The sequence below is a fragment of the Apium graveolens genome, chromosome 6 (genome assembly GCF_009905375.1).
Source record: "Apium graveolens cultivar Ventura chromosome 6, ASM990537v1, whole genome shotgun sequence".
NCBI classification, from domain to species: Eukaryota; Viridiplantae; Streptophyta; class Magnoliopsida; order Apiales; family Apiaceae; genus Apium; species Apium graveolens.
This window is the reverse complement of record NC_133652.1, coordinates 260,380,240-260,452,328: the sequence shown is the minus strand read 5'-3', so window position 1 is coordinate 260,452,328 and position 72,089 is coordinate 260,380,240. Positions and strand designations below refer to the sequence as shown.

Here is a 72,089-nt window from a genome sequence, read left to right as displayed (position 1 = left end):
ACAATCGGTATGACAATTGCTTGAACTGGCATGACAATCTGTTGAACTAACATGACAATCGGCATGACAATCTGTTGAACTAGCACGACAATCGGTATGACAATCACTTTAACTATCATGATAATCGGTATGACAATCTCCTGAACTAGCATGACAATCGGTATGACAATCTGATTGTCATATCAGTTCAATTGATTGTCATGCTGAATTAATATTGAATATAAATTTAAAATCAATTCTGAAAATTCATAATATTAATTCAGAATTAATTAATCAATTAATTCAATTAATCAATAAATTAATCTTTGCAGATATAATTTATTTTCTTAATTAAATTATATGACTTAATTAATTAATAGAGAATTAATACAACCCTTGAACAGTAACCACTCTTCTGAAAATCTTCTAAAAATCACTGAAAATTATGAATCAATTCCACCACTTCAATGTTGACACTCGATGTTCTGTCTGGTGTGACTAACTTCCGTGACATTTCTTCATGTCTTGACTTTGATAACTTGATTTTCTTCAGATTAAAACTTGTAATTATCTGATACCCTGACAAGATCTCTAACACTTGATTAAATCCACAATCTTGATTTATATCACCGAGGCTTGATCAATTTCTTGAACTTCTTCCAGTGAATTAATACTCAAGTCTGTAGATGAACATTGTTTCTGAATCCTTTGACAGATGTTACTTTGTGAGATCTCTTTGACGGTAGATCCACTATTTACTTGTTACATTCTTATTTGAGTTGAGTTAAATCCTCGAATATACAAATAGGCTATGACATATGCCTTACAATCTCCCCCTATTTGTTTGTTAGACAATATCAACAAATACCTAGAGGATAACTCAACTAACAAATAAGAAAAAGATGTAAACAGAAATGCAAAGTAAATAGCAGAAAAGTTCTGGATTATTTTTAACATTTTCCAGATTCCAAATAGATGTTCCTCAAGACTGAACATATCTTCAAGTAGTTTCATCTTCATTTGTACAACCACATTTCCTGTTGAGAAGCGCATATCTCTCTTGCTTCTCCCCCTATGAGAATTAACTGCTTAAAGGAGATCACCTTCGTTTACCACATCTCCCGTACAATAGGATCCACAGATAAAAACCAATGGTACTCCCCTTTTAGAAAACAGCTTCTTCCCTTACTAGAAAATGACCTTGTGCTTACCACCTCTCCCGTACAATAGGATCCGTAGTTCAAACAACAATGGTGTGGTGTAGTGTACATATATAGGACCTTTTTCTTCCTCCCTGCTATTTCTCCCCCTTAGTTGAAGAATCCTCCAAACTAGTACTTAAGCTTTTATCTCCCCCTTTGAGAAGGAATGTATGCCGTTGTCTGAAGGAGTTCTCATGTTTCACTTGGTTGGAAAAGAAATAACAAGTAGTTTCATCTTTCTTCCTCGCTGTGAGTGTGTGATTCTGTTTTAGTGTACCTCACATGTGTTTCACTCTTCTCTCCACTCGTGTTTACATTCATTCTCACAAGTGTATCACTCCTCTCATAGCTCCAAAAATCAGTTGTACCTGCAAGGAAAATCTCCTTAGTCATCCTTAAGGAGGTCACAGGTGGTGCAATGGGAGTTCGCAAATCCCCATCCTTGTTAAACTCATCAGATGAATCCGAGTCATAATCTACAAGTTGCTAGTTTCCCTTTTAGGGTTCCAGATTTGAATTCTGGGAAGGTAAACAATGATCCAACGAATTTAGCATAAAGATCAAAGTTCCCTTCTAATATATGTGAAGACATTTCCTTGTGACTCATCAGGTAATATCTGAATCATTGTCAACAAGTTGCCAATCTGCACCTATGTCAGATCCACTATCCGCAGATGCATCCAGGGGATTTAAGCCTGAGGAGGTAGACACTGACCACTGACATATGACTTTTGGATCAGTATCCTCTCCTAACACCTACAAAGGCAATTGGTCCATTAAAGAACCTTGAACAGTCGAATCTGACCTTAAAATGGTCGAAACTGTTGTTTCCGTCAACTCATCCTTTGTGTGTGTGACCTTTCCTTGTGCATCAAGAATTGTTTATGTTTGAAGTGCTGACACTACATCGGATGCCTTGGCCGACAAGCAAATTTCAATAGACGCACCCTGTTGAGAGAATGAATCTAGTAATTGTTTTTGAGCCTTTTCAGCCATTACATCTTTTTGAGAAGATGTATGGGGGCTAGCAGTTGTCTCGGTTTAAATACTACTCATCTTTGTAGGAGAAAGAGCTGCTGGGTTGACTTCAGAACCTTTCTTATGTGGTGCACTAAGGCACTATCTCCCTCACGCTCACTCATACTTCATTTTAGTGGTAAGAGAGTTTTGGTTGGTTCTATTTCTGTGTTTGTCTTTACAGTCTGGGATAGAAGTTGTGGGTTTTCAACCTTATGACTGTCAATGAAAGAAAGACTGAACCTGTATCAGCTTGAAGTCACTAGATCTCCTTCTGGATTTTTTCTATCTTGGAGAAAATAGACAATTGATCTGTTGTAAGAATATGGCATTATAGGCAACTCCTTTGAAAATTCCTATGGATGGTCATCTAAAGCTTAATCCCTCCAAAGACATTGTGTTGACTGATCCTCACTCATATCAGAGGTTAGTCGAGAAACTGATATACCTAACTGTAACAAGGCCATGCATCACCTTCTCAATGCACATCTTTAGTCAGTATAAGCCTCATCCAACTAGCAATAAAAAAGGTTACGAGGTATCTAGTAGTGAACTTAAATATCTTGTTTGTATGCTCATTATAAAGAATGCAGTTACTGAAAGATGGTCTAAATTTATGAAAGGTATAGTTCATGGGAAGCAGAGGGGTATGGCCAAATCTAAGTTTATTCCTAAATACACATTGAAGGATGATTCAGTTGCTGGCATGCCTAAGGGATGAGTTTAACTAGTGGAACAGCTTAGTTCAAAGCTAATTTCATTTAGTCCTAATGCTAAAATAAGGTTTCTGATTTAAAAGGTGCTATCTTCCAGATTGACAAATCTTTTCAAGAGCTCAATGATGTCAAGTAAAGATTAGGTATGTATTTGGGTATAGCTGAAGAGAATATGCTCGGATAATTCTTTAATGAAGTATGTATTTGGGTATAGCTGAAGAGAATATGCTCAGATAATTCTTTAATGAAGCTACATGATTTCTTAAAATTCAAGACTAAAGATAAAGTCTGATACACAAACTGTAAGATTGTACATTTGGTTATATTTTTGCATTTAGATAGTTTTGACACCATCAAATATAGAACTTGTACATATTTCCGTAATGCACAAGTTGGGGGAGATTATTAGATATGATTTAATGATATCATTATTTACCATCAGGGTTTATTATCAGCACTTGATATCAGAGTTTGACAAAGATGACGTCATCAGAAATTATCGTCAATATTTGTTGATCAGTACTTGTCATCAATATTTGTCCATATCAGTATTTGTCAAGCTGGAAATCAGGAGATATCACTAGAGGATATTATTTACGGAGATATGTCGGTGTAGGACCTTACTTATTGTAGCAGTCAATTGTTAAATATGTATTAAGATTCCTTATTCATTTGTAACATATCTTCTAGATTTATTGTGTAGATGTGCAATATATAATCACAGGTTAGGTTAACACTATAAGTGTTCAAGATCGATTTATCATATATATAGCCTAGCAGCTTTCAAGGATATCTGTTCATCCTTTGAGAGAGTATGGTAATCAGTTTTTATTCATTAATATAAAAACTGTTCATTCTATTGAGTTCCTTAATTCGATTTGATTGTTTAACTGTATTCACCCCCCTCTATAGTTGATTTAAGGCCTAACATACTATTTCTTCAGGCACTCAAATCTGTGTCACATGTCTTATGTCAAAATTTTCTAAACTTCCATACAACCTAAGTTCTAACCGTGCTGATGTTCCTTTTGAACTGATCCATGTAGACAAATGAGGCCCTATCGAGTTCAGACAATGGTAAAATATAAGTACTTCATTTCTGTCGTGGTTGATTTTTCTAGAGTGACATAATTTTTTTTGATACAACATAAGTCTGACTACTTAACTACTATGAAAGCATTTTATCAGTTGTGGATACTCACTTTCAGAAAAGAAATTATGCACTTGAGATCAAATAATGCTCCAGAATTTACAGATCCCAACAGTAAACATTTTTATAATTCTCAAGGAACCATGCATCAGAGCTCTTGTATTAACAAAACACAAGAGAATGTCAGGGTTGAAAGAAGGCACGAAACTGTTCTTGAAGTTGACAGATATCTAAGGTTTCGGGAAGGATTGCCTCTGGTTTTTTGGGGGAAGTATGTAATGACACTTTTTTATTAATCAACAAGCTTCGTACTACAGTGTTAGGAAATAAAACACCTTATAAAACCTTATTTAACAAGCCTGTTGATTACATCATTATGATGATTTTTGGTTGTTTGGCATTTTCCTCTAACCCTCAACCCACAATTGACAACTTCAGTGCTAAAGGTGTTCCTTCTATATTTGTTGGGTATCATATCTCTCAAAAAGGATACAACCTGCTAAATATGGTAAATAATCAATTTTTGTCCCAAGAGATGTTGTGTTCTAATGTTTATATGTCACATACTCATGTGTACATGCCTCATGTCTACCCATATTTTCCTTCACTTGATGACATTATTGAGCCCACATTATCTGATATCTCTCAAACTGAAGTTCCACCTTTGGCTTCTTTTCTAGAAATTCCAACACCACCTCCTCCTCCTATAAGATCAACCAGAAAAACAAAACCACATCTTTGACTAAAACCTTTTGCCACAAATTACTCTGCTACTAATATTTCCTAGGTATCATATCATGTAGTTAACCCTAAATTTCACTTTTTTCTCTCAACACTCATAACATCATCAGACCCCACCTCTTTCTCTCAAGAAGTGCAGAGTTCGCATTTGATAAAGGCCATGAATGATGAACTTGATACTCTTGAAAATAACCATAATTGGGCTATCACAACTCTGCCTCCTGGAAAGAATGCCATAACATCAAAATGGTTATACAAAACCAAGTTTAAGCCTGACGGAATAATTGACAAGTTCAAGTCAAGGCTGGTGATTCTAGGCAACAAGCAGACTTATGACATAGATTACTCAGAGACATTTGCTCTTGTAGCTAAGCTGACTACTGTGAGAACCTTATTGGCAGTTGCAGCTATTCAAAAATGGGAAATGGTGCAGATGGATGTGTCCAATGCTTATCTAATTAATGACCTAGATGAGCATGTCAATATGAAGTTTCCTAAGTAATATCAAGGACTTGGAAGCAAGATTTCTGGTAATTCTGTTCTTTCTTATACCACTAACTTTGTCTACAAACTTCTCAAGGCTCTCTATGGCCTGAAGCAGGCATCTAGGCAATGGTTTAGTAAATTGTCTAAAACTTTGATTGATTGTGGCACCCTAAAATCCAGGGTCGGGGATCTAGGAGGCCACGCCATCTTTATTGATATATAACACTTATCTCGTACCACAATATATAAATACTCACACCTTTACAACCCCATACTTATCACACACACACACTTATAGGTTATTGTCTTGGAAACGAACCATTCATTACTAGGTAAAATCAATCCACAAAGTGATAATTATTACAACCCAAAATAATTAAGTCTTATCGCGGAAATAACCTTTAAGTAAGGTTAGTCCATCGGACAAATATTCGTTTCTTACTTATTATCTTACATAAGTCATACTTGTAAGTAAGCCGGACCAAAATAACTGAAAATTAATCCAGCTTATTCGATCTATCTAAGGTACAACACCAAACATCCTACGGAACAACTGGTCGTTTCCTACCCATTTCCTGGCTGTGAGTTTCATGATAGGCATCTTGATTCACTGTTATGTTGTGTCAATTTAAGAAAACAAGTGTGAGCAATAATGCCCAACATAATAATGTACAGTATGAAATGACTGTATGATAAACTCAAGTATGATACCATATATGATAAATATGTTTTATTCAAAAATAGTATTCTTTGATGATACACACCCTCTTTTGAAAACAATTCTTTGATGGATTTATTATACCCATCACCTAAGCTTGGGTTACGGTATTGCATCATAATTCTAATTGGAAGAATTTAGGACATTCACCGGAGCCACCGCATATGATGATCAGTCGTACTACGGAAATAGTAACCTTTTCTACTAGTATAAGGACGACACCTTCGTATCCCGGTTATCACCCTTGCCGCATTCGGGCTACGTGTCCCATTTTTGGGTATACACATACTTTACAAGTTCCTTAGTACACAGAGTACCTTCGCCTGTGGTACCTTTGGTAGTCTCCCTAGTACACATAGTACTAGAGTCTACCCCTCCAAGTCCTTAAAAGAATCCTATCATATCTCGAGAACTCGAACCACATCGAAGTTCCCTAAGCGTTTTGCTTGTTGATAGAAACAGCTTATCTTATCAGTGTATATATATATATATGTACTTTCGAGAATTTTTGGAGGAAGTACTAAGGATGTGAGTTGACCGTTGTCAACAGATAATTAAATAAGGGGGAGTTTCTTTTGAAACTATATTCAAAATATTTAAAATAAGTCGAGATAATATTCTTTAACGATCTGAAATTACTCGAATGATTTTCTGAAATTCAGAAAGTATTTTAAATCAGGTTTTATGAATTTTAAATCATATTAAATCATTTAATAAATAACTAATAACTAAATAATAATTATTAAATAATTAAACCTCAAATAATTATATTTTAAAAGAATATTTGAAATAATATTCCTCAACTAATTTATGTCTAAGTAATTAAAGTAATCTTTAATAATTAATCGAGTTCGAAATAAATAATCGTTGGAGAATAATTCTCCTATATTAAATGAATAAATTAAATAATATCCATTATTCGAGTAATTAAAGATAGTTGAGGGAATATGATATTTGGAAATCTTTTTAATAAAAATTCAAGGTATTTAATGTTTCGCAAGTGGACATCGAGTCCCTTGGAATAAATAACTGCAGACTTTAATCGTCCGAAACATCTCCGGAATGATTCTCGGATTTTTCATTTTAAAACTCCGACCGACTCTCGGTCTTATAATTATACATCACGCTCATGGCGGCGTTAAACATTCTACGACATATACACATCGTACACCATCGCTTTATATGCGAAAACTCAAATACTTAGTATCATGGCAAGCATGACATTTATGCAAAAGATAATAAAACAATCCTTGCACAACATAACAGTATATAAAGTTGGGTTTGTAAACTTTCCTGGGTATTTCGATGCTCTAGGGTCCGCTCGGAAATCAAAAATATAAACATAAACCGTTTTGTTAGATCTCGTTCAAATTTACGGCGACTCATACTCAAATGCTACTTATTATTCGTTCTCTAACCTTATTCTACCCTTATTATTCCTTTAAGTACTTATTCATGTCACGGTAGCTTCCTTTTCGAAGTACCTTATGTCCGTTTACATTTTCATCGTCGGCTTCGCTTATGAATTGTAACGGTTTTCTAATCGCGCGGTCTTGGTTCAGATATTTTTATGAAATTGAAAATCATTATTTTCACTTGAAATTCTTACATCAGTTAAGTACCTCTATTTAATACTCTATTTAAAAATTTCATGATTTATGAATATTTTTAAGTCGATCATTTCTATTTCCAAAGTTCGTAATTCGTAGCAGTTTTTGTCTCGTAATTCACTTTTATTAAAATGGTCATAACTTTTGATCCGTAAATCAAAATCTAGAGATTTAAGCGTCTAAACGATCCTTATAACATTTTATATCGTAATAAAGTGTTACTTTTCAATAAAATACAGTTTATACCTTCAGGACTTTCTGCAGAAACTTAATATTGTGTTTTGTTCATTTTAGCGAGATTATGATTACGATTCGAGTTTCATTTACGTCTTAAATCTCTATAGTACCACCAAAAATCATCAAATCATCATTCAAACACTAACTCCTCTCAAGAACATCATGTTCTTGAGGCAACAATCATCAACCTTAGAACTAATTAACTAAACAACAAGATTACAATAAATCAACCACTAAAACTAAGTTTATAACTAGGTTTCAAAAGATTCTTGAACTTAAACATTAAATAAATATGGGTCAAAAAATTATACCTTTATTGAAATATTGAGATGTGTTCTTGACGATGGTGAAGTCTTGGGAGTGCTTGGTAGGATTTTTGGAACCTAGATCAATCATTAAAATCAAGAAACCAAAGAAAAGTTACCATTCATACTATTCATTATCATCTTTCTTGAATTTATTTCACCCATCAAACCTTGATAAAATGAGCTTAAGAATTTATCTTACCTTATTTTAGGATGTATGAAGCTTTAGAATTAATGGGGGATTTTTTCCATGACTAGAACTTAGGGTTTTGATTTTGATTTCTTGCTCTTTCTTGCTTGGGCTGAATGGAATAAGGTGAGGGAGAGAGAGAGTTTGCTTTAATGCTTCTTGTTGCTTCTTTTGAAAGATTTTGTTTGTGTGTATATCTCATACTAAATGTGCATATATAATACATATCTTTGCTAGGTTGCACAAATTCAAAGCTAGGTTACTAGCTAAGTACTCCCTTGCACTATTCATGGTTACTATTTGCTAGCTTAGGTGATCATCCCTACCTAGCTTAGGTTACTATTTGGTAACCTATCCATGATTACTTCTTTGATTTAGTTTGATACATTTATTTTTTCGTTCACGCGTTTGTTCGGTCGCTTAATCATTTTCATAATAATTTCTCGTAAGTGGTTCGCGGTGTAAATCCTTTCGTATACATTCTTTATGTTTTGAAGTATCGTTCTTGGATATAAATCCGTAGAGTTTTAAATTCACAATTATATTGTGATTCCCGTAATCCTTGATGGTTCGTAAATACGGTCATTTTTCAAAGTTTATTTTCTTTGAGAACTAATAGTGTTTACATACAATCATTTGGTACGTATGATCATGTTATCAACTCCGAAACTCAATTTCTCATGCACAACATAGTGTGGGCTAAATTTTTTTTGTTTTCGTCTGTCTGGGTTACTATTCATTAAGCGTTTTACAAGGTCTCAAAAATTTGAGTTATTACAGTCTTCCCCTCTAACAAGGATTCCGTCCCGAAATCAATTAGAAAATAAGTGGGGATATCTATTCCTCATTGCGTCTTCTAGTTCCCAAGTTGACTCTTCAACATTTTGATATTTCCACAAGATTCTAACCAGCTTCACAGTCTTGTTCCTCAGCACTTCTTCTTTTTGGTCCATTACCCTTACTAGTTGCTCAATATAGGTCAGGTCTGGTTTTAAATCTAACTGCTTATACTCTATCACATGTCGCGCAACGGCATGGTATTTTCTTAGCATTGACACGTGGAACACATTGTGCACTTGTTGCAGATTAGGAGGCAAGGCGAGCTCGTAAGCTAGAGGTCCTATTCTTCTCAAAATTTCAAAAGGTCCTATGAATCTGGTACTCAGCTTCCCTTTCTTTCCAAACCTCATTACTCCTTTCCATGGAGATACCTTCAACAACACTGAATCTCCTACTTCATATTCTCTATCTTCTCTGGTCTGGTTGGCGTACTTCTTTTATCTGTCTTAAGCTGCTACCTGTCTCTTCCTAATGAGTCCCACCATCTCTATGGTTTGCTGGGCTAACTCGGTCCTATTATCTTATGTTCTCCAACCTCATCCCAACATAGGGGAGAGCGGCATCTTCTTCCATAAAGAGCTTCATACGGAGGCATTCCTATGCTATCGTGATAGCTATTATTGTAGGCAAATTCGATCAGGGGTAAGTGGTCATTCCAATTCCCTTTAAAGTCGATGACACATACTCGCAACATATCTTCTAGGGTCTGAATAGTCCTTACGCTTTTCCCATCAGTTTGGGGGTGGTAAGCGGTACTCATATTTAGTCTGGTGCCTACACACTCCTGGAAGCTTCTCCAAAATTGGGAATTAAACCTTAGGTCTCTATCTGACACTATGGTAACAGGAACGCCGGGTCTCACTATAATTTCCTTCAAGTAGATATCCACTAGCTTGTCTACGGTGTACCTTTCGTTGATCGGCAGAAAGTGCGCGGACTTGGTCAGTCTATCTATGATAACCCATATGGCATCGTGATTAATTTTCGTTCTTGGCAGGCCTGTCACAAAATCCATGGCTATATGCTCCCATTTCCATTCCAGAATTTCCAGGGGCCGTAATAGTCCACTCGGTCGCTGATGTTCAGCCTTCACTCTCTGGCATGTCAGGCACTTGCTGACCCACTCTGCTACTTCTCTTTTCATGTTAGTCCACCAATAATATTCCTTAAGGTCACGTTACATTTTTGTACTTCCTGGGTGGATCGAATATCTGGAGCTGTGCCCTTCGTGCAGCAGCTCATCCTTTAATTCTTGCACATTTGGAATCCAAATTCGGGATGCATACCTCATGATCCCTTTCTCATCCTTCTCGCATCTGACTTCCTCACTGGTCAATGTTTCTCTTTCTTCATTCATCTTCTTTTCCTGACACACTCGTATCTTTTCAGTCAGTTAATCTCAAATAATCCTTCCATTCCTTTACCGGTTATTTTCACGTCAATTTCCATCTTTTCAAATTCCTTAACTAACTCCTCAGATGTCATCATCATTTTGAGTCTCTCTTTTCTACTGAGGGCGTCATCCACCACATTGGCTTTAGCTGGGTGATACAAAATTTCACAATCGTAGTCCTTAATCAATTCTAACCACCTCCTCTGCCTCATGTTCAGTTCTTTCTGAGTAAAAATATACTTAAGACTCTTATGGTCTTTGTAAATCTCACATTTCTCACCATACAAGTAGTGCCTCCAAATTTTGAGGGCAAATACTATGGCTGCTAACTCTAGATCGTGGGTTGGGTACCTGATCTCATATTCCTTCAACTGCCGAGAGGCATACGCAATAACATTTCTGTGCTGCATAAGCACACATCCTAGTCCTTTGTGCGAGGCATCGCTGTATATCATAACCTCTCCCTTTCTATCGGGAAGAGCGAGCACTGGTGCTGACACCAGCCTCCTTTTTAGTTCCTGAAAGCTTTCCTCACATTTCTCTATCCATAAAAACTTTTCTCTTTTGCGGGTAAGTCTAGTCAATGGGTCGGCTATCTTGGCAAAGTCCTACACGAATCTCCGGTAATATCCTGCTAAACCCACAAAACTCCTAACCTCGGTTGGGGTAGTTGGTCTTTCCCAATTTGATACTGCCTCTATCTTGGCGGGGTCGACTAAAACTCCTTTTCTACTCACCACATGTCCTAAGAACTGAAGTTCCTTTAACCAAAATTCGCATTTCGAGAACTTGGCATATAATTTTTCATTCCTCAAGATTTTTAAGACTATCCTCAAATATTCTGCATGTTCTTGCTCTGTCTTTGAGTAGATTAGAATATCATCTATAAAAACTATCACACATATATCTAAGTAATTTTTGAACACTCTATTCATCAAATCCATAGAGGCTGCGGGTACATTGGTTAGCCCAAACGACATGACTAAGAAATCATAGTGTCCATACCTAATGCGAAAAGCAGTCTTGGGTATATCCTCAGGTTTGATTTTCAACTGGTGATATCATGTCCTCAAATCTATTTTAGAAAAGTGCACAGCACCCTTGAGTTGGTCGAATAGGTCATCAATCCTAGGGATAAGGTATCTATTCTTGATAGTCAGCTTATTCAACTCCCGGTAGTCTATTCATAATCTCATACTGCCATCATTTTTCTTTACGAACAATATTGGAGCTCCCCATGGCGACACACAGGGTCTTATCATCCCGTTATCTAATAACTCTTGTAGTTGAGAAGCTAGTTCCTTCATCTCAACTGGGGCTAGCCTATAAGGGGCCTTGGACACTCGTGCCATCCCTGGTGCTAGTTTTATAGCAAATTATATTTCTCTGTCGGGTGGCAATCCTGGTAAGTTCTCTAGAAACACATCCTTGAATTCATTCTCTATGGGTATGTCTTGTATGTTGGGAACTTCTTTCTTAGTATCCTTTACATAAGCCAAATAAGCCTCGTTACCTTTCTTTAACAATCTCTTCATCTATAGCATGGTCAGAAATTTTTGGGTTTGTCGTTGACCTTTAAACACTACTTCCTTTCCATTTTGCACTCTTATTTTTACTCTCCTTCACTCATAATCAATTTGGGCTCCATTACTGGATAACTAATCCATTCCTAAGATTATATCGAATTCTTCTAACGCAAATGGGATTAAGTCAACCTTAAAGACTTTTCCTTCTAATTTCAACTTGCATTTAGGGTGTACTTGATTTACAGGAATTATTTCTCTGTTTGCTATTTCCACTTGTAATACCTCACATATGGATATGGCGTTAAGTTTTAAATTTTTAGCAAAATTTTGAGATAAAAGACTTGGTCGCTTTAGAATCAAATAACATACTTGCATGTTCGGAATTTAACAAAAGGGTACCTGCTATCACGTCAGTGTTCCGGATAGCGTCCTGAACAGTCATGTTGAAAGTCCTAGCAGCTGGGGGCCGGTTGGATGCAGCTCTACTCATCCCTGAGGCTGGGGGTTTTAATATCGGGAAATCGTTCCTCATGTGCCCTACCTCCCTATATTGGAAACACGTCACGTTGGGTCGGGTGCTGTTGTTGGCAAGGTGTCCAGTTTGGTCACACCTATAGTGTTTCAGAGGGGCTCTCTCCTGGTTGCACACTCCAAGGTATATTTTTCCACATGTTTGACATTTCGGTATTGGGGCGCAGGGTTGGCAATGAAATGTTGCCCTAGATTGTCTGTCGCCCTGGCCAACGCTCTCACTTGGGACCTTTCTAAATCTGGGGCCTCTCGCAGGTTGGGACACCACACCCCTGACAAACCTGCTTGGAAGGCTCCTGTTCCCGGTTCCTCCTCCTCCGCCTTGACTCCCTATCTTCCTTTTCCTATTTTCCTTTTCCTTCAAACTTTGCTTACTACCAGCTTCAACAATCGAGGCTTTCTACATTAAGGTGGCGTAATCTGTCAGTTCTAGTACTGCTACTCGGTTCTGGATCCACTGTTTCAGACAAAGCTGAAACCTTTGCGCTTTCTTCTCCTCGGTATTCAAAAACTCAGGCACGAATCGTGATAACTCAGTAAACTTGGCCTCATACACTGCCACAGTCATCCTATCTTATTTTAACTCTAGAAACTTAATCTCCATATGAGTTTCCATAAACCTAGGGAAATACTTGTCTAAGAACAATCGGATAAATCTATCCCATAGAATCACAACATCAGTCTCGAGGTTTTTTTTGGACTCCCACTAGTAGTTAGTCTCCCCTTTCAGCATGTAAGAGGCAAAGATGATCTTGTGTCGTTCTTCCACACCTAGTATTTTGAAGGACTTTTCTATTTCCTTGAGCCAGGTCCGTGCCTCAACAGGGTCGGCAAATCCTAGAAACTCTGGGGGTTTGAGGGATTTGAATGCCTTGAAGACAGTGGTCGCAGTTTATTGGGCAATATGCGGTTGTGGAGGAATGGGCAGTTGGTTCAGATTTGCCCTTAAAAGTTCCATAAACTCATTCATGGGGTTCCCTCCCCGATGGGTATCCTCGGCCTCTTCTTCTACATACTCTTCTTCATCATACTTATTATAGTCCAAGTCTTCTTCACTTTCCTCATTTACTATGTGGTCAGGTCCATTTCGTTGTTGGTTAACAGCTTTTACGGGCCGTGCCCTGGTTCCTCTTCTACGGGGTGGCATCGTTCTGATAATGAAAATATGTCAATACAGTTGCAAAAATTTTTATATTTGGATTAATTTATTCATAGGTAAGCATGCCATTTATTATCTAGCATGTTTTTAACAAGTGCAATAATATGGAAATCAATATCTTAATAACTGCTAGATATATACCACAGGGTCTCCTAGATTATATCTTGAGGACAAACTAACTATCTGAGTTCATACATGGCCTGAATATAATACATCAACCGCTTGTCCTGAATACTGAACTAGGAATGCTATCTACTACTAGGTATCCTAACAAAATTGATGACAAGTTACCCAGCCCTTTACAAGGTCCATAAGTAGTCACTCATCTCTCAGTCACTGTCACTGTGCGTGAGGTCTCGAACCCTCCTCATCGCTCCTTCCAACATCAGCTCTGCATCAACTACTCGGATGTATCCTCCCATCACCGTTATCCTCATCTGTACCCGGGTATGGAGGTCAATCCCATCAATCTCCCTGTGAGCTATGGTCGGGGAAACAGCTCTAAAGTCCCTTAGGTATCCTAGCCTGATGGCTCTCTCGGCGGTCAGCGCCTGGCCTAGCTCCACAATACGGGCAGATGCTGCGGTGATCTTAGCATTAAGCTGAGCCACTATCCAGTCATGCACTACTACATGTACGGTCGCTAGGGGTGGCAGAGGTGAGTCTGGGTCACTAGAGGATATGTCATGAGCATCTTAGGTCTGTGCATCCATCTCATCATCCTCATCCTTATCAGTATAGGGCAAAGGGCTCAGCATCCCTGAGTGTGGTGTAGGAGGGTGAATAGTCGGGAGAGGGTACATCTCTATGTCTGTCCAGTCTATGCCATTGTCCTGAGGCATCTCAACATCATCAACTATGGGGCAGGGAAAATAGTCTCCTCCTCCGAGGGATCCTCAGTAGGGTTATCATCTGAGTCATTAATATTTGGGTCCTCCTGCTCGGGAGTAGGGTCACGCTCAGGGGCCATAACATCATCAACAGGGATAACCTCCCCCATAGGCTCCACTCATACCTGACACAATAGGCAAGGTGTTACTAACTTAGAGTCGGACTTCCCTTGAGGGTAAAACTGTTAAGACTCCCCATGTAGCCCGACAACGAACTCGACTTGAGCTCTAATTGATTATTTATTATTCTTATGTCTACGTATTTTATACCCTATCGTTTCCAAGATTTGATAACCTAAGGCTCTGATACCATTTATGTGGCACCCCAAAATCCGGGGTCGGGGATCTAGGAGGCCACACCATCTTGAATGCTATATAACACTTATCTCATACAATAATATATAATACTCACACCTTTACAACCCTATACTTATCACACACACACACTTATAGGTTATTGTCTTGCAAACGAACCATTCATTACTAGAGGAAATCAATCCACAAAGTGATAATTATTACAACCCAAAAGTAATTAAGTCTTATCGTGAAAATAACCTTTAAGTAAGGTTAGTCCGTCGGCCAAATATTCATTTCTTATTTATTATATTACATAAGTCATACTTGTAAATAAGTCGGACCAAAAATAACTGAAAACCAATCCAGCTTATTCGATCTACCTGAGGTACAACACCAAACATCCTACGGAACAACTGGCCGTTTCCTACCCGTTTCCTGGCTGTGAGTGTCATGATAGGCATCTTGATTCACTGTTGTGTTGTGTCAATTTAAGAAAATAAGTGTGAGCTATAATGCCCAACATAATAATGTACAATATGAAATGACTGTATGATAAACTCAAGTATGATACCATATATGATAAATATGTTTTATGTAAAAATAGTTTTCTTTGGTGATACGCACCTTCTTTTGAAAACAATTCTTTAGTGGATTTATTATCCTGCGAATACCTTAATGGTAAACTCAGCACCTAGGCTTGAGTTACGGTATTGCATCATAATTTCAATTGGAAGAATTTAGGACATTCACTCGAGCCACCACATACGATGATCGAACTACGGAAATAGTAACCTTTTCTACTAGTAGAAGAACGACACCTTCGTATCCACATACTTCACAAGTTCCTGAGTACACAGAGTACCTTCGACTGCGGTACCTTTGGTAGTCTCCCTAGTACACATAGTACTGGAGTCTACCCCTCCAAGTCCTTAAAAGGATCCTATCATATCTCGAGAACTCGAACCACATCGAAGTTCCCCAAGCATTTTGCTTGTTGATAGAAACAGCTTATCTTATCAGTGTATATATATATATGTACTTCCGAGAATTTTCAGAGGAATTACTAAGGATGTGAGTTGATTGTTGTCAACAGATAATTAAATCAGGGGGATTTTCTTTTGAAACTATATTCAAAATATGTAAAATCAGTCTAAATAATATTCTTCGACGATTTAAAATTATTCAAATAATCGTCTGAAATTCAGAAAGTATTTAAAATCAGGTTTTATGATTTTTAAATCATATTAAATCGTTTAATAAATAACTAATAATTAATAACAATTATTAAATAATTAAACTTCGAATAATTATATTTTAAAAGAATATTTGAAATAATATTCCTCAACTAATTTATGTCTAAGTAATTAAAGTAATCTTTAATAATTAATCGAGTTTGAAATAACTAATTGTTGGAGAATAATTCTCCTATATTAAATGAATAAATGAAATAATATCCATTATTCAAGTAATTAAAGATAGTTGAGGGAATACGATATTTGAAAATCATTTTAATAAAAGTTCGAGGTATTTAATATTTCGCAAGTGGACATCGAGTTTCTTGGAATAAATAACTGCGGACTTTAATCTTCCAAAACATATTCGGAATGATTTCCGGGTTTTTTCATTTTAAAACTCCGACCGAATCACGGTCTTATAAATATACATCACGCTCATGGCGGCGTTAAACATTTTACAACATATACATATCATACACCATCGCTATATATGCGAAAACTCAAATACTTAGTATCATGGCAAGCATGACATTTATGCAAAAGATAATAAAAAAATCCTTTCATAACACAACAGTATATGGAGTTGGGTTCATAACTTTCCTGGATATTTTGAGGTGGAGGATGCTCTAGGGGCCGCTCGAAATCTATAACCATAAACATAAACCGTTTCGTTAGATCCCGTTCAAATTTACGGTGACTCGTACTCATATGCTACTTATTATTCGTTCTCTCAACTTATTTTACCCTTATTATTTCTTTAAGTACTTATTCATGTTACGGTCGCCTCCTTTTCGAAGTACCTTATGTCCGTTTATATTTTCATTGTCGGCTCCGCTTATGATTTCTAACGGTTTTCTAATCGCGCGGTCTTGGTTCCGATATTTTTATAAAATTGAAAAATTATTATTTTCACTTAAAATTTTTATAGAGGTTAAGGTACTCTATTTACTACTCTCTGGAAAAATTTTATTATTTATGAATTTTTTGAAGTCCATCATTTCTATTTCTAAAGTTCATAATTCGTAGCAGTTTTTGTCGCATAATTCACTTTTACTAAAACGGTCATAACTTTTGATCCGTAAATCGGAATCAAGCGATTCAAGCGCCTAAACGATCCTTATAACATTTTTTTTATCATAATAAAGTATTATTTTTCAAGAAACTATGGTTTATACCTTCGGGACTTTCTGCAGAAACTTAATGTTGTGTTTTGTTCGTTTTAGCGAGATTACAATTACGATTCGAGTTTCATTTACGTCTTAAATCTCTATACCACCACCAACAATCATCAAATATTCATCCCAACACTAAATCCTCTCAAGAACATCATATTCTTGAGGCAAAAATCATCAAACTTAGAACTAATTAACTAAACATCAAGATTACAATAAATCAACCACTAAAACTAAGTTTATAACTAGGTTTTAAATGATTCTTGAACTTAAACCTTAAATAAATATGGGTCAAATATTTATACCATTCTTGAAAGCTTGAGATGTGTTCTTGATGATGATGAAGTCTTGAGAGTGCTTGGTAGGGTTTTTGGAACCTAGATCAACCATTAAAATCAAGAAACCAAAGAAAAGTTATTATTCATTATCATCTTTCTTGAATTTATTTCACCCATCAAACCTTGATAAAATGAGCTTAAAAATTTATCTTACCTTAGTTAGGATTTATGAAGCTTGAGAATTAATGGGGGATTTTTTTAATGACCAGAACTTAGGATTTTAATTTTGATTTCTTGCTCTTTCTTACTTGGGCCGAATAGAAGAAGGTGAGGGAGAGAGAGAGTTTACTTTGATGCTTCTTGTTGCCTCTTTTGAAAGATTTTGTTTGTGTGTATATATCATCCTAAATATGCATATCTAATATATATATTTGCTAGATTGCACAAATTCAAAGCTAGGTTACTAGCTAAGTACTTCCTTGCACTATTCATGGTTACTATTTGCTAGCTTAGGTGATTATCCCTACCTAGCTTAGGTTACTATTTGGTTACCTAGCCATAATTACTTCTTTGATTTAGTTTGATACGTTTATTTATTCATTTACGCATTTGTTCGATCGCTTAATCGTTTTCGTAATAATTTCTCGTAAGCGGTATGCGGTGTAAATCCTTTCGTATACATTCTTTATGTTTTGAAGTATCGTTCTTTGATATAAATCCGTAGAGTTTTAAATTAATAATTATATTGTGATTTCCGTAATCCTTGATGGTACGTAAATATGGTCATTTTTCAAAGTTCGTTTTCTTCGAAAACTAATAGCGTTTACATACACTCATTTGGTACGTATAATCATGTTATCAACTCCGAAACTCAATTTCTCATGCACAACATAGTGTGGGCTAAAAAGTTTTTTTCCATGTCTGTCAGGGTTACTATTTATTAAGTGTTTTACAAAGTCTCAAAAATTTGAGTTATTATATTGATGTTGGTTATATTCAGTCTAAAACTGACTATAGTATGTTCACAAAAATGTTAGGAGACGATATCTGTTAGGAATATGTTGTGAACTTGATGATAAATTAAACAAAACACCTTAGTGGATTTAACTTAGTGAATTTTGTAGCAGTCCGTGGATAATCAAATATAGCCCCGATGGAAGATTTAATATATAGTCCTGACGGATGACAATTTGACATCCACCGGGTGAGTAGCTTATGTAACAAATAAGTATTGTAGCACATTTCTGCAAACAACTTTGTGTAGATTCTGTAGGAGTATATTAGTCATGTTGACTACTAGTGGATATGCAGAATAGGTTGATTAATTATAAATATGAGATGTTTTGTAATTCTGTATGAGTAAAATGGAGTCAAGTGACAAATAGCTACCCGATGGATGATCAATAAAGCTACCCGACGGATGATCAACAAAGACTACCCGACGGATGATAAACATGTACCCGATGGATTATCAAATTCAAATATCTGTTGACAGTGACAACACAGTCACATGCGTTGGGTGTTTGCAAAAGGAATGTGGCAGCCTGTTAAGCAGAAATTTGAGAACAAAGAAGCATTACCATTTTAATGCAATTGTGAAGATATTCAAAGATGCTGGAATAGAGTAGTGAAGCAGCATGAAGTTAGACTATATATGTTTTGTTTTATTATCTTGTCTTATTGTCATGTAAACTTGGTGATATATAAACCAAGTGTAGCTAGTAGAACATTCAACTAAGCAAACACATTTTAAAGAGAGATTGAAAAAGCTGTACTTGTCAAAAATTTCTCTGTAGTTTGTCTGTTCTACTTGTAAAGCAGCTGTGAGCCATTATATGCTACACAGAGTTCTCAAACTGATATATATAAATATATAAATATCTCTGGTGGATATATTCAAATCCACCAGAAAGTTTTAAAAGCTTGTTTTTTATTACTTTGTGTTTTGATTTATATAATTCTTTCATTCCGCACTCTGCAAATCAAACACTTATATATATTCAGTTAGAACAATTTATAAAATCTTGATAAGTAGCCAGAATTACATTCAACCCCCCTTCTCTAATTCTTGTTATATTTTTAGGGAATAACAATTGGTATCAGAGCAAGCTCTTGAAGTACAAAGAGTGTAAAGATCACAACAAACAGCAAGATGAACAAGAAGGATGTTGGAGTTAAAATTCCATTTCTGGACAAAGATAATTATCACCATTGAAAGGTGAAAATGCACCTACATCTTCTTTCCCGAGATGAGGCCTATGTGGATTGCATAGAGAGAGGTCCTAATGTACCAATGAGAGCTGCAACTGGCAATGAACCATATGTTCCCAAACCTAGGCATGAATGGTCAGATCCTGATATTGAGCAAGTCAGGAAAGATAAGAAGGCCATGAACATTTTGTTCAATGGAGTTGATGGTGATATGTTTGATAACATTATTAACTGTAAAACAGCCAAAGAGGTTTGGGACACAATCCAGATTATTTGTGATGGTACTGAGCAAGTAAGGGAGAACAAGATGAAGCTACTAATTCAGCAATATGAGCATTTCCACTTTGAAGAATCTCACTAATATTTTTAGTAGATTTAAAAAGCTACTAAATGCTCTGAAGTTGCATGGAAGAGTCTATCAAACTAAACACTCTAACCTCAAGTTCCTTAGAACTCTTCCAAAGGAGTGGAAGCCAATGACAGTCTCATTGAGAAATTCACAGGATTACAAGGAGTTCAACTTGGAGAGACTGTATGGCATCCTGAAAACTTTTGAGCTTGAAATAGAGCAAGATGAGAGGATGGAGAAAGGAAGGAAGAAAAGAGGGTCCATAGCACTGGTTGCTGAGTTAGAAAAAGAGAAAGAGATGAAGGTAGAAGCTGTTGAGTCTACATCAAAGGTCTGTGAAAGCAAGGGTAAAGAGCTGGTAGCTGAAAATAAAGATCAATTGAACCAAGATGACATGGATGGTATTGATGAGCATTTAGCATTCCTATCCAGAAGATTTTCCAAGCTCAAGTTCAAAAAGAATTTTGGAGCTGCCAAGCCAAGTAGAAACATGGTGGATAAATCCAAATTCAAATGTTTCAAATGTGGCTTGGCAGGGCATTTTGCCAATGAGTGTAGAAAGTCAGATTCTAGCAATAAGAAGTTTGAGCCTGTTGATTATAAACAGAAATATTTTAAGTTGCTCAAGCAAAAGGAAAGGGCTTTCATTACACAAGAAAATGACTGGGCAGCTGATGGATTGGATAAAGATGAAGAAACAAGCTATGTCAACCTAGCCCTGATGGCCAAGTCTGATGAAATATAAACAAGTTCTTCAAGTAATCAGGTAATCACCACTAACCTAGCACATTTATCTAAAGCTGAGTGTAATGATGCAATCAATGATATTTCCACATAATTATATTATTTGCGTGTTACACTTAAGTCCCTCACTAAGGAAAATGCTAAAATTAAAGAAAACAATTTATTTTTAAGTGAGAGAAATAATGTGCTAGAGTCTTAGTTTATTGAATTGGAAAAGTTGAAAATTGAGTGTAAGATTGCTAAGGATGAATTAACTGAGTCCTTGAAGAAAGAATATATTTTAAAGAAGTAGCTTGAACCAGAAGAGGAAGTGATTAAGGCATGGAAATCATCCAGAGATGTCCATGCTCAAATCACTAAAGTTCAAGGTATTGAGTCCTTTTATGATGCAGCCTGGAAGGAGAGTAAGGAGAAGCTGGAATCCAATTTGGTTGAAGGATTGTTGACAGATGTGGACTCGACGGATGATAAAAATCATCCGTCGGATAATCAAAAGGATTATCTTTCGAGTGACAAAGAGCCACATTCGTCGGCTGTGAGTAAATCTGTGAGCAAAGCTAAGCTAGCCAAGTTAAATGAGAAATATGGCTCAGTTTTTAAGAACTTTATTCCAGGAGAATCAAGTCAAGTCGGGAAGGAAAATAAAGTTAATGTTGGTCATCTGTCCATCAAGCAATTGAATGACATATTAGAAAAGATTGAGGTTAAAACAGAAGCTAAAAAGAAAAACAATAGAAATGGGAAAGTAGGAACTAACAAGCATAACAACTACACACCTGATAAATATGCTCCAAGAAAAATCTGTGTTAAGTGTGGTAGTGTTAATCATTTGTCTGTTAATTGTAAACTTGCTATGCCTACTCCTATGTCTGTACCCTCCTCTTTTCCCAACATGACTGCCATGTCTAACATGCCTATGAATGCTACGTCTGCTCAGAATATGAATGCATAATTTGCTAATATGCCATTTGCACCTAATCCTTATTATGCTGCATTTAGTATGCCTCAAATGCCATTTAGCATGCCTTACTGGAATAACATGTTTGCAAATAGCATGCCTTTTCCTGCTAATCAAAATGTGCATGACAATTCTGTTTTAATGACTGGTTTCAAAGGTCCAATTCAGATGACTAAGGATGAATCAGAAATTCCCAAGTCCAATGAGATCAAACCTAAGAAACCAAAGAAGAAAGCTAACAAGGCAGGACCCAAGGAAACTTGGGTACCAAAATCAACTTGATTTGATTTTGATGTGTGCAGGGAAACAAAAAGAATCTTTGGTATCTGGTAGTGGTTGCTCAAGGAACATGACTGGAGATTCTACCCTGCTCACTGAGTTCAAGGAAAGAGCTGGCCCAAGTATTACTTTTGGAGATGACAACAAGGGTTATACTGTGGGATATGACTTGATTTCAAAAGACAATGTCATCATTGAAGAGGTTTCCCCAGTGGATGGTCTCAAGCACAATCTGTTGACTATCAGCCAGCTTTATGATAAGAGCAACTCAATAAGCTTCAATTCAGAAGCCTGTGTTATGACAAACAAATGGAGCAACAAAGTGGTTCTCACCGGAGTGAGAAAAGGGAATGTGTACTTAGATGATTTCAACTCATCAAATACAGAATCTGTAACTTGTCTTCTCAGTAAAGCAAGTCAAGATGAAAGCTGGCTTTGGCACAAGAAGCTGTCCCATCTAAACTTCAAGACCTTGAATGAACTTGTCAAGAAAGAACTGGTTAGAGGTATTCCTCAAGTGGAGTTTACTAAGGATGGATTGTGTGATGCCTGCCAGAAAGGAAAGCAGATCAAAGCATCATTCAAAAAGAAGCTTGATTCAACAATTGAAGAACCTTTGCAATTGTTACACATGGATTTGTTTGGACCAGTCAATGTGTTATCCATCTCCAGGAAACGATTTTGCCTAGTAATTGTGGATGATTTCTTAAAGTTCTCTTGGACATATTTTCTAAAGTCTAAAGATGAAGCTAGTGAAATCATCATCAATCACATAAGGAAAGTCAACAATTATCCTGATTTTAAAGTAAGAAGAATCAGGAGTGACAATGGAACTGAGTTCAAGAATTCTGTGATGAGATCATTTTGTGAAGAGAATGGGATTATGCATGAGTTTTCTGCAGTAAGAACTCCATAACAAAATGGAGTAGTGGAAAGAAATTACAGATCTCTTATTGAAGCTGCAAGGACAATGCTTGATGAATCAAAGTTACCAACATATTTTTGGACTGAAGCTGTGAATACTTCCTGTTACACTCGAAATATTTCTTTGGTTAATCAAGCAAAGTGCATGACACCCTACCAATTATTCAAGAATAGGAAGCCAACTCTAAATTTCCTTCATGTCTTTGGCTGCAAATGTTATATCTTAAGAAATCAAACTGATCAACATGGAAAGTTTGATGCTAAAGTAGATGAAAGAATTTTTGTTGGATATGCTGTGGGAAAGGCATATAGAGTCTACAATCTAAGAACCAACACTGTTATGGAATCAGTACATGTTGTGTTTGATGACAAAAAGATTGAAGGACTGCTAGATGGAGATTTCCATGAGAGCCTCAAGTTTGATAATGTGGAGATGGTTAGTGATGACAGTGATGATGAAAGTGATCAAGAAACAGTGAATAAGGATAATATAGAAAAATCTACAACTAATAAAGCACATAATTCAACATCTGTCGAGTTACAAAATGCTTCATCCGTCGGGAGACAATTTGCCTTATCCGTCGGGAGACAATCAGCTTCATCCGTCGGGACACAAAGTGCATCATCCGTCGGAACATTAAGAGAAGCTGAAAGTCAGAATAGATCACCTCCAGAAAGTTCTCCTTTCTCAAATCAAAGATTCACAAACTTAGGGGGAGTTTCTCATAATCAAAACTCAGTCACACATCAAGACAACAATGAGGCCTCTTCATCTAGAGCTAATCTACCTCAACAAAGGAAATGGACTAAAGATCAGCCTCTTGAGCTTATCATTGGTGATGCATCTTCTAGAGTTCAAACAAGGAGAGCAACTCAAGAAGAATGTCTATATAGAAGATTCCTATCTAAGGAAGAACCAAAGAAGGTAGAAGAAGCTTTGTTGGATCCTAATTGGATTTTAGCTATAGAGGAGGAGCTAAACCAATTTGAAGGGAACAAGGTATGGAAGTTGGTACCCAAACCTAAATGAAAGAATTCAATTGACACCAAATGGTTATTTAGAAATAAGATGGATGAAAATGGCATAGTGTTCAGGAACAAATCTAGATTGGTTGTTAAGGGCTACTGTCAACAAGAAGGAATAGATTTTGATGAAACCTTTGCTCCTGTTGCAAGAATTGAAGCCATCAGAATTTTCTAAGCCTATGCAGCCCATGCCAATTTCAAGGTCTATCAAATGGATGTCAAAAGTGCCTTTTTGAATGAAAATTTGGAGGAGGAAGTCTATGTGAGTCAACCTCCTGGTTTTGAAGATCCAAATTTTCCAGGATATGTCTACTATCTTTTGAAAGCACTTTATGGACTGAAGCAAGCACCTAGAGCCTGGTATGACACTTTATCAAAGTTTCTTTTGGAAAATCACTTCACAAAAGGTACTGTTGATAAAACTTTATTCTTTAGAAATGTTAATGGCTCTAGTATACTTGTTCAAATTTATGTAGATGATATTATATTTGGCTCTACAGATGAAAAACTTTGTAAAATGTTTGCCAAAATTGATGTAAAGCAAGTATGAAATGAACATGATGGGAGAACTAACTTACTTTCTTGGTTTACAAGTTAAGAAAGTTAGTGATGGAATATTCATTAGTCAAACTAAATACATTCATGATCTTTTAAAGAAGTTTGATCTATTGGATTGCACATCTGCAAAAACTCCCATGACCACTGCAACTAAGCTTGAGTTAAACACTACTGAAAATTTTGTGGATATTTCAAGCTATAGGGGTGTGGTTGGCTCACTTCTGTACTTAACAGCTAGTAGGCCAGATATAATGTTTGCTAATTGTCTTTGTGTTAGATTTCTGGCTGATCCTAGAGAATCTCACTTAGTAGATATTAAGAGAATTTTCATATATATCAAGGGAACACCAAAACTTGGCATTTGGTATCCTAGAGATTCTGGTTTTGATCTAACTGGTTATTCAGACGCAGATTAGGCAGGTTGTAAAATAGACATAAAAAGTACAGCAGGAACCTGTCAATTTCTAGGGAAAAAGCTTGTGTCTTGGTTCAGTAAAAAGCAAAATTCAGTTTCTACTTCCACAACTGAAGCTGAATATATTGTTGCTGGTAGTTGTTGTGCACATATTTTGTGGATGAAAAAATAATTGTTGGACTATGATCTACAAATGGATAGAATTCCCATTTTCTGTGATAACACAAGTGTAATTGCCATCACTGAAAATCCAGTACAGCATTCAAGAGCAAAGCACAGAGACATCAAGTACCACTTCATTATGGAACATGTGATGAATGGTACTGTGGAACTTCATTTTGTTCCAAGTGAGAAGCAGCTTGCAGATATCTTTACCAAGCCACTTGATGAATCCACCTTTTCAAGATTGGTAAGTGTGTTATGTATGCTTAATTATTCTTGAATTGTTTCAGATATTTTTGCAAGTTAAAATGCAGCCAGAGGCTTAATTGATTTTTCTGTTTTGGATGAAATTTTGGCTAAGTCAAAATTTACATCCCGAAGGATGCTCATTATCCATCGAGTTTGATCATCCTTCGGAATATTATTTCTCAATAATAATCAATTACTTTTTTGGATTATTTTATAACCTGACGGATAATTGATTTATCCTCATCCGTCGAATTATCTCAATCTTAGCCGTCAAAACTCTGATTATTATCCATCGGGTATACTTACAGTCTGTAAGTATAACATGACAGTTAAGTGACAAAATTTTTACATTTTATTTATTTTTAAACGGCTATTTTGGGCTATTTTGATTGGTTACTTTACTTCACTTTATTATTTTTGACAGTTTATTTCTGAGATAGTATAAAAGCAGAATTAATTTTTATTCTACTCTTTTATCATTCTCAAATCAATTGCTCTAACTTCCTTTCTTCTCCAAAGCAAATATTTTCTCTGCAAATTTCTCATTCTCTAACAATGGAACCAATAGTCAAAATCATGTCTGAATCTGGATATATCTATGAAAAGAACAACTTTGTAGCTCTTGTGAATAAGGAGATTCCACTGTCTGGAGACTTTCACAAGATGATGGACTTTGTGAAGAACTGTAAACTAAGTTATGCTATGTTGGAATCACCCACAATCTACTATGAAGTTATGGAGGAGATATGGACAACTGTCGTGTACAACTCATCTGACAAAACCATAACTTTTACACTTAAAGGTAAGCAGTTTTGTATCAATAGTGACATTGTAAAAGCATTCTTTAGAATTCCAGATAACACTGCTACTGTTCCACACACAAATACTGATATAGTTAACATGCTAAATTCTAGGTCTTAGAAAGGAATGGAGCTATCTGTGTGATGTGATAACTAAAGTATTTTCTGGTAAAATTAGCAATTTTGATTATGTCAACATCTCCATGCTTAACATGCTTTATATGCAGGTTATTGATAAGTACTTTAACATCACTGACTTGATCATATTTGAGTTAGGTTATAAGTTAGGAGAACTTAATAAGAGAGGTAAAAGTGTCTATTATGCTAGATTCTTTATGATGCTTGCTAACCATCTTATTGAGAATATTGTTGTTGAGAACCCAACCAACAAGCTAAATTGTTGGGTTCAAGAAAGGAGAGTCATTGCTGATCTCAACAGGGCAAGTCACCACAAAGAGGTGCCCCTCCTTTACTTTCCAATCATGAAGGGACCTCAGGTAAGTGAGTTAAGAACCAATGTCTCCACTCTTCCAACCTCACACATTTCTTTGCCTTCAAGTGTAGCTATGGCATCTGTGTCAATGACCCAGCAGATGCCTACCCAAGCTACCAAATCAACAATTTCAAAATCCAAAGCTAAGAAAGTCCCTTCTGGTTTCTCCTTAAAGAAACCAGTTTTAAAATCTACTAAACACAAAGAGGGGAGTGTGAAGGTGAGTGAGCAAGGTGAGGGACAGGGTGAAAATCAAAGAAACCCTAAGGATAAGGCTGGTGAGATGAGTGTACCTATGCCTAGCCACACCACAGTTTCCCAACAAACTGTGGTTGTTAATAAGGAAATAAGCTCACTTCTAGTTTCATCCTCCCAAAAGGATGTTACTATTGAAACAAGCTCCCAGCCAGGAGCACATGTCAAGAGGGTTAGGGACACAAGTTCACCACAGGCTTATGCTAGAAAGAAAAGATCTAAAACCCTTGGGGATGCACAGTGAACACACAGTATAAACTGAAGCAATAGACTCAGTCACTACACCATCTCAAATTTAGGTTGATGTGGCTCCAGTAAATATAGAGTCACAGCCAAAATCTTTAGTGATAGAAGCACCTGAAACACCAAATTCACCCACACACTCATTGGATGTAGACATGATTAATACATCACTTCCAAATTCTCCATCTTTAACTCTGTTGGGGAAGCCAAAAATCCAAGCAAGTGAGCATCATCTTTTAGATGATTTATTGGCTCACTTGCCAATTCTTTCAGAGTCTATTGAGACATCTGTGCCCAAATTTTCATCAATCTTCATAGAGTCTACAATAGTCTCCACTCCAAACTCATTCATTTCTTCTATCCCGGTGGATATCATTCATCCGTAGAGTAGTGATTGTATCCCGGTGGATGTGCCTAACAGCAGTCATCCGTCGGCTAGCCAAACTACTACCCCGATGGATATTCCTCATCCGCCGGGAGTCTCTGCACAACTTCAAATTTCTTCAATTATCACAAGTGCAGAGGACTTAGTAGTAGTAAAATCACTCTTAGGACTAAGGGAAGGGAGTGAATTGAGTGAGAGGCTGGGTTGCTCTCAGGCAAAAGGAGAGAAAATGAGTGAACCTATGCAGTCCATTTCTTCAGGACTGGCAAAAGTGAGTGAGGGGAGTCCCACCTTAGATGGTGAAGGTGAGGGTGTGAGGGTGGGATGCCAAGGGGAGCCCTTGATGTAAAACCAGAGAGAACATGAGAGAAATGCAGGTACTAGAGAGATAAGGATGGACACCATTGCTAGTGAGTCAATGAATGTTAGTGATGTAGAAAGGAAGAGACTATTTCAGCAAGAATATCAAGCTATCATAGATTTTATTTCCCTAGATGCTGAGATATTTACTCATCCGGCTACAAATTATCAAACTCTAGCTGTACAGGGCAATGGGGAGGCTGAAAAGATGCTCAACTTAGTGCACACTACTCAATCTCTACAAATAACAAAGGATGCAATCACTGCTATGCCTTCAACTACTGGCAGTGATTTTGAACTGGCTGAAGACTCATTTGGAGATGATGAGGAAGACAACATGAGCATAGGGGGAGATGCAGATATTCCTTCCTGGATGCTAACTAAAGAATGTTCTTACTCACATCTCCAATCCACACTATTCAAGCTCATTCATGACACCCAAACATCCATTCAAACATCTACAAATGCTAGCACAAAGAGACTACTTACAACACATCTTGAAGCTCTTCAGTTGCATAAGATTCAAGCTCTCTAACACATTCAAAGTGTGGATGAAATTAAGCAAGAAGTCTCTGAAGTAAAACAGGATTTCATAGCAAGGTTGGATGCTAGACTTCCTGGAACCACCATGACTGAGATAGCTCAGAAACTGAGGAAGGAAGCTGATCTCAATAGAAAGGTTGAGGCCATGCACTCTAGATTATCTGATGTGGAGAAGTCAATGGCCAAGATACTTGATAATCAAGAAACTCATACTACTTTGCTCCAACAGTTGGTGGCTGCTCAACTCCCTTCCACTCAACAACTTGATGCTAACAAAAAGGGGGAGAAAGGCTCATCAAGTGAGGGGGAGAACCAGCCTAACATCTAAGTCAGCAAAGTAATTGTGCCTACAATTGCTTTCTCTAAGCCACCAGCTATGGACAATATTGACTTCGTCAATCTGGCAGCAGTAAAGCTGGAATTAAATGACAAACTGCTAAAGATTGATGTAGCAGCAGCTGAGAAGGAACTAAAAGAAAAATGGAGGAAAATAGAAGTAAAAATTTAACAGAAATTTGGACCAATTCAGAAACCAGGCCAAATCTTTAATCATCACTCTCAAGTCAAGCAGATTTCTGTGAATGAAATGAGTTTGAATTAACTGGAAAAGGGTCAAACATCTTGCAAAAAGTCTCCAAAGGCAAATCTGGTCCTGAAGCCTAAAAGAATCTACTCAAAGTTTTCAGACAAAAATCCTATAAATACTGTGTTTGAGACACCTAGGCCAGATGAGAAGAAGCTGATGGCTAGGTCAATTGCATTTTTCAAAGGTCTTACTGATTCAGCACTTAAAAGAAGAATTGCCAAAATCTATAAAAATGGTAAAAAAAATTGTGTGGTGGCTGGACACCCTCTGTTTGTAGAAGCTAAGAAGGAAGAGAAGGAAATAATCAGGCAAGAAAAGAAGCAAGCTGCCTTAGATGCTAAGAAGCTCAAATAAAAGAAGGAGCAAGCTGCTATCTTGGCCAAACTTCAAGCTGTGAAGACTACAACTGAGATTTCTGCACAACCATCTGTGATTGCTGAACCTCAAGATCAGAAAATACAACAGGAACCCTAACAGAGAAAGATACCAAGGTACAATCAAAGAATCAAGAGAAAATTGGACTTCAGTGATGAGGAAATGGAAAACTATATTCCCAAAAAGTCTACAACTTCAAGTCAGAAATAACAACCCTCAGTGGTATTTGAAGAATTCAAGGTGGTGGATCCAACTAGGAATATTCTGAAGGGTTTTTAGCACATAAACGCAACAAAAAAGTAAATTTAAATCTTAAAAAAACCGAAACCCTCCGCAGGATCCATGCGAAAAATAATATTTAATTCGTAGTTCAGTATGTTTACCTTAAGAAGCTTTACGTTAATGGAAAAATGGAGGTCTTTAATAGCGATCCAAAAATGATGAGCGGAGATCCCTAGCAACTGCTCCTCAAGTGTGAAGCACTCCACGGGTATCCACCAAAAGATCAATGTAATGGAGGAGGAAGAGGTTGAGAGAATTAGTTGCCTCGCTCTATTTCTACTTTAGAATTAGGGTTTTTATTTAGGTTGAGGCAAATAGGGTTTATAATAGTATATTTATAGGCAAAATTTTCAGTTGAACATTTTTCCATAAAATATTATTATTATTAACCTTTTAATTGATTATTCTTATTAACCAATTAACTAATAATTAAAATACCTTTTAATCATTAATCCATTTTCTAAACACTTTAGAAAAATAATTTTCTCACTTGATTTAATTTCCAAAATTAAATTCTTAATTAATAATATTAAGAACTTTTCTTAATTAATTTTATAATTAATTAAATCTCATTTAATCAATTATTAAATTTTCTAATTAATTATTTATTTCATAAATAAATAATTACCAGCCATTATTAATTAATTCCTCCACCATTAATTCATTCTCTTTTATGGTGTGACCCTGTAGGTTCAATATTAAGCCGGTAGTAGAAATAAAAAAATAATAAAACTATTTTATTATTTTTTATATAAATTCTCTAATTTATTAAATATGATTAATTAATAAATTAATCATATTTATTCTACATCGTGAGGGATACTTCTCAGCATATCGCGACTATCCGGATAATACAAATTCACTACTTAGAATATCAAGAACCTATTCAGTGAATAGTTACCGTACAATTAATTCCTTCTATCCTACAATGTCATGATTAAATACAAGGCATGGAACTCGTGTCAAGCCTATCTTATTTAATCATATGCTTTCTCATTCACTATGCTTAGTTCTAATTAATGTGAATTAGAAAATCCTTTCTAATTTCATTCACTCTGGCCAGAGATTCCTGAACTAGCATAAGTGGATCATCATTGAACATTTTCTTCCTTTCACTGGAAGGGGTAGATCCTTTATTGATCATACACTATCTTCGTGTACAAATTCCTACACCCAGTAGAGCCCTTATTATTGTCCCTGGAGACTAAGAACTAAACCAAAGTATAGTTCAGTATACACAAGATGACTATGATGACCTCAAGTCTAAGGATACTTGTACAACTACCACTATGTGAACATCTGCTGACACTGAGTGAACTCCATCAGTTGTTCATCTGTGTGAGTCATGTTCAGTAAACTTATTCTATAATAAGCACCCACATAGTAGCTATAGTGTCACCACACAAATGTCTATGAGAATAGACATCCTTCATAATGAAGCAAGCATAGTATGTACCGATCTTTGCGGATTACTAATTACCAGTTAGTAATCCTACGACCAGAAAATATTTAAGTTCAGAGTTATCATCTTTTAGGTCTCATTATTATAATCTCATAATAATCCATAAAAAGCTTTACTCTAAACTATGGTATATCTTATTTAAACACTTAAATAGATAAAGCCCACAATAAAACCAAAACAAGTCTTTTATTAATATCAATGAAATCAAAACAGATTACATAAAAGTTATTCCTAAATCATCATACATGATTGGACTTAGGACACATCTCTTTCAATCTCCCACTTGTACTAAAGCCAATCACTCTGGTATCTAATACCCATCTTGTATTTATGACGATCAAAGTGAATTTGAGAAAGTGGCTTTGTTAAAGGGTCTGCTATGTTGTTATGTGTGTCAACTCTCTTGACGTTGACATCTCCTCTTTCAACAATCTCCCTAATATGATGAAAGCATCGCAAAATATTTCCTATAAGAAGTATGTCATCCACATACAATACAATAAATGTTACCGCACTCCCACTAACCTTCTTGTAGACATATGGTTCATCTATGTTTTTAGTAAAACAAAATTCTTTGATTGTCTCATCAAAACAGATGTTCCATCTACGAGAAGCTTGCTTTAAACCATATATGGTTCGTAGCATCTTACACACTAGGTGTTCATTTCCTTTGGAAAGAAAACCCTATGGCTGTGTCATATACACTTCCTCTTCAAGTTTCCCATCGAGAAAGGGCATTTTCACGTCCATTTTCCAGATCTCATAGTCGTATTAAGCAGCAATCGCAAGCAAAATCCGAATTGATTTTAACAGGGCTACAGGCGAGAAAGTTTCATCAAAGTCAATCCCTTGCCTTTGTCTGAATCCTTTTGCCATGAGCCTGGCCTTATAGGTCTCCACATGACCATCTTCTCCAATCTTTCTTTTGTATACCCACTTGCACCCAATAGGCTTAACACCTTCAGGCGCCTCAACCAGAGTCCATACTTAGTTGGTATACATAGATTCCATTTCGGATTTCATGGCACTATGCCATTTCTCTGAGTCAACACTACTCATAGCCTCATTATAGGTCACAGGGTCGTCATCATCAATGATTGACAACTCATTGTCATTCTCAATGACAAGGCCATAATACCTCTCAGGTTGGCGAGACACTCTCCCTGTCCTACGAATGGGTTGTTCCACAAAAGGTTGTTCAGTCTGAACAGGTGTTTCCACTTGATCCGTAATAGTTTGTGCTTCTTGAACTTCATCAAGTTCAATCTTGATCCCACTGTTTCCTTCAAGGATAAACTGCTTTTCCAAGAAGGTAGCATGTCTGGAGACAAACACCCTATGATCGATGTAAAAGTAATACCCTAAAGTCTCTTTAGGATTTCCCACAAAATTTCATTTTACGGATCGAGATTCCAGCTTATCTAGGTCAACTTTCTTGACATAAGCTGGACATCCCCAAATCTTAACGTGTTTAAGACTCAGTTTCCTTTCTTTCCATATCTCATATGGAGTTTGAGGAACAAATTTGGAAGGCACCTTATTCAGTAAATATGTTGAGGTTTCCAATGCATAACCCCATAGGAATACTGGAAGATTCGCATAGCTCATCATGGACCGAACCATGTCTAACAAAGTTCGATTTCTCCTTTCAGATACCCCATTCAACTGTGGAGTATATGGAGGAGTCCACTGGGAGACTATACCATTTTTTTGAGATAAGCTAAAAACTCTCCATTCAAGTATTCACCACCTCGATCTAATCGAAGAGTTATAATACTATGTTTGGTTTGTTTCTCCACTTCATACTTATATTCTTTGAACTTTTCAAAGGCTTCAGACTTGTGTTTCATCAAATACATATATCTGAATCTAGATCAATCATCTATGAAAGCAATGAAGTATGAAAATCCACCCATGGCTTGCGTAGACAATGGTCCACATACATCTTTGTGTACTAATCCTAGCATATCTGCAGCCCTCTCTCCATGTCCACTAAATGGAGATTTGGTTATTTTACCCAATAGACAAGACTCGCATGTAGGATATGATTCAAAATCAAAGGGGTCAAGTAACTCTTCCTTATGTAATGTCCGCAGTCTATTTTCACTAATATGACCAAGTCCGCGGTGCCACAAGAAAGTGAGATTTTTATCATCCCTTTTTCTTTTATTTGTATGTTCAATTTGTAGTAAATTATGCTCTACGTCACATACATATAGACCATTCTTTAAAATACCACTTCCATAAAGAACGTTATCTCTAAGAATTGAACATTTATTATTCTGAATAACAAACGAAAATCCAGCCAAGTCTAATATGGAATAGAAATAATATTCCTCACAATCGAGGGAAAAAAATAACAATTATTTAGAACAATAGTCTTTCCCGTAGGCATATGTAAATGAAATGATCCTACAGCTTCAGCAGCAACTCTTGCTCCATTTCCCATCCGTAGAATCACCTCCTCTTCTTCAAGAGTCCTACTTCTCCTTAGTCCCTGCAACGAATTGCAAATATGAGAACCACATGCGGTATCTAATACCCAAGTAGAAATTTGACTTAATGACATATTAACTTCGATCATGAACATACCTGAATCAGAAGCGGTAGTCTCACTACCCTTCTTCTTCTTCAATTCTGCAAGGTAAACCTTGCAGTTCCTCTTCCAGTGCCCCACCTTGTTACAGTGAAAGTAAACAACTTTACTCTTGGGGTCTTCAGCTTTTGGTGGAACCGGCTTTTTCTCACGTACTTTCTTCTTCTTGGAAGGGTTCTTCTTCCTTTTTTTAGGATTGGAACCTTCACCAATTAGAAGAACAGAACTCTTCTTAGGGGGAAAATTTGATTCCGCAGTCTTCAACATGTTGTGGAGTTTAGGCAGGCTGACATCCAGCTTATTCATGTGAAAGTTCACAACAAATTGCGAGAACAAACTCAGAAGTGATTGCAAGACCAAGTCTTGGCTCAGCTCCCCATCCATGGCAAAACCAAGTTGTCCAAGACGCTCAATCAAATTGATCATCTTAAGTACATGGTCATTTACAGATGATCCCTCAGACATCCTACAACCAAACAGCTCTTTCGATATCTCATATCGAGCTGTCCTCCCTGCCACATCATACAACTCTTGTAGATGCATAAGGATAGTGTGGGCATCCATATGCTCATGTTGCTTCTGTAGCTCAATGTTCATGGAAGCTAGCATGATGCATTGAGAAACATTTGCATCATCTATCCACTTACAATACACAATATGTTCATCATTATGTGCATCGCTAGTAGGTTCAGTAGGCTTAGGTGAGTCAAGCAAATATTCCAGCTTCTCAACCCTGAGAACAATTCTCAAGTTTCGAAGCCAGTCAGCAAAATTAGGACCAGACAACTTGTGAGCATCTAGTATACTCCGGAGTGATAGTGCAGATTACATAACGAATATAGTAAATCTGTAAATGATGAACACATAACAACACTTAGCAAATATTCAACTTCATTTCAAAACACTATATGAATCGGGTCTTTATTCATAAGTGGCTCCCACTAGTTTATCTAATTTATACAATCCCTAAGTGAAAATTAAGCATTCATAATGCTAGTGGGAATAGGGATCCTACATTCCATCACACAACCTCGGCTGTAGCACGAAACGTCATGTGATGTTCAATAGGCAGATAACTCTTGTCAATTACATCTTATGTTATTCCCTAATAAAACTTTAGCCTCTTGAATAATTGAGTCACGACTGTAGCACGACAAACTCAATATTCTAAGTCAAGTCTAACCCAACATTTCGTACAATTGAATCAGTCTCCAACGGCCCACGGCTGTAGCACGTAACGACCTTTAGATTATAATTCAATGTACACATCTTTATGTAATAGACAAGTATTTCTTATTTCGAAATCAAAGCCCTCGGCTGTAGCACGAAACGACAATGATTTAAAAATAAGAACTACTTTCTACCATGTTGGAAGGCTTTGACCGACACAAGCCCGTTGTGTCATTGGCCAATTACTACTTGATATTATTTAATTTTAGAGGGATTATATTATGTTACAATCATAATCATATTATAAAGAGATTCTTCCTTATAAATTAAATATTTCAAATCAATAATCGATAATCAGATGATTCCCAGATCGGGGGGAGCATTGTCAAGAGGCATCACTTAATACCTCTTTCTTACAGATAAAAATCTACTTTTGACAGAATTATCCTTTCTCTCAATATTGAAAATTCATATTTAATTACGTGTTTCATAAACACAAAAATCTCATGATTGTATTCATAATATTATTGTTAAGGCAAGAAATGATTCCTATTTTAGATTTTCTAGAGCACGCCTTATATTGATTTAAGTTCACCTAAATTTATCATCGCATGGTAAACATATGCATATATCTCATATATAAAATTAAATAAACAAGTAAATGTAAAGTGCAATAAAGTAAATGTGTTTGGTTATGGCCCCATCCTATGTGATCTTTATCAAGCTCATGATAAAGATCAAAGTCAATCTAATATGGTGATGGAAATAAATACAACTACTTATTACATAAGTCTTCTTCTATGTTTAGACTTCTTGTATGCCTCGTCTTCTTCTTTGTATCACCTCCATTGGATAGCCTTCTTGAGTCTTCAATTATATTACATGATTGAAAGTAAAACTAATCTAATGAACTTACAAGAATAACTCGAGTTACATTCGAGATTTATGATTACAAAGATTGACGACATGCAAGTCGTATTTAAAACCAAAACCAAAATCATTAGACTAAGGTCGAAAGGCCATAACCATCCACCATTCTCATACAATACATAAAAGCATGTTAAAACACATAATCTGATCTTAACATATCATATTATCCATGATCTAATCATAAAAAAATATGACAAAAATCAGAATCAAATCAGAAAAACAAGAATCACTGTTTACGGGCAGTAAACGACGTCAAACGCCTTACAGACGAGTCGTTGATAGATATACTATCAGTTTTGTTCAGACGCTCGTTTAACTATGGAATAGGGTATTTGTTTGCATAAATCGGACACCAGACCCAGATTTCAGCAAATCTGCAGCAGCCAATTCAGAATCCGTATCTAATATGATTCTCATAATTAGAACAAACATAAATCATGTATATATCAGTATATATAAAGATTACATAATCATCTTATGATTATACAACTCACATGAATATCATATATTAAAAACCATACATATATAAGCATATTATATCAACATCAAATCATGGCGAATCACGTACATGCTCATATATCGAAAACAGTTAAACACATAAACGAATTAAATTTTTTTCGCAAGTAGCTCTGATGCCATTGAAGGGTTTTTAGCACATAAACGCAATGAAAACGTAAATTTAAATCTTAAAAGAACCGAAACCCTCCGCAAGATCCATGCGAAAAATAATATTTAATTCGTAGTTCAGTATGTTTACCTTAAGAAGCTTTACGTTAATGGAAAGATGGAGGTCTTTAATAGCGATCCAAGAACGATGAGCGGAGATCCCTAGCAGCTGCTCCTCAAATGTGAAGCACTCCACCGGTATCCACCAAAAGATCAATGTAATGGAGGAGGAAGAGGTTGAGAGAATTAGTTGCCTCCCTCTATTTCTACTTTAGAATTAGGGTTTTTATTTGGGTTGAGGCAAATAGGGTTTATAATAGTATATTTATAGGCAAAATTTTCAGCTGAACATTTTCCCATAAAATATTATTATTATTAACCCTTTAATTGATTATTCTTAGTAACCAATTAACTAATAATTAAAACACCTTTTAATCATTAATCCATTTTCTAAACACTTTAGAAAAATAATTTTCTCACTTGATTTAATTTCCAAAATTAAATTCTTAATTAATAATATTAAGAACTTTTCTTAATTAATTTTATAATTAATCAAATCTCATTTAATCAATTATTTAATTTACTAATTAATTATTTATTTCACAAATAAATAATTACCAGCCATTATTAATTAATTCCTCCACCATTAAATCATTCTCTTTTATGGTGTGACCCTGTAGGTTCAATACTAAGCCGGTAGTAGAAATAAATAATGATAAAATTATTTTATCATTATTTATATAAATTCTCTAATTTATTAAATATGATTAATTAATAAATTAATCATGTTTATTCTACATCGTGAGGGATACATCTCAGCATATCGCGACTATCCGGATAATACGAATTCACTGCTTAGAATACCAAGTACCTATTCAGTGAATAGTTACCGTACAATTAATTCCTTCTACCCTGCAATGTCATGATTAAATACAAGGCATGGAACTCGTATCAAGCCTATCTTATTTAATCATATGCTTTCCCATTCACTATCATAAGTGGATCATCATTGAACATTCTCTTCCTTTCACTAGAAGGGGTAGATCCTTTATTGATCATACACTCTCTTCGTGTACAAATTCCTATACCTAGTAGAGCCCTTATTATTGTCCCTGGAGACTAAGAGCTAAACCAAAGTATAGTTCAGTGTACACAAGATGACTATGATGACCTCAAGTCTAAGGATACTTGTACAACTACCACTATGTGAACATCTGCTGACACGTGAGTAAACTCCATCAGTTGTTCATCTGTGTGAGTCATGTTCAGTGAACTTATTCTATAATAAGCACCCACATACTAGCTATAGTGTCACCACACAAATGTCTATGAGAACAGACATCCTTCATAATGAAGCAAGCATAGTATGTACCGATCTTTGCGGATTACTAATTACCAGTTAGTAATCCTACGACCAGAAAATATTTAAGTTCAGAGTTATCATCTTTTAGGTCTCATTATTATAATCTCGTAATAATCCATCAAAAAACTTTACTCTAAACTATGGTATATCTTATTTAAACACTTAAATAGATAAAGCCCGCAATAAAACCATAACAAGTCTTTTATTAATATCAATGAAATCAAAACAGATTACATAAAAGTTATTCCTAAATCATCATACATGATTGGACTTAGGACACATCTCTTTCAATCTCCCACTTGTACTAAAGCCAATCACTCTGGTATCTAATACGCATCTTTTCTTTACGATGATCAAAGTGACTTTGAGAAAGTGGCTTTGTTAAAGGGTCTGCTATGTTGTTATGTATGTCAACTCTCTTGACGTTGACATCTCCTCTTTCAACAATCTCCCTAATCTGATGAAAGCATCGCAAAATATTTCCTATAAGAAGTTATGTCATATGGCCACTTCACAGGATTCTTCAAGAAAGCCAATCTGTTCTGATAAAAGTCTTTTCATCCTTCAAGAAGAACTTTGGGTTCAATGTAACTGTAAGGAAACTGGTTTTAAAAAGGATAGAAGAGCTAAGGAGTAATAAAGCCAAAGATGCAATTCCAAAAACTCTATCAATTTCCTTCACAAGAAAGAGAGTGCATTTGAGGCCTTATTGGCTGATGGAATTCAGGGATGATAAGGGAGTTAGAAGATTTTTCAGATTGAAGGACCGGTTGAGTATCTCTAGCAATGAGACTCTACTGGAAATGCAAGAAATGTTGGATTTATCTGAAGCTGATGAACTTGAATTCCACAGACAACTCCAAAATTAGAGAGAAGAGAACAACAGGAGGCTTGGAAAGAAATCCAGACAATCAAGGAAATAGATTTATCTGCTCAGACTAGAGGAGCATCTTGATAATTATTGTGAGCAACTCTTTGTACACTTTACTTTGTTCAATTTTTTGTAAATATTGTAGCACTTATCAGTTTTATCTACTACCTTCCAATCTGTACCTTTAGGATGTTTTGTTAACATCAAGTTTCTCGTAATTTATGGCTACAATTCCAGTAGACATAAATTGGGGGAGATTGTTAGGAATATGTTGTGAACATGATGATAAATTAAAAAAACACCTTAGTAGATTTAACTTGGTGAATTTTGTAGCACTCGGTGGAAAATCAAATATAGTCCCGACGATAATTTAATATAGTCCCGACGGATGACAATTTGACATCCACCAGGTGAGTAGCTAATGTAACAAATAAGTATTGTAGCACATTTCTGCAAGCAACTTTGTGTAGATTCCGTAGGAGTATATAAGTCATGTTGACTACTAGTGGATATACAAAATAGGTTGATTAATTGTAAATATGAGATGTCTTGTAATTCTGTATAAGTGAAATGGAGTAAAGTGACAAATAGCTACCCGACGGATGATCAACAAAGCTACCTGACGGATGATCAACAAAGACTACCCGACAGATGATAAAATGTACCCAAAGGATGATCAAATTCAAATATCTGTTGACAGTGACAACACAGTCACATGCGTTGGGTGTTTGCAAAAGGAATGTGGCAGCCTGTTAAGCAGGAATTTGAGAACAAAGAAGCATTACCATTTCTATGCAATTGTGAAGATATTTAAAGATGCTGGAATAGAGTAGTGAAGCAGCATAGAGTTAGACTAGATATGTTTTGTTTTATTATCTTGTCTTATTGTCATGTAAACTTGGTGATATATAAACCAGTTATAGCTAGTAGAACTTTCAACTAAGCAAACACATTTTAAAGTGAGATAGAAAAAGCTGTACTTGTCAAGAATTTCTCTGTAGTTAGTTTGTTCTACTTTTAAAGCAGCTCTGAGCCATTCTAAGCTACACATAGTTTTCAAACTGATATATATATATATATATATATTTGGTGGATACATTCAAATCCACCAAAAAGTTTTAAAAGCTTGTGTTTTTATTACTTTATGTTTTAATTTATATAATTCTTGCATTCCACACTCTACAAATCAAACACTTATATATATTCAGTTAGAACAATTTTTTAAAATCTTGATAAGTAGCCAAAATTACATTCAACCCCCCTTCTGTAATTCTTGTTGTATTGTTAGGGAATAACAATATGATATTGATCTTGGTCTATGTAGATGATCTTCTAATTTCTGGAAATTCTTTATCATAAATATAGAGCCTTAAACTCATGTTATCCAAGACATTTTACATGAAATATCTTGGACCTATAAGCTACTTTCTAGGGCTTGAAGTCACTAGATCTCCCTCTGGATTTTTCTATCTCGGAAAAAATAAACAATTGATCTGCTGTAAGAATATGGCATTATAGGCAACTCATTTAAAAATCCCCATGGATGGTCATCTAAAGCTTAATCCCTCCAAACACACTTTGTTGACTGATCCTCACTCATATCAAAGGTTAGTTGGGAAACTGATATACCTAACTCTAATAAGCCCATGCATCACCTTCTCAGGGCACATCTTTAGTCAGTATATGCATCATCCAACTAGCAACAAAAAAGGTTCTGAGGTATCTAGTAGTGAACTTGAATATCTTGTTTGTATGCTCATGGCATACTGTGATAATGATTGGGCAAATTATCCAGTCACTAGGAGATCAACATCTTGCTTCTATCTTCTCTTTGGTGATTCTCCTGTTTGCTAAAAAATAAAAAAACAAACTGTTATTGTAAGGTCTACTCCAGAAGCAGAGTACAGGGTCATGACCTTGACTGCTTGTGAAATTACATGGTTGCATGCTTTTTTGAAGGATATGGGTCTGAATTTCTTAAATCCTGTTGTACTAAAGTGTGATAATATTGTTGCTCTCTCTCCATTGCTGCCAACCCTGTGCTACATGAAAGGACAAAGCACATTGAAGTTGACTGTCACTTTGTAAGGAACAAGATAATTGAATGAAACAGCTGCACTGAATATGTTCTAACTGTTGAACATCTTGCATGTATTTTAATAAAGCCTCTCATAGTAAAGCAACATCACAATCTGCTAAGCAAGCTTGGAGCTATCTCTCATGACTCTGATCAGCTTGAGGGGGAGTAATGGTCAAGGCATACTCAATCCGCGTCTCTTTCCTCCACATTACCATATGGCCAATCTATCCTTGTCTGTTGTGCTCTTTGTGCTCACTTAGGACCACATTCGGCATTTACTATTTTATCATGTCTTTTAGTATTAGTTGTCCTATGGACTGAGGTTATTTAAGTGTTTGTACAGTATGATAGACAGTTAGAATATTCTGGCAGCACCCTCTATTTAGAGCCATGTAGTGCTCTATTTTGTTTTCATGAATGATATTTGAATTGCCTCAATAAGCTTCTCTTTTTTATCTTCATCGTTATTTCTATATTAATCTTTACTTGTATTGTTTGAGCTTAATAACCTTTTCGGCCTCAAATTTTGCACTAGTGTACTCATAAAATCCTAAATTTTAAAAGTGTACATTTTCAGCTTTCGGGTATCCGAAATATGCTTTTTTACCCTTGTACCGGGAAAAAACCCATGTGAAAACCGGCCGTTCTAAGGGTTAAAGGCTATGTTTTTGGTACCTAAGAAGCAAAAAGGTACGACAATGAATAAGGGTTGATGAGTATTGATAATCCCGGATCACCCTGGGGTCCTTTCCTTATTGAACCCAGATTCGAACTCGGGTTTGAGTAGAAATGACGGCGGTGTGCGGTGTAGCTGTAGGGTGGGAACCTTAAAAACATAACTAGAGGGGGCGTCCCCGCGGCACCTCCGGTGTGAGAATGAGAAAGGGTTTTGAAGGAGAAGGGGGGTAAAACGGGAATTATATATATATCCGGTGGTGTGTGTCTATGTGTGTATATGAGAGATAAAGTAACCCCTTATACCCCTTTTGTTCAGCCTTTTATAGGCTTCCCATTAGGGTATAGGGGTTTGTACCCTTAGATCTCGACCGTAGGTGTGTTTTTGGACTGTAGGACGTGTAGACACCCATAATGAGCCGATGTAATATTGAATCCGGACCGTAGGAACATTCTGGATCCGGGGTACCTGGACGGTGGTAATATTGGCACGTGTCCTGGGGTCTTCCAGGGTTATTGTTGAATGCTCCCTGGGCCCTTCTTATTGGGCTTTGGGCTCTTGCCGCTGGGCCTGTGATATTATGGGCTATCATTTGCACTCACTCCCTTATGCGGGTTTATCCGGATGGGGGAGTATTTTAGTTATTGTTGTGTCGGAACGCCTTAGGAAAAAATTTGGGGGTTTTATTTAATTTGTTGCCCCCTAACCCCAGGGTCTAATGGGGATAAGACTTCGGGGTTGACTTGGTTAGTCTCTTTGATTTGAGTCCAAGGTGGGGTTCCTTGCACTACTTGGAAAAAAATTGGGGGTTTTATTTGATTTGTTGCCCCTAACTCCGGGGTCTAATGGGGATAAGACTTCGGGGTTGACTTGGTTAGTCTCTTTGATTTGAAATTTGAATTTTGGATAAGGTTTGGTGGATAAGGACAGGCTGACATTTGATTTGACCGGACTCTGAAAAGTTGATGTTGAAAATCCGAGTTGTGAGGAGACTGTTGGGATTCCAGCCAGGGTCAAAGATACATGCGTATATATATGTATATATATTTGAGTGTAAAAAAGTTTTACTCCCCCTTTTTCCTGAAAAGATGTGCCCACGCCATAATGATTGCAGTAGTGGTAATAACTGTTGCAGTTACAATTCTCGATACCAATCAAAAGACGCCACGTGGGGCTGACATCATTCCTTTTAAAAACTATTCATCTTTTTTGTTCATTCTCTTTTACCTCTCTATAAATACTCCTATTCTCTATTATTTTGTTCTTTACGCAAACACAACTTTGAGAGAGCAAAAATAAGGGTTTTCATTTGGCGCATTTGCAGAGCTTTTTCAGTTGAAGCCTTCACACATCTCCTGCTTTCCTGTAAGGTTTCGTATTTTCCGCGACTTTCTCTTTGCTTTTTCACCGTGCATGCCATTATTGTTTTGTGCGAGTTTTCGTTTCACCATTATATATCTTTTTGAGTTTCTTTCTTGAGGTTTGCAACTGTTTCAAATTTTTAAAGTTGAACTGTGTAGTTTTATATGTTTAGTGTGGTTTTGTAGTGTTTTTGGCATTGGCTTAATGTATGGTTTGTGTAACTAGCACGGATTTGATGTTTTTCTGTACAAAAATATGGTTTTTTGATAGTGTGAAATGTAGTTGGGCCCAGGGTTTGTTCTTGGCTTGTGTTTCTGGCTATAGATGTATAAATATGCCATAGAGCTTGTTTTTTATTTTCGATTCGTGTATAAAAATGTTTCTGAACTTGTCTTGTTTTTTGTTTTTTTTTGTGTTTTGGGTTCGGGTGTGGCATTGATTCCGAGGTACGTATATATACATTTAGAGTATATGCAAGGTAGGAGGTTTAAACAAACAGCTAAACTTAGAATTTGGTATTTGGTAGTCCTGGGTATTTAGGAGAATTGTTTTCAGACCTCCCTTCTTCTTCTTCTTCTTCTTCTTCTTCTTCTTCTTCTTCTTCTTCTTCTTCTTCTTCTTCTTCTTCTTCTTCTTCTTCTTCTTCTTCTTCTTCTTCTTCTTCTTCTTCTTCTTCTTCTTCTTCTTCTTCTTCTTCTTCTTCTTCTTCTTCTTCTTCTTCTTCTTCTTCTTCTTCTAGTAGCGGTTCCCTCGAGATGCTTCCCCGAGTTGAACCACCTGTCCAAGTATTGGCCCAAACCCTAGTTCTAGGCCCCGGAAGTACCTTGGCGAATCCGGATGGGTCATAGGAAGATATAGACCAATATTTTGTCCATTATCGGAGAGACCCTAAACCCCTAGGCTTTTATTATAGAGACATATCTGAGGTATATGGGGGCCGGAAGGCTTAGACGGCAGGGAACCGTATGACGAGGCTGCTATGGATAGAAGATTTTTTACCGCCCCGGGGACCCGGTATGAGTGTGGGGCAGTTCATAAGGAGATTGGAGAGAATTACACCGACGAGGAGGTGGACAGTGCCCTTAGGCTAGCCTTTAACCTGGGGGATGAGTATGAGTGGCGGTGGCCCGAGGAGTATGAGAGGGTTTACCATAGACCTGCGGGGGTTATGTCGGGATACCCTTAGAATATCTCCAGGGCATGTGCCTCGGACTAAATCAGTTCATCAAGTCTCTATATTGGGACGTATATGGGATTCCCTTCACGCAGTTGGCCCCGAACTCGGTGAAGTGGATTAGTTGGTTTTTAGCTTGTTGTCACGCCAAAAACTATCTTCCAACCTTTAGGCTTTTCCACCATATCTTTAAAATCAATAAATCCACAGCCCGACCCATATACGAGTTTTTGTTCCGGATTGAGGACTGCGGATATCCGTCTGATAAGATGGTTCTCCCGGTTAGTATGTTGACCTCCCTCAAGGGATGGCACCGGGAGTTTATATTGTCCGGGGTGGGGATCTGGAGTTCATGCCCCTCCATAAGGTTGGAATAAAAACATATAAATTTCTGGTCCAGCAGCTCGGGCAAGCAGCTCTCAAGATGGTTTATGCCTTATGTGGGGCACTCGGGACACAGTGGACCCGGGATTCATTTAATAACAATGAAACTATGCTACCGGCTGTAAGTCTTTGGCCTTAGCTTTATTTTCTGGTTTTAACTATTTCTTGTTTGTCTGTATCCGGGGTTGACATTTTTGCTATTTCATTTTTAGGTATTCCGAAGTTAATCCCCTACCCCAAAAACATGTCTACTCAACTCAAGGATTTGGCTGCCAAGTGCCGGACGATCAGAGGCCTGACCAGCGTCGATCTCGGGAAAAAGAAGGTTGGTGAGGGAGAAGAAGCGGCTCAGAAGGGCACGCCGACCCGTCCGGGGAGGACAACCATTGTTATCAATAAGCCCCGGGATGAGTCAGTTCAGGAGAAGGATATGGTGAGGGTTCCGGTTCCCTGAAAGAGGAAGAGTGCCCCTGTGGAGTCCGTGGAAAAGAATGGGGAGGTTTCTGAAGGTCGAGCTTCCAAGAAGGTTTTTAATGAGTTGGCTCCGGACACCCCGGAGACCTTGAAGGCACTGCAGGATAGCTTTAGTCCGGAGACATGCCGGAAGGAGCTTTTTGAAAACTATGCCAGTACTGCTGAGAGGAAGAAGTACAGGAAGGAGCCTCTCGAGGACTTTCTTGTTTCACTTCAAGAGGAAATGACTATTGTAAGTTTCTTCCTTATTATTTTTTGTACTTGTCTTTTTTCTACCTTATATTGTCTAATTCTGACATGTAGTTTTTTAAGGCTAACTCCCGGGTTGCTGGATTGGTTTGCATTACCCGGAGTCTTAAGGCAAAGGCGGATGATGCGGAGGTTTCCAAGACTGAGGCCGAGAACCTCTCCCGGGAGCTGAAGGTTTTGAAGGAAACTAATGCTAAGGAGGCTGCAGCTCATAAGAAGATCTTGGATGAGATTTGGGAGAGGCAAGATCGGGCCGCGGAATCAGTTCGGGATATGAGGGCGGAGAATAAGAAACTGAGAGATGATCTTGCCGCATGACCCACTCCTGAAGAAGTTCTTGTCAGATTCCGGGGTAATCCTGCGTACTTTGAGGAGTTGAACGACAAGGCGCTAGAGAAGATCCAGATCTGCTGGAGGGTTGCCTCCAAGTGGCAAAAATCCTCAGGGTATAATTGATATCTTCCTTGAGAAGTATATTGAGGAGGAGACTCGGTTGGAGAAAGAAGCGGAAGCCATCCAGGTGAGGGAGTCCGGGGCCGGTCCATCCAGTAATGCTCCTCTATTGGCCGAGTCTCCTCTCACCGAGCAGTCTCCCCTTCCGAAAGATGACCCGGAGCAACCCCCTTCTCCCCCCGTCGAGCTAGCAGCACAAGAGTGATGATCTGGCCATTTATGACATGTAATTTGTTTTTACTGTTTCCAGTTTAATATATCTTTCTGAACTAAGACTTTTGGCTATTTTAATTTGTCTGTAACCGAACGTACTATGGTTTGGCCCCAGGGTATGTTTCCCCGGGGCAGTTTAATGTGTTTGTGTTTTTCCTTCATCTTTTCACTTGTCATTTCGATTTGCCTTTGAGATTCTAACTTTTAAGAAATTTTTCTAAGTACACATGGGGTATGTTTTTGCAGACCCCGGGATGGGTTAAATTTTAATTTATAGAAATTTTTCTAAGTACACATGGGCTGTGTTTTTGTAGACCCCGGGATGGGGTAAATTTCTAACTTATAGAAATTTTTCTAAGTACACATGGGATGTGTTTTTGCAGACCCCGGGATGGGGTAAATTTCTAACTTATAGAATTTTTTTTAAGTACACATGGGCTGTGTTTGTGCAGACCCCGGGATGGGGTAAATTATTAACTTATAGAAATTTTTCTCAGTACACATGGGATGTGTTTTTGCAGACCCCGGGATGGGGTTAATTTCTAACTTATAGAAATCTTTCTAGGTACACATGGGCTGTGTTTTTGCAGACCCCGGGATGGGGTAAATTTCTAAGTTATAGAAATTTTTCTAGGTAGTGAATTTATTTAAATCATGCATTCGGGTGTGAGTATAATGACATTAAACAAATAACATAATGAAATTAATTTAAGCTATGGGATGCTCAAAGTAAAGTTTTTCATTCAAATCGAAATATAGCAAAAATTATATTCTGGGGTGAATGAGAACAGTATTTAAATCTAGATATCATAGCATGAACATAGAGATGATCCCAGAATATGTACCTTTCCCTTACTGGTAGAATTTCCTTAGCCGGGCTCCGTGCCAGGTGTTTGGGACCTCGATTCCGCTGAGGTAGTTTAACTTGTACGTTCCCGGTCGGAGCACCTCTTTGACTATGTAGGGGCCTTCCCAGTTGGGCTGCAGCTTTCCTTGGTTTGTTGGTTTAGAAGCTTCAGTGTCCCGGAGTACTAGATCTCCCACTTCGTATTCCCTTATCTTGGTCTTTTTTACAAAATAGAGCTTTGTCTTTTCTTTGTAGTTTTCCATCTTTTCCACAACCCAGTCTCTTACTTCATCCAAGAGTTCCAGGTTGGTTTTGAGGCCTTCAATATTTGAGATTTCATCAAAGTTGACGACTCTGTGGGAGGGGGATCTGGTTTCTATTGGTAGCTGGGCCTCGGTGCCATAGGCGAGCTTAAAAGGAGTCTCTTCGGTCCCGTTCCGGGAGGTGGTTCTGTAGGACCATAAGACTTTTGGGAGCTCATATAGCCAGTTCTTTTTAGACTCTTCCAACCTTGGTTCTAGGCCTCGGAGTATTGTCATGTTGGTGACCTCTACTTGTTTGTTTCCCTAAAGGTGGGCCACGGATGCTTTCTGATGCTTGATCCCGAGCTCTTTCAAATACGCTTCAAAGTCTGAACCAACAAACTGCGGTCCGTTATTCGAGATCAAAACCATTGGAATCCCGAACCTCATCACAATTGAATCCATAAATTTGATGTAGTCCAGCTGATTGATGGTTCTCATGGCTTTGGCCTCAGCCCACTTAGTTATATAATCAATTGCCACTAGCACATATCGCAATCTCCTTTGGCCCGTGGAAAAGGACCCATGATATTTATTCCCCAAACAGCAAATGGGACCGGGGACAACACTGACCCCGGAAAGCTTGGACTCTATTTCAGCACATTGCTGAACTTTTGTCATTTGCTGCACTTTTTTACATACACAACTGCATCTGCGTTTATAGCGGGCCAATAGTAACCTTGCCTGATGACTTTGTAGGCTAGTGCCTTAGCAGCTAGGTGATCTCCGCAGATTCCTTTGTAGGCTAGTGCCTTAACAGCTAGTGCCTTAGCAGCTAGGTGGGCCAATAGTAACCTGGATAGTAGTGATATTTCCATGTGTCTTGGGGTCTTCCAGGGTTATTGTTGAATGCTCCCTAGGCCCTTCTTATTGGGCCTTGGGTTCTTGCTGCTGGGCCTATGATATTATAAGCTATCAAGTATATTGATGCAAAGTTTGAGGTTTAAAAGGTCAATAAGCCTATTGTTAGTGGTCCATGTCACAATGGTGTGATGGTTGGTACGGGGTAAAAAGATGCCTATGTTAGGGATAAAGCTTGGTCCATGCATGGAGATCTTACCATAAAGTTTACAATCAAACATGGATTTGTTAGTAATTAGGATGATATGTAGAAGATCTGGCATCACAATTTAAACATTGTATATTTACGTGCGGAGGAGCATCCGGTTCCTAGTTAAGCGCCTCTTGATCCAAAAGCTAACGGTGAAAAAATAACCCAACTCTTATCCAAGTCCTTCAATGCCCCGAATTATGTTGCATTCCAAGCGGTTTTTGTCACTTTTTTCCAGTGGTCATACTACACTGATAAGCAACTATAGGAATTGATTGTTCTATAACTTCCAGTGAGAAGATATCTTGACTTCGGGATCTACTATGACTATTCCACAAAATTCAAGTTAGGTTTAGTTAATTGGGCTTATGTTTTTTTTTCGCTGGTAGTTAAGAAGGAAATGACAATCTAAATTGATTTAATTGTGTTAATTTTTTTTTAACATTTTCCTTCCAAATACTTTGAAATATTTGACTCGTATTTAATATCACACCCAGGGAATATGTAATAAAAGTGTTATTGATTTCAGTTGCTCATAGCAAACTTGAGCAGATCCCAGCATCCAATATAAATTATATTAAGAGATCAAAACATTTTCAGGCTAGGTCTCCGATTACAAGGTTTTTGTTTTGTTTTTGCTACAGGCACTGTTTTGGACTTGGGAGATGGTGTGTCAGCCACAGTTTTCCTATCTACGAAGTGTATGCGGTATTCCCTCCCACATGCTATTCTATGTCTTGACTTGGGCAAGCCGTGACATAAAATGACGCCTTCATGAAAATCTTAACTGTGTGTGGAACTCCTTTACCACCTCAGCAGAACGTAGATTCATGAAATAACCTGGGACATGAAGGAGAAGTTGGATTACATTGTACTCGACTATGAGCAAGAACTAGAGACTTCTAACACCGGTTCTTCCATTAAGAGGAGCTATGATCAGAGTCGTGCCTGACATTTAGAGTGCCCTGTGCAAATTTTGAAAAATGTGCCCTCATAATTCTAAAATATTTTCATAATATATATATATAAGTGCTTGCAATAATAAAAATCAACTGAAAAGTGTAAAAACAATACTAATGCATAAAATAATTATTTTACATATTAAAAAAATTAACTGAAAATTATTAAGAAAGAAACAAGTACATGAATGGCATTAATTATCTGAAAATTGTTCTTCTAGCATTCTTTGAAGCAAACTCAATAATAATATTTTTATAATCAACATTTTCTAGTAAACTATTTTCAATGGATAAATGTGCTAATCCATTCAATCTCTCCTGCGACATAGTTGACCTTAAGTATGATTTCAACAATTTTAACTTGGCAGATGCAACTGTGACCGGTATAGTCAATAATATCCTGTAAACAATAAAAACATTTGGAAAACAATCAAATTTTTTTAAATAATTCAATATCTCTAAGACATGTGTTGTCTCCTTTGGTAAAATGGTTCTTAATATTTTTAACTCGTGGAACAATTCTTCACAATCAACATCAGAGGCATCCTTATGCTTTAAAATAAGTTCAAGATTGTTGCATGCTAATTTTAAATTATATTCATTCATGGGATTCAACTTTTGGTAAGAAAAAAGAAATCCAAAATTATTTTCATAGGTCTTGAACTGCTCAAACCTTATTTCTAATGACCCAATTGCTTGATCTACCAAATAAAGAAAATAATTAACTCTTAAAGATTCTTCCGGTGATTGAGAATTTTTTGGAGAAATTGTTTCATCAAAATGTTTTTTTCTACGAATTACACGTTAAACCTGAATAATTGGATCAATTTTCATTTCTATAGCAATATCCTTAGCAATTTTCATGGCATCTATAAATCGAGTCTCCCTGTATTTTTTTAAAAAAATTAATCAATCCTTGTATCTCATCAATAGCAACATCAATAAGCATATCACTAGATTGTAAATATTTACTAATTAAATTCACTGCATACAAAATCTCATACCATATAATTAAACCTACCAAAAATTCAAAATTTCCAATATGAAAACAAGATAAAGTATTAGCCCTACACCTAACATCATTGTCACCATCTGTTTCAGCTAATTCCAGTAAGGCTTCTCTTATTTTTATCGGTTGAAATCTAATTGCTTTCACAGCTTCCACATGACTTTCCCATATGGTGGAAGAAAGTTGTTTAACACTAATTTTAACATGCTCTTTTAAAATTTTCCATCTCTTCGTTGAGTTTGAGAACAAGTTATAAATACCTTGTATAATACCAAAAAAATCTTTTGCTTTTACACAAGAATTTGCAATATCACAGAGTGCTAGATTTAAACTATGACAGCCACAAGGAGTATAAAATGCCCTAGGGTTTATATCAAGTAATCTTTTTTGAATACCTTGATGTTTACCCTTCATATTAGAACCATCATCATATCCCTGGCCTCTAATATTATCAATGTCAAGATCAAGAGTAACAAGTGCATTCTCTAGTACACTAAAAAGTCCAAGACCGGATGTGTCATCTACTTTCAAAATTCTACAAAATATTCTTCTACTTAAATGGGATTACTAGATACATTCACACATCTTAATATGAGAGACATTTGTTCCTGATGACTTGCATCAGGAGTACAATCAAGTATCACAGAAAAATATTTTGCTTCTTTAATTTTCCTAATCATAACATTTTTTATTTCATTAGCCAAAGAGACAATCAACTCATTTTGAATTTTATTACTAAGATAATGATAATGAATTTCACTATGTTCAATACGACGTAAATGTTCTTTCATAATAGGATCCCATTTAGCAATCATCTCTATTAATCCTAGAAAGTTTCCATTATTCTCATCAAAAGGCCGGTCAATTGTTCCACGAAAAGCTAATGTATTTGTAGCTAGGTATTCCACAACATGGATTATACTATTTAGTAACTCCTTCCAATGTTGTTTTTCCTTTTTAATTTGTTTTTGAACATCTTTATCAATTGTTTTGTTTATCTCTAGTCTGTCACGTAAATCAATCCAAGCACACATATTATTAACATGTTCACCACTATTGTCATGTTCCTTAAGCCTGACAGGAGCATGTATCCAATCATTAAATCCCTCAATTATCGATCTATTTTCTTTTTGTGAGGTTTTTTTAAATAACTTGCAACAAAAACAAAATATTCTATCAAGGTCTTTTGAGTACACTAACCATGGTCTATCATATTTTTCACCATTTGACATATACCGTGTATAATAATTGGAAGAGAAACACCTTAATAACTTATCTCGAGGGCCTTTAACTATAGAAAGATCTCTTTTAGAACCATTTAATATTAATAAATCTCTTGACTTAACGTCAAGACCATCCCAAATTCTTGGATCATAAATATCAACACATTCATCAACATTTTCTTCTTGATTTACCTCAACAACAATATCACCAAGGTGACTAATATCATTGCCATATTTTTTTTCATTATCATCATGATTTTCTTGATTTAAATTATTATCACAACCTAAATCATTTGCCAAAGTTTCAGGAACATCAACATCATTATTAACATTTTGAGACTCCCTAATAACAAACTTATTAAGAGCTCCTTTTTTAGATTGGATAAATTTATCAGCCTTTCTTTTTTTCTTTCTTTTTTCATATCCTGATAATTGTTTAGGAGGCATAATTTTACTTCTAGTATATTAAAAGTGCACAAATATTGAATATAAATTTAGAAAATAAATAAGAACAAAAGAAATTAAATAAGAACAAAAGAACCTGTATGACACTTTAATCAAGTTGATCTCTAAATTTGTGATAAAATGTAGCCCTAGTTGCAGCCTCAGCCCTAGATGTCCGATGAGTGATGACTGATGAGTGTTGAGTGATGAAAAGATTAACTTTTTTGATTATTTATTAACATTTATGTAAGTTTCACTTTTTTCAGTATTACGACCGTAAGTTTTACGACTTTGATGATTCATTAAACTTTTTAAATTAAGAAGGGTACTTGTAAATCGCTCATGGTTGTGAAGGATAGTTTAACCAACATTCAATTTTTTCATCGTTGGGTCATTATTCCAACAGTTAAGATTAACAGAAATTCAGCAGTGCACTATAATTTTTAGTGGAACGATTGTCGCTCCGCTAAAATTTATAGCGGAGCCTCAATAGCTATGCTAAAAATTATGGCAGAATGGTTGGAGATATTACGGTCATATTAGTACTTTTGTTCTTTACAATACTCCAATCATATTAGTATACTTCAAATTTAAATTAGAAAAAAAACATCATATAACAGTATACAATACACAATCTCGCTCTCCTTCATCTCTACCACAGATTCCGATACAAAAAAATAAGGGACTCGTTCATATACCACCCGATAAATATGCATCTTGTGTGCGAGCATTGTATTTTATTTTCTAAAGAATTCTTGTCTATTCAAACTAAGATATTGGGTTGATGTAATTAGTATTGGTAGATGGAGAAATAACAGTGGATAGTTGGGGAGGAATAAGGATGAAAGTAGATATCAAAAAAATGGATAAATGTAGATGCAAATGTTTGGCACCGTATTTAAATCTTCAACTACTCCGCTATAATTTTTAGTGTAGCGACTAGCGAAGCACCATCACTTTGGTAAACATTACAGTGAAGTGCTAATAATTTTTTTAATCAAAGCCGTTGAAATTATTATTCAACAGCCAAAAAAATTGATTATTGGTTAGAATAGTGACTTTAATAATAAAATAGTTCATCATCTCATGGTTTATTTAACCAATGGGCATTCTTGTGCATAACAATAAACCTTTCCATCGAATTTGCAATCGAATACAATTCAACATGTGTAATAATTCTTAGTTTACTTCATGTGAATATATTGACGATTTCATTCTAGAGATTAACTTTTGATTTTTTTTCCTTTTAAAAGTAGACTAACTGAATCACCTACACTGATTATAAAGTATATGATATAAACAAGAAAATTTACAGTTTACTTAATGAGCTAAATTAGTAACATTGTGTAGGTTGATAACGTCTTACTTGCAAATCAGATATATTGATATTTATTCAGCTTATAGCATGTATATGTGAGCTATGTATAATTTATCAATAAAATTAAAATTAAAAACACTACATTTATATGTTGCATAAAAAAATATTGTAGAAAATAACATGTGCCTTGCACGAGTTATAATGCTAGTATATATATATATATATAAGATACCATTAAAGTTAAAACTTCAATGTCACATACATAAGACTTTTATTTAAGTATTGCAAGGAATACTTGGTGGTGTTACTATATTTAAAGTGTTTGAAATATGCTAAACAGAACCTAGATTGATTAGAATGTACTATAGCAAATAAAAGTTATAATGTTCAAAATAATCATTTACGGAGCAGGAGCTATATTGTGAAGACAAATAGCCATTACAAAAATTAGCTATTATGTGATAACATACAAAATAATCCTTTATGGAACTAATTTTGTTCGCAAAAGAAAAAAATCACTCAATCCATAAACCAATAACTTTTAGAGTGATTATGAATTTTATATCTCGAAGGCTGCGGAAAGAAACCTTGGTAATCTTCTCTACAAGAAACTCTACCCAAACAAAACGAAATTCAAATTCTTTCCGAGACATATTCTGAAGAACAAACTATGGGATTCGACGAGATTTAATCCATTATTTATGGCTCATCGGGTATTATTATTATTAATCATCTAAATAACACTTAAGCCTAATTAATAATTAAATATATAAATATCATTTAATGCATATTTAATTAATACATCGAATAAATATAAATATATATGTTGTGGAATAAAAACTAGAGTGCATTAGTAATTAATGCTAGGGTTTTTGAGCTTTGAGTTTTAATGGTTGCTCTCGCGCTCGGGACTATCGGTCCTTGCAAGATGCCCACGTAGTTCTAGGTTAAGGGGTAGAGCCCTTTATATAGAGGTGAGTCTAGGGTTAGACTTGTGTTGGGGGACTTGGTGGACAAGTCTCCAACTTAGATGGTGATTAGGGGTCCTATAAGGGAAGGAACTCCAGAACCTTCTGTGTAGGACTTTGAGTCTGCTTAGGACACATGTCTCTGCTCTTCTAGCTATATTTGGCCTAGCCCGTAAACAACTTGTGTTCTTGGACCTTGACGACCTCTGCTGGTGGGCCTTGACTACATGGGTCGTCTTGAGTCTGCTACGAGCTTGGACCAGACAGGTCTGTACTAGACTTCAGAAAATAAGCCCAAGTGTAATTAATGTGACATTTAATGTGTCTTTAGGGTATATTTTCTATCCATATAATTTGCCCCCCAACTTTCGGGAATACTACTTCGAGTTTTCATGGAAGTTATAATGGTCTTTTCACGAATTGGGGTACTTTTGGCCCTTCTCGGGTATCGGCCCTTCATGGGTCTCTCCATTTTTTTGTAAAGTGTGGAGCGACCTACACGTTTACAATGACTTATATAGTGCGAGTATACACACTTAAGACCTTTGCACAGGCTAATTGGATGGTGTTCCACACTAAACGGTCCTAATCGAGGCTAAAAAGCGAGCATTTATCTCCCCTTAACCTTCATCAAGGTTAATTACCGGGTGAAAGCTGCTAACAGGCCCTATTCGGGGCTAATTTCCTTGTTCAAGCTGCTAACTAAGCTTAAAAGAGCCTAATTTTAAGCTAAAATACACTAACTGGCCTTAATCTAGGCTAATTTTCCCTAATCCGGGCAAATATTTCTCAACCGGGACGAAATAGTATGCATAAGACACTAATTATCCCTAATTCACACTAATCAAGTGAAGTGAATAGGTTAAACGACCCTAATCGTGGCTAATTTCATCACACGATTCACTAATTCCCCCTCATTCGAGTTAATTACGTGTAAAACACACTAATCAGGCCTAAATCTCACTAATTGGCCCTAATCGGGGCTTGTTAGGAATATGTTGTAGGCTTACCAAAACCCCTCAGTAGAATTAATTAAGTGTGATTGTAGTTTTCAACTAATAATCTCACTTGTCATCCGTTGAAAGAGTAGCTTACGTTTAAATAAGTTTTTGTAGCACATTTCTTATTACTGTAATATCTTGAAGGATTAGAAGTTGTAAGATATTCTAAGTCATGTTGGCTTCTAGTATGATATGTAAAATAGGTAGGCTAATTGTAAATATTAGAAGCCTTGTAATTTTGCATAAGTGAAATTGAGTCAACTACCATGAAAATACTTTCAACGGATGTTTCTATAAGGCTTCGAAGGATGACCCAAATCCCATTCAATGGATGATCCAATAGAGTCTCGACGGATGATCCAACAGTATCTCGACGGATGATCCAACAGAATCTCGACGGATGATCCAACAGAATCTCGACGGATGATCCAACAGAGTCTCGATGGATAACAAATTCAAATTAGGAGTTGATAGTGGCTTGACAGTCACATGGGTTGATTGTATAGAAAAAGAATGTGGCAGCCTGTAATCAGTATTATGAAGATCAAGAAGCATTTCCATTTCCATCCTAACTTGAAGAAATACAAAGATACTGGATGGAGAAATAAAGAAAAATGTGATTAGACATGTTTGTTTTATTAGTTTATCTTTTTCATATGTAACTTGGTGATATATAAACCAAGAGTAGCAAGTAGAAAAATATCGATCGAAAGAACTGAGAAATAGACAAGGCACAATCTGTTAAGAATTTCTAAGTTCTCTCTTTTGTAAATTCACTTGTAAGCAGCTGTAAATAGGTTGGCTAATTATAAATATTAGATGCCTTGTAAATTTGCATAAGTGAAATTGAGTCAATTGATATGGAAATATACTTTTAACAGATGTTTCTAGAAGGCTTCGACGGATGACCCAAATCCCATTCAACAGATGATCCAATAGAGTCTCAACGGATGATCCAATAGAGTCTCGACGGATGATCCAACATAGTCTCGACGGATAACAAATTCAAAGTAGGAGTTGATAGTGACTTGACAGTCACATGGGTTGATTGTATATAAAAGAAATGTGGCATCCTGTAATCAGGATTATGAAAATCAAGTAGAATTTCCATTTCCATGCTCACTTGAAGAAATACAAAGATGTTGGATGGAGAAATGAAGAAACATGTGATTGGACTTAGGCATGTTTTTTTTAATATTTTATCTTTTTCACATGTAACTTGGTGATATATAAACCAAGAGTAGAAAGTTAAAGAATATCGATCGAAAGAACTAAGAAATAGACAAGGCACAATCTGTTAAGAATTTCTAAGTTCTCTCTTTTGTCAATTCACTTGTAAGCACCAGTGTGATTTTTCCACCACGGAGATCTTCTACATTTATATATATCTGGTGGAAACAACAATCCACCAGAAAGTTTTTAAACATCCTTGTTTACTTACTTTGTGTTTTGAATACTTGGATATTTCTTATCCGCACTAGGCATATTCATACACAGTTATAGCTAAATTTGCAAGAAGTTTTAAAGATTGAAAAAGAAACCAAGAATTACATTCAATCCCCCTTCTGTAATTCTACTTGTTAGATTGTTTGGGAATAACAATTGGTATCAGAGCAAGCTCTTGACACACTAAGAGTTTAAAGATCAAAACAACTAACAACATGAGCAGGAAAGATGTTGGAGTGGAGATCCCTTTCTTGGATAAAGACAATATTACCATTAGAAGGTGAAAATGCACTTGCATCTTCTCTCTCAAGATGAAAGATGTGTTGATTGCATTGAGAAAGGTCCCCATGTTCCTTGAAGAGCTGCTACATACACTGAAGGAGCTGTAGGCAATGAACAAAGTATTTCAAATCCACAATAAGAATGGACAAATGGGGACACTGAGCAAGTGCACAAAGACAAAAAGGCTATGAACATTTTGTTCAATGGTCTTGATGGAGATATGTTTGACAATATCATCAATTGTAAATCTGCTAAAGAGATTTGGGATACAACTCAAATCATATGTGATGGAACTGAACAAGTGAGGGAAAATAAGATGCAACTTCTAATCAAGCAGTATGAGTACTTTCATTGTGAAGATAGTGAATCTTTGGGTGACACATTTAGTAGATTTTAAAAACTACTAAATGCACTAAAGTTGCATGGAAGAGTCTATCATAGAAAGGATTCAAACCTGAAATTCCTTAGATCTCTACCAAAAGAATGGAAACCCGTGATTGTCTCTCTTAGAAATTCTCAAGATTACAAGGAATTTACTTTGGAGAGACTGTATGACATTCTATAGACTTATGAGCTTGAGTTGGAACAAGATGAGTAGATAGAGAAAGGAAGGAAGAAGGGAGGATTTATTTCTTTGGTGGCTGAACAAGAGAGAGTGAAAGAGATGAAGGTTGAAGCTGTGGAATCTGTACCAAACTCTAGGGTTTGTGAAGGCAAAGGAAAAGGGCTAGTGGTTGAGCATGAAGATCATCTAAGTCAAGATGAAATGGAAGACATAGATGAACATCTAGCTTTCTTGTCAAAAAGGTTTTCCAAGCTTGAATTCAAAAAGAATTTTGGAGCAGCCAAGCCAAATAAATCATGGTGGATAAGTTAAAATTCAAGTGTTTTAAATGCGGCTTGAGTGGTCTTTTTGCAAATGAATGCAAAAAGCCTAATCTTGAGAAAAATAAGTTTGAGCAAGTTGCTATAAGAAAAAATAATTTGAGTTGCTCAAGTAGAAAGAAAGGGCTTTCTTGACTCAAGAAAATGACTGGACAGCAGATGGGGAAGATGAAGATGAAGAACCAAGCTTTGTCAATCTAGCACATCTTTCTAAGGATGAGCGTAATGATGCTATAAATGACATGTCAACTGAATTATATCACTTTCTTGTTACACTTAAATCTCTCACTAAATAAAACACAAAAATTAAGGAAAATAATTTGGTTTTAAGTGAAAGAAATACTGTGTTAGAAACTTAATTTGTTGAGTTTGAGAAATTAAAAATAGAGTGTAGAATTGCTAAGGAGGAACTGACTGAACCCTTAAAGAAATAGGAGATTTTAAAAAAGCAGCTTCAACGAGAGCAAGAGGTAATCAAAGCTTGTAAGTCATCAAGAGATCTACATACTCAAATTGCTAAAGTTCAAGGCATAGAATCTTTCTGTGAAGAAGCCTGGATAAAGAGCAAGGAGAAACTGGATCTTGGTTTGATAGAAGGACTTTCAATGGATGTGGATTCAACGGATAATGAAGATTATCCATCGAATGATAAAAGGAATTATTCATCGAAAGACAAAGAACCACATCCGTCGAATGAAAGAAAATAAATTTGCAAAGCTAAACTATCCAAACTCAATGAGAAATATGGATCAGTCTCGAAGAACTTTGTTACAGGAGAATGAAGTCAAGTCAAGGAAAATAGAAGAGTTAATGTGAGGCATCTGTCAATGAAGCAATTGAGTGACAAATTGGAGAAAATAGAGGTCGAGACAGATTCCAAAAAAAAATAACAGGAATGGGATAGTAGGAATTAACAAATATAACAATTATACACTTGATAAATATGCACCTAGAAAAATATGTGTTAAGTGTGGTAGTGTTAATCATTTTTCTGTTAACTGCAAATCTGTTATTGTTAGGCCCTTAATCAACTGTAGAGGGGGGGGGAGGTGGATACAGTTAATATAATCAAGTCGACAAAGCTTCAACAATATTAATATTATAAAAACTTATTACACAAGTACTCTCTCGAAAGGATGAACATGATATCCTTGAGAGCTGCAAGGTTATGCGAAAGATATAACAATATCGCAATGCTTATAGCATGAACCTAATTTGTGCTTTATATAGAGCACATCTACCAATGTATAAGGAATCCTATTCTATTAACAACAAGAAAACCTATACAATTGCTTATGAGATAAAGTCCTTCACCACCTTGAAATTCATGTTTCCTTTTCCTCTTCAAAGATCAACTAATGTGACAAATACTGATTTCATCATTCGTTGATATCATCATCCGTTGATATCGTTATCCGTCGAATATCAACATCCATCAATGTCATCATCATCCGTCGATGCTTCATCATCCGTCGATGTTGTAAACTATCATCCGTTGATGCTAGTATTTACCATCTGTAGATACTTCTGATAGTTTCTGTTTGATATCATCAATTGCTCCTAACAATCCCCCCTACTTGTTCATTATCGAATTATGGAAAAGTTCCAATTGATGATGTCAAAACTATCTAAATGCAGGAATCAAGTAGGCATATTCAATCTTGCTTCAGTGAATATCAGACTTTAACTCTTCATCCTGAACTGCTTCTTTAACTTGAGCAATGTCAGAGGTTAACTCCACTTCCTTAGCTCAGAATGCTTCCAGAAATCTTCCTTCTTTGACCAGCTTGGATGATTTCTGCTTTAGTTAAATTTTCTTTAGTATCAAGAGATTTAACTACTGTATAGATTAAATCTATCAGAGTTTAAGATTTGAATTCCTTATATACTGACTTCAGCTTTGGCTTTAGACTTTAAAATCTTTGACTTTTATTCTATTTTCTCCTTTCCTTTAAGCTCCATGTCAGTAGTTCCAATAGCTTGTGATCTGAGAGATCTTTCATCTTCTTCCTGACTGATTTTCCTTATAACTATACCTCTGGTTGGTCTCTTAGAAGGATCATCTTCATAAAGTACTTGAGAAATACCAGCATTTGCTGTCTTTATAATCAATCAGTTTTTATATTAATCTTATAAAAAATTGTTACACAAGTACTCTCTCAAAAGGATGAACAATATATCCTTGAGAGCTGCTAGGTTATGTGAAAGATATAACAATGTCGCAATGCTTATATCATGAACCTAATATGTGTTTTAAATAGAGCACAACTACCAATGTATAAGGAATCTTATTCTATTAAAAACAAGGAAACCTATACAATTGCTTCTGAGATAAAGTCCTTCACCGCCTTGATATTCATGTTTCCTTTTCCTCTTCAAAGATGGAGAACCCAATACTCTTTTAAAGTCATTTCCTTATCCTTCTCTTTCTCTCATCCTTCTGGGTTACTATCTCTTTTCCCCGACTTCTTGGTTGTTAATGGTGCATTCAATCATGAAGTCTGCTAAGTCCTGAGACTTGATGGTCGTTCGAGCCTTTTTTTATGACAAATTCTTCTAACTCAATTGCCCACTTGATGAGCCTTCCACTGGCCTTCGGGCTATACAGAATGTTCCTTAAGGGTTGGTCCATCAGGACTTCGATCTTGTGAGCCTGTAATTATGGTCTAACTTCCTCGGGGCTGTTATGAGGGCAAGTATAAACTTCTATGTGGTGAAGTAATTCAACGCTGCTCCATGGAGCACCTTGCTTATATAATATACAGGCTTCTGGAGTTTTTGTTCTTCCTTTATGAAGACTGCACTTACGGCTTATTCAGATACCTCCAGGTACAGATAAAGGGTGTCCTCCAGACTTCATTTGGCCAGCAATGGGACTTCAATCATGTACTTCTTTAGATGTTCAAAGGCCTCTTATCTCTCAGTTGTCCATTCAAAATTCTTCACCCTCTTAAGGGTTCTAAAAAAGGGAAGGCATTTGTCTCCAGACTTGGAGATGGACCTCCTTAGAGCTGCGATTCTTTATGTCAGCTTCTGAATGTCCTTGATGGAGCGTGGTGGCTCCATGTCCAGGATGGCTTTGATCTTATCGGGGTTGGCCTCTATTCCCCTCTTAGAGACCATCTGACCAAAAAAATTTCCAGACCCAACATCAAAAGTACACTTGGTGGGGTTTAACATCATCTTGTGGTGCATCAACACTTCAAATGCCTCTCCGAGGTGACTAATATGATCAGCCTTGCTTAGGCTTTTGACTAACATGTCATCAACATAGACCTCCATGGTCTTCCCAGTTAGATGAGAAAATATCTTATTTACCAACCTTTGGTAGGTAGATCTGGCATTCTTAAGTCCAAAAGCCATAACAAGATAACAAAAGACACCAAAGTCAATTATGAAAGATACATTGAAGGTGTCATCCTTATACATTTTAATCTAATTATAACTGCTAAAGCCATCCATAAAACTTAGCATCGGGTGTTCAGCAGTGACATCGATCAGGGTATCGATCCTTGGTAGGGGGTAGCAGTCCTTAGGACAAGTATCATTCAAGTCAGTGAATTTGATGCACATTTTCCACTTCTCATTGGCCTTTTTTGACCATTACGGGGTTGGCCAACCACTCAGAGAATTGCACTTCCTCAATAAATCCAGCTTCTACGAGCTTATCGACCTCTGGTTTAATGGCTTCTAGCCTATCAAGGGCAAAAGTTCTCTTCATTTGCTTCACAACATTTTGAGTTGGGTCAACGTTCAGCATATGGGTTATAAGGTTCGGGTCAATCCCAGGCATATCAGCTGTTGTCCAAGAAAACACATCACTGTTCTTTTGTAGGAAAGTTGTCAATTAGCCCTTAAAGGTCTTGTCTAGAGATGCTCCAATATACGTGACCTTCTCTGGTTCTAAGGAGTCTACGGGAACTGGGACCAAGTCCTCTACTGGCTTCCCTTCCCTCATAGTTCATCATTCTAACTACTCCAAGGGCACTCATCCATAAACTGGTATCCATGTCTTCTATAGTGGGGACCTTCCCCCCGGTTCCATCGGGCCTAAGTTCTGCAACATAGCAACTGCGGGCCATTTTCTGATCTCCTTTCGCCTCTCCAACACCGTTCCTAGTAGGGAACTTCAGTACCATGTGGTAGGTTGAGGGCACGACCTTAAATGCATGAATCCATGTTCTACCCATGATGGCATTGTAAGTAGAGGCTGCCTTAACAACATGAAAGTTCAACATCTGTGTGGCTTCCCTGGGCTCTTCCCCGATAGTTACGGGAAGTTATATTTCTCCTTCGACTTTTCATTCCATGTGGTTAAACCTGTAGATGGGTGCGTTGGATGGAGTTAGTTAAGAATCATTGTAGCCCATCCTTATGAATGTGTCATGGAAATCAATTTCCACGGAAGCTCCATTTTCCACTAGGACCCTCATAATAGGACAATTTCTAATTACTGGATTGATAACCAGAGGATCCTCCTGAGGAAATTTCAAACCTTTAAGGTCTGAGTCACCAATTCAAGCGTCATCTCTGACTTAGAATAGTTAGATGGTTCTCCAACTATGCTCGTCACCTCTCTCGCATAAGATTTTTCTAGAGTTCCTTATAGTCCCAACTGCTGTAAGCCGTCCTGAGATCACATTGATTACTGGCCCTCAGGGCTGTGGGTTGCGATCTCTGTCATTACCCCTTATATCATCATCTCTTCGGTTATTGTCTCTTTTTTGGCCTCCAGCCTCTTCATCCTTGGTGAGACGTCCGAATTTCCCCCTTCGGATCAAATACTCAATCTCATCCTTGAGTTTCCTACAATCTTCAGTATCATGACCAACATCTTTGTGGTACCTGCAGTATCGACTCTTGTCTCTTTTCTCGGGGCCTCCGCTTAGTGGTTTCGGCCATTTGAACACTTTGTTCTTCTCAATTTCCATCAGGATTTGGCTCCTTGGAGCATTCAACCTCGTATATTCAGTGAACCTTGGTTCTTGACTCTTCTTATAAGAGGAGGAGTCAGAGCTTTTGCCACTTCGAGGATACTTGTTCTTGGCATCGTACTGATGATCCGTCTTCCGCTTCTTGTTTTCAATGGGTTCATTACTCACGGTTGTCTTCTTCATACTTTCTTCCACCTTGATATACTTTTCGTCCCTATCCTGGAGCTGCAGCATACTTTCGGAAGGGCGCTCAATCAGGGACATCTTAAAGAACTCATCTCTAGTCCCTTGTTGTAGGGCTATAATAGCTACCTTATCGTCAAGATCAGGGACCTTCAAAGCCTCCTTTGTTAATCAGTTAGATAGTCTCTTAGGGACTCCTTTGCTCCTTGGACTATGCCCATGTGAGAAGCCGAACTCTTCTCGTGAACTCTGCCACTTATAAAAACTGCTTGATAAAAGCTTGGCTCAAGTCCTTAAAAGATCCAATAGAGTTTGGGGGAAGATGGATGTATCACCTTTGAACCATACCCGATAAGGTTTGAGGAAAGAACTGACACTTAATAGCGTTGTTCACGAGCTGTAGCAACAGAGCATTAGAGAACGTCTTGACATGATTAACAAGGTCGCCAGTACCATCTTATGCTTTAATGGTGGGCATCTTGAACTTTTTTGAGATACGGGCATTCATTATCTTTTTAGTGAATGGCGGGTTTGGATCATCAGGATCTCCTAAGGGCATCAAATCACTTAGATCAGCCCTTGGGGAAACAGCCCTTCTTGGTATTAGACAATCCACATCTATGATTGGAGGAAGATCTCTTTACCTCGCAGCAAGTGGAGGTCTTGGGGTCAGGTGCACTTCCAGGTCGCGCTTCAGCCTTTGGATTTCAGCTTCGTGAGCCCTGATCCTCTCCTGGGGAATTGTCCCTTGAGTGCTCCTGGGCCGCTGGTTGGTATTAGGCATCGGCTCTTTACCAGCACGCCTCCTCCTTGGAGCAATCTCGTCATCCGATGATTCGGAATCTCTGTCAGAATAGGGTCCATAAAATTCTTGATCCTCTGGAATAAGAGTCGATGTAATATCCGGGATATATCATGTAATTATTTTTGCTAATAAATAATTATTATATGTGTTCAGTATCTATTATGTGAATTATTTGTTAAGTGTTAAATGTGTTTTGATGTTTAAAAATATTATTAATTGAGTATTTTAATTTTTATATGTCCAAAATAAAATATGAATTTATAGGAATCATATGAATTTTATAAAATCTTTTTCCGAGTATTTAAAATCTATTTTATAAAAACGGGAACCAACCAACGTCACCCGTTATTACGTTTTTAGAACCCGAAACTCTTCCGAGAAGTCCTTCCTAACCAAATTGTAATATTCCGAGCATTTTCCATGTTTCGACTTTTTCGATCCGGCGTACGGTTTGCCCTGCGCGGGTCCCAGCGCAACATTGTCGATACAATATTCGTTTCTAGTAATTCAATAAAACCCGTATTTTCGATAAACGGGAGCTTTTTATTAAACTATCACAATAATCACCTCGTAATACGTGTAACCAGGCGCTGAGACCAAGACCGCAGTACAAATTGTACTGATTTGGATAATTATCCCGAAAACCGATACCGTTTTGATCAGTTTTTATAAATAAACATACCGTTTTATATCCGGAATGATCTAACGGGATACTAATTTTCCATAATTATAAATAGCCTTTTACCATATTTTATTTCGTATCAAAATCATTTGCAGTCAGTTAAAAATATAATTTTCCAGAGAAAAACCCTAAATTCATAAACCTTTCTGAGAATCAAACAGCAAAAAGAAGGTGTTATTGATCTCTGTTTTCAAAGCTTGAGTAACCAAAACGAAGGATTTGAGGAGTACTATCAGATTCTGGGCTTCGTTTTACTGCAGAAACTAAGGTTATTTTTCTATATTTTTATTTATTTTTGAAATATTTTTATTAAAAATATAATTTCTGTTCGGATGATTGTTTGTATGATCTGATGATTGCATGTTGTAGAGCTTGTTTTCCTGATGATTTTCATATGTCATACGTCTGATTTGGAGTTCAATAACATGCTCAAAAGTGGGTTTAATTCTCGAATTTTAAAATTAGGGTTTATAACCCGTATGAATGTTTTCAATTGAAATTTGGGGCTTTTTGATTTAGGGGTTATTAGCTGTTGATTTATAGTGGGTTATGTTCCTTATGAAATTTGCAATCGATTGGTATATAGCTCGTTAACAGAGGATGTATGAATCGAAGGGAGTTATGTTTTGAAAATTTTCGAAGTTCGCCGGAAACCGGCGATGTTCTTGGCCAATTTTCGGCCAGGACAGGGATGATTGATGTATTTTGATTGCATGAATAAGTTCCTGGTAATGTGTAGATTAATTCTGGACAGTTTGGTGACCTGAGGTGGTCGGAATCGTGTTCTCCGGCCACACTCCGGCGAGTTGACGGCGGGGCTGGCAAAATTACAAACAGGTCCCTGAAGTATTGAAGAAGAAACAGTTAGGTCCCTGAGATTTCCAGAATTTGCTAATTTTGGATTCCTGCTATTAAAAATATTCAAAAATCATATTTCCTATTTATTTTTATTATAAAAGTTCGATTTTAATTTCTGAAAATTCCAAAAATTATTATTTTAATTCCAAAAATTATTTTTAATTCAAAAATAAATCTGAATTAATTAGTTAATTAATTTTAGTTAATTTTTAATCGATTAATTGTTCAATTAATTCGAAAATTAATTGATTAATTGATTTAATTAATTATTAATTGATTTTAATTAATTATTTAATTAGATTTAATTATTTAAAAATGATTTAAAAATTCCAAAAAATAGTTTCGAGCTTTAAAATATTATTCTAAATTATTTTCAAGGCTCGATAATTATTATAAAATTGTTTTGAAGCCATAATTGGCCAATCGAACCCTGTTTATTACTCCGAAATTGGTTCAACGATCTGGTTTAATTCTGAAAAATATTTTAAAAATCATTTTAATATCTGAAAGCCTGTTTATGACCCGAGACTTCTTTATAAACGTTATGTCATTGATTATGTGACGTGTTATGTGTTGTATTTGACTTGTTGGTTAACTGTCGGTCTATATATTCGATGTTTACTTGTTTGTTGCGTAACTTTCAATCCGTTAATCGGATTTGGGTGAAACGAAGGGTGAATAGAAGTATGTGTCGAATAGAATCGTATGACTTAAATATTGATAGATTCTTATGATATGTGAGCAGAAGAGGCAAGGCGTGGGAAAGGGAAACAGGTAGTCAAGGAGTAAGACAGTGGTGATTGAAGGCGAGTACAGTATAGTAAACTAGTGTCAGGCAAGTGTTCTGAACTTTCTCGAGATATTGTAGTGATTGATAGTCCTGTTTGATATTGCAAGTGCTTTGAAGCACTGAACCCTAAACCATGATTCCAGTTATTGATCTTGAGCCGTAAACCTGATTCTTTCTAGACCATTGATTGTTGTATACCCAAATACGAACTTCAAATATATGATACTACTCCACAAATACATACAAACTAAATATCAAACACTGAACCGGATTGCTTACACACCCAAACCATTGTATCTTATGCTTTGAAAGGCCAAACCCTTGAATCCTTGAAACACGGATTCCTTTGTTACCCAATTCTTTCATTACCTAACATCCAAGCTTTGAAAATGCCATATTGATCCTTATAAAGATTGAAACCATTTCATTATTGACGATTAAATGTTGTTAATGATTCTGTTTATTGTTTATTACTGCTTATTCTGTTATTATGTTAGAATTGGATTGTTTTTATAAAATTGTGGACCGGCTTCGTGGTCAGACCATATAATGGTCAAGTTAGGCCAACGTGTGCCTTGGATCCAGTAGTTAGAGCAGTGCTGTGTGCTTTGCTCGGGGTTAGTGCATGAGTGATCAGCAGCCTGTCCTTGGTTTTTAAAATGAAAATATAATATCCAATTCTAAATCAGCATCCATTGTTCCCTTGATATCATAACCATATTCACCTGATGATCATTATTCTCACTTTTGTCATTGTGACTTGCTGAGCTAGTTAGCTCATTTATGCGATATTGTTTATGTTCTTTTCCAGTTAAGAAGGAACCGGTTGGTAACGAGGATCCCCAGTCCAGCGCGAGAGCTAGGGGTTCAGGTTGATCGAGCTAAGCTAGTAGGCTTCTTTTGGGATAATTTGAGTTTGTAAAAGTTTGTAATAATGTTTAATACTCAGTGCTGAGTTGGAATAGTTGGGATTTGAACGATTTGTAATATAAGTGTGTGTTTGGCTTGTGTGCATACATTAACCTGTTGCGGTCCATGGTAGTTGGTAAGTAGGATCACTGCATATCATTATTATTATCTTTATCATTGTTATAAGCAGGTTATAAATAAGGTGTGTGTGTGTGTGTGTGTGAACCCCAAACTTCTGACCCGGGTTTGGAGGGTGCCACAGGTTTGGTATCAGAGCTACAGGTTATAAGTCACTGACACAAGCCTAGGTTGACGGGAATGGGTAGAGGTTAGGATTAGAAGTAAGGAATAGAAAGATAGAATGTTGAGAGAGTGAGTGCTACGGTATAACAGGTATTAGTATAATTCGCGTCGTGGTTCGAGATTCTTATATTACGATATGATTTTAGATAGCAGTGATGGCCGACTCTTTCATCCCCGTATCAGTTCATCACTCAGAGCCTTCAGTTGGAGTACCATCTTCAGATCCACGTCCCGTTGTTCCACCAGTGTTGGTTATTTTACCTCCACCCGTGTTGCAGCCCGTACCACTACAGGCTATTCCACCCCCAGGCATGAGGCCACCTATCAGAGGACCCCCACCAGCTGATTCAGATTCCACTGGGTATTCAGTTGCGAGTGCCCCATTCCAGTCTATATTTCCCCCAGTTCCTTACTACTGGTATGAGGCTCTTCTATTGGAGCGTGATTCCTTGTTGGCCCAGATCAGAGAGCTACAGCATATCATTAGGACTACTGATGTTGATCGTGGTGTGAGGGAGCTTCGAGAGGAGATTCATGTGACACAGAGGGTTATTGAGGCTAGGCTACATGGAGCTACACTACCTGGCAGAGGCCCAGATGCACTGATGGGCTGGGCTACTGAGGTGATGGAGGACTTTGAGAGGCTGGCAGGACCAGAGTTTCCTTGGAGTTGAGTCAGAGATACAGAGATAGAGATGCTGAGCAGTGTTGTTATGGATGTGTATTATGTACAGTAGTGTGTAGTGTGTATCAGTAGACTTTTGAGTTGTATTTATAGACTAGCTATGCTGACTAGTGAGTAGGTTGTTGTACCCTTTTGCTTTCACTTCCGAAGCGTCTTTACGCTTGTACTACCCAAAACTTTTGATCTATATATATATCAGTATCTTTTTCCTTTCCAGTACTGTCATTTACTTTACTACACCTGTTTTACTTTACCTTATTATTTATTGCACCAGTTATGCCCCTGTGATACCATGTACCCTATTTTCCATAACTGTTTATATTCTGTAGAGAAGCATGCAATTTACTTAGTTCAACTGTTACAACCATTTTCAAAAAGAGATATTTCTGTTTTACAAAACTTTTCTTCTATACAAAGGATTTGATTTAAAAGCTAAATAAGTTGTTTGATTCTTTAAAGAAAAATGCCTCCTAGAAGAAACACCCGCACCAACACCCAAAATAAAGAAACCAACAACAACAACAGCAATAACAATCAAGATGATACAAACCAAAATGCAAACCCAGGACCCATAGACCCAGTAATAGCCCAGATTCTCCAAATCTTGGCCCAACAAACAGTTCACCTGGCACAATAACAACAAAGATAGACCAATCCCCAGGTAACTTTCAAAACTTTTCAGGCAGTAAACCCACCAGAATTCAAGGGTTCCTTAGAACCGATTGAAGCAAATGTTTGGTTAAAGGAGATAGAGAAGGCATTTGCCTTAGTGAAAGTAAATGACGAACAGAAGGTTGAGTTTGCAAGTTTCTATTTGAAGAATGAGGCCACCTATTGGTGGGAGATGGTAAAGACATTGGAAGGTACAGATATTATTACTTGGGAGAGGTTTAAGGAATTGTTTTTAAAAAAGTATTTTCCTCAGTTTGTCCAGGATCAGATGGAGTTGAAGTTTTTAGAACTAAAGCAAGGGAACATGTTGGTGACATATTATGAGAGTAAGTTTGAGGAATTGTCAAGGTATGTGCCGTCGTATGTGGATACTGACAGGAAGAAGGCTAAAAGATTCCAGCAAGGTTTGAAACCATGGATCAGAGGGAAGGTAGCCATTTTTGAATTGGATACCTATGCAGGAGTTGTATAGAAGGCTACGATCGCAGAGACAGAGAGTGAGATGTCACAGAAAGAGAAAGAAAGCAAGAAAAGGAAATTTGAAGGAAATGAAGGTCAGTCACAACCAGGAAAGTTTCCAAATTTTAAGAAGGGAAAGTTTCAGTCAGGGAGGAATTTTAATTTCAAGAAACAGAATGCAGGCGACGGAGGCCAGGGAAACCGTCCAGCTAATGCGAATCAACCGAATCAGTTGAGGTTAACTTTTCCAGATTGTCAGGTATGTGGGAAGAAGCATGGAGGAGTTTGTAATAAGTTGAATGTAGTTTGTTTCAAGTGCAATCAGAAAGGGCATTATTCAAGGGAGTGCCGAAATCAGCCAGCAAGAGAGCCAGCAAGTAAGGATCAGCCTATCCGGAATCCAGCAGTGAAGGTTCCAGCCATTGGATTTACGTGCCTTAAATGTAGGAAGCCAGGACATATAGCCAGGGATTGCAAGACACCAACCCCAGTCAGTAATGCATTGAGGATTATGGGATCTACCCCAGCAGTGAATGAGACTCCAAGGGCTAGAGTTTTTGACATGTCTGCGAAGGATGCTATCCAGGATACTGATGTCATGGCATGTACGCTTAATGTGAATTTTTTATGTGCTAAAGTGTTAATAGATTCGGGAGCAACTCGATCGTTTGTTTCACAAGATTTTGTTAGTAAGTTAAATTGTCCAGTTGGGTATTTAAATGAAATAATGACTGTGGAATTAGCAAATCAAGAACGAGTATCTGTTAATCAAGTTTGTGGGAATTGTGAGATTGAGATTTCTGGTAGTAAGTTTTGTGTGGATTTGATATTATTTAAGTTATGAGAATTTGACGTTATCTTTGGAATGGATTGGTTATCTAAGCATGATGCCCGGATAGATTGTCGAAATAAGAAGGTAATGGTGAAAGCGCCAAACAAAATAATAGTAACGTTCAAGGGCCAGAAACAAGTAAAGAAGTTCTTAACGATGATTCAAGCCAAGAAGTTACTACGGCAAGGATGCGAGCATTTCGTGGCATACGTGATTGACAGAAGTCAAGAGCCAGCAAAACTTGAAGATATTCCAGTAGTGAATGAATTTCTAGACGTGTTTCCCGATGAGTTACCAGGACTTCCTCCAGATAGAGAAATTGAGTTTGCGATCAATTTAGCACCTGGAACAGAACCAGTATCCAAGGCTCCGTACAGAATGGCGCCCGTTGAGATGAAAGAACTAGCAAAGCAATTGCAAGATGTTGTTAGAGAAAGGATTAATCAGACCTAGTGTATCCCGCGAGTATTGGCATGCCGCCTTATGAAGCGTTGTATGGAAGAAAGTGTAGATCCCCTACTTATTGGGACGAAGTTGGTGAGAGTAAGTTAATTGGCCCAGAGCTAGTTCAGCAAACAAAAGAAAAGGTTGAAATGATACGAAAGAGATTAATTGCAGCTCAAGACCGACAGGCAAAGTACGCAAATCAAGAATGGAAAGATGTGCAATTCGAAACTGGAGACAAAGTCTTGTTCAAGATATCTCCTTGGAAAGGTTTAACTCGATTTGGAAAGAAAGGAAAGCTGAGTCCAAGGTACATTGGAACATTTGAAGTATTACGACAAGATGGGAAAGTGGCATATGAATTGGCGCTGCCGCCGCAAATACAACATCTGCACAATGTGTTTCATGTATCTCTCCTGAAGAAGTATAATGCTGATGCGAGCCATGTGATCGAGTTGGAACCAGTGGAAATCCAATCAGATTTGTCCTATGTGGAACAACCAGTGTGAATTTTGGATCGAAAAGAAAGGACGCTTAGAAATAAAGTTGTACCTTTAGTTAGAGTGTTGTGGAGAAATCCGTTAGTCGAAGAATCGACTTGGGAATTAGAAAGTGAAATAAAAGAAAAGTATCCCCATCTGTTTGCTTAGATTAGATTCTGGGGACAGAATCCTTTTAAGGAGGGTAGATTGTGACAACTGAGAATTTTACGACGTAATTAAGAGAATAAAGTATGTGTTATGTGATGTGATTATAATTATGTGACTAAGTGATGATTAGTTGTCTTATCTATATACTAGAGTTTAGGAGCGTGGATAAAAACGTTCCAATTTAAAGAGTCAGCTTAGAAGTTAAGCTGTGGTGTCGGGCCGTCAGGTAGAACGAAACCCGTCCTAATATGGAATTAAAGAATATAAAATGTGAATTATGTGTGATTGAATAAAGTGAATGAATAAATAAAGTATTTCGTCCTAAGTGACGTGTTGATTGGTAAAGATAATGAGAAGCGTAATTGAAACGCTGAGCGTCGGGCCGTCAGGCTGAACGTGACCCGGTACGCATAAAAGAGGATAAAGATTAAAGAGGGATGAGTTCTATGATCAGACTTGAGTCGTTCTGTGACTGTATATGTGTGATTGCTTGACTGTATGCATGACTATGTGTTCTGTGTCAATTTTGTTAATTTTAAAGGAATTACGTGATTTAAATAAAGGTTTAATTAACCTTCGCGTATTTTTATAAAATCATCCGAGTAAGATAAAAACATGGGATTTGTTCTGTGATCTTCGTAATGGTCCTAGAGACCTACGTGTCAAAATTTTCATTTTCGATAATTCTCGACTTTCTGAGAGAGATATTTTTTATATTTGAATTTTGTTGCATTTGAGTAAAAAGAGAAAGAATGTGTGAACCAAAAAGGAATTAATGAATTACCAAATTGCCCTTGATTTTGAGTGCTATATAACCTCACTCCCTTTTTTTCTTTCTTCTTCTTGCTCCCGTGATTTCATTTTCTCTCTTCTCTCTTTTCTCTCCTTCTCTCACTCGAACACTCTCTCTCTCGGCTCTCTTCAATCTCTCTCGGTATACCTCCCTTTTCTTTGATCAAACTCATCAATCATCCCTAAATCTTCTTGCTAAACACTTATGTGTAGGTAGAGGTGTGTGCGTGTGTGTGATTAAGCTTGCATGCCGATGTGTGTGTGTTGTGTATGCTCGGTGTGCGTGTTCACCCGAGAACCACATGGTTCTTCTTATTGTTGATTGATGTCATCTTGTTAAGCTTGATTCTTTGTAAACAAATGA

General features: G+C 36.8%; 5 protein-coding genes and 1 pseudogene across 5 annotated transcripts; 2 read left to right on the top strand and 4 right to left on the bottom strand.

Annotated features, from left to right (window-relative positions):
• The first annotated feature begins 4,965 nt into the window (after positions 1-4,965).
• Positions 4,966-5,307, top strand: LOC141665948 (putative mitochondrial protein AtMg00820). Its single transcript, XM_074471934.1, has one exon. It carries the CDS (start codon positions 4,966-4,968, stop codon positions 5,305-5,307), a length of 342 nt encoding a protein of 113 aa, XP_074328035.1.
• A 41,537-nt stretch (positions 5,308-46,844) lies between these two features.
• LOC141665947 (uncharacterized) lies at positions 46,845-47,378 on the bottom strand. The gene has a single exon (XM_074471933.1). The coding sequence runs from the start codon at positions 47,376-47,378 to the stop codon at positions 46,845-46,847; it is 534 nt and encodes a 177-aa protein (XP_074328034.1).
• Positions 47,379-47,405: 27 nt separating this feature from the next.
• On the bottom strand, positions 47,406-47,959 carry LOC141665946 (uncharacterized). The gene is made up of 2 exons (XM_074471932.1): positions 47,849-47,959; positions 47,406-47,765 (listed from the first exon to the last, which is right to left on the bottom strand). Exons 1-2 carry the CDS (start codon positions 47,957-47,959, stop codon positions 47,406-47,408), a joined length of 471 nt encoding a protein of 156 aa, XP_074328033.1.
• Positions 47,960-48,127: 168 nt separating this feature from the next.
• LOC141665945 (actin-66-like) lies at positions 48,128-49,144 on the top strand (annotated as a pseudogene).
• A 290-nt stretch (positions 49,145-49,434) lies between these two features.
• On the bottom strand, positions 49,435-51,830 carry LOC141665944 (uncharacterized). Its single transcript, XM_074471931.1, has 5 exons — positions 51,361-51,830; positions 50,761-51,234; positions 50,156-50,653; positions 49,962-50,037; positions 49,435-49,551 (listed from the first exon to the last, which is right to left on the bottom strand). Exons 1-5 carry the CDS (start codon positions 51,828-51,830, stop codon positions 49,435-49,437), a joined length of 1,635 nt encoding a protein of 544 aa, XP_074328032.1.
• A 9,480-nt stretch (positions 51,831-61,310) lies between these two features.
• Positions 61,311-61,965, bottom strand: LOC141665943 (uncharacterized). The gene is made up of 2 exons (XM_074471929.1): positions 61,620-61,965; positions 61,311-61,525 (listed from the first exon to the last, which is right to left on the bottom strand). Exons 1-2 carry the CDS (start codon positions 61,963-61,965, stop codon positions 61,311-61,313), a joined length of 561 nt encoding a protein of 186 aa, XP_074328030.1.
• Between the last annotated feature and the right edge of the window lie 10,124 nt (positions 61,966-72,089).

Excerpts from the sequence above, each read along its gene's own strand:
- LOC141665947 (XM_074471933.1), bottom strand. The coding sequence starts at position 47,378 with ATGACAATACTCCGAGGCCTAGAACCAAGGTTGGAAGAGTCTAAAAAG.
- LOC141665944 (XM_074471931.1), bottom strand. The coding sequence starts at position 51,830 with ATGCCTCCTAAACAATTATCAGGATATGAAAAAAGAAAGAAAAAAAGA. Across the intron at positions 50,654-50,760 it reads GCAAGTCATCAGGAACAAAT|TGTACTAGAGAATGCACTTG; the intron begins GTCTCTCATATT and ends TGGACTTTTTAG. Across the intron at positions 50,038-50,155 it reads TTGGTAGGTTTAATTATATG|GGAGACTCGATTTATAGATG; the intron begins GTATGAGATTTT and ends AAAAAAATACAG.
- LOC141665943 (XM_074471929.1), bottom strand. The coding sequence starts at position 61,965 with ATGTTGAACTTTCATGTTGTTAAGGCAGCCTCTACTTACAATGCCATC. Across the intron at positions 61,526-61,619 it reads ACTCCTTAGAACCAGAGAAG|CTGATATGCCTGGGATTGAC; the intron begins GTCACGTATATT and ends CTTGGACAACAG.
- LOC141665948 (XM_074471934.1), top strand. The coding sequence starts at position 4,966 with ATGAATGATGAACTTGATACTCTTGAAAATAACCATAATTGGGCTATC.
- LOC141665946 (XM_074471932.1), bottom strand. The coding sequence starts at position 47,959 with ATGGAAATATCACTACTATCCAGGTTACTATTGGCCCACCTAGCTGCT. Across the intron at positions 47,766-47,848 it reads GAGATCACCTAGCTGCTAAG|CAAATGACAAAAGTTCAGCA; the intron begins GCACTAGCCTAC and ends AAAAAAGTGCAG.